At 39.6% G+C, this 72,089-nt stretch overlaps 1 protein-coding gene and 1 long non-coding RNA gene across 8 annotated transcripts; both read left to right on the top strand.

Annotated features, from left to right (window-relative positions):
- The first annotated feature begins 27,566 nt into the window (after nt 1-27,566).
- Nucleotides 27,567-31,619, top strand: LOC145115233 (putative sphingolipid transporter spinster homolog 2). 5 transcript variants are annotated; one of them, XR_013711480.1, is made up of 8 exons: nt 27,567-27,997; nt 28,086-28,314; nt 29,339-29,507; nt 29,596-29,662; nt 29,755-29,821; nt 29,936-30,013; nt 30,080-30,145; nt 30,235-31,619. XR_013711480.1 is itself a non-coding variant. In XM_079051482.1 (7 exons), the coding sequence occupies exons 2-5, from the start codon at nt 29,392-29,394 to the stop codon at nt 29,944-29,946; spliced, it is 261 nt and encodes an 86-aa protein (XP_078907608.1). In that variant the 5' UTR covers nt 27,572-28,314; nt 29,325-29,391; the 3' UTR covers nt 29,947-30,013; nt 30,080-30,145; nt 30,235-31,619. The 5 variants fall into 5 exon arrangements, 2 of the variants coding, with proteins under 2 accessions (XP_078907608.1, XP_078907607.1); XR_013711479.1 differs by having other exon boundaries at nt 27,571-28,314; nt 30,936-31,619; XM_079051482.1 differs by having other exon boundaries at nt 27,572-28,314; nt 29,325-29,507.
- Nucleotides 31,620-45,695: 14,076 nt separating this feature from the next.
- Nucleotides 45,696-50,167, top strand: LOC145115990 (uncharacterized). Of its 3 annotated transcripts, none has more exons than XR_013711811.1 (5): nt 45,696-47,029; nt 47,774-47,946; nt 48,039-48,088; nt 48,398-48,600; nt 49,589-50,167. It is a non-coding gene; the product is annotated as an uncharacterized LOC145115990 (long non-coding RNA). The 3 variants fall into 3 exon arrangements; XR_013711813.1 differs by having other exon boundaries at nt 45,698-47,029; nt 47,822-47,946; XR_013711810.1 differs by having other exon boundaries at nt 45,705-47,946.
- The last annotated feature ends 21,922 nt before the right edge of the window (nt 50,168-72,089 follow it).

Below are 72,089 nucleotides of genomic sequence, written 5' to 3'. Positions count from 1 at the left end.
GAGCCTAAGCTAAGGGACATGCCCCAAAACAAAGACATAAAAAAAAAACTAACTAAACAAAGACCAAAACGTCATCCTTGATCAAAAGGAGAAGAGACGAAACAAACAAACAAAAAAAAATTAACTAAACAAAGACCAGAACGTCATCCCTAATAAAAATGATATGTTATAATCACATACACATACATGTGGGGGAGTGTACGGGCATGTAGGTGTTGACTTGTGTGTGCGTATGCTTGTGCATATATATGTGAAATTGTGAATACTAATTTGAATTTACATGTAAATTCAATGTCGAGATCAACAATCATTTAGATACATATAATCCAGATTCACATGTATAAGTCAATAGACTCGTATTAAAAAGAAAAATTCACTAGTTCAAATTCATACAAGAATCTCAACAAACTAAATGTTTTGAAAAAAAAAAATTGCTGTTTATATATGTATGATGTGGATAAGTCTTTCTATTTATAAAGTACAAAAGTTATGAAGTTTGATAAAGTTTTTTTTTTTTTTTTTTTTTTTTTTTGATAAAAAATAATTTTAAAAGATAAAGAAATACAAATAAATATGACTTTGTTTTGCTATAATCATCTACATTATAATAATCTATATGCACGTTCAACAAACAAATATATACTTTACTTTTTGGCTATTAATATATTTTTTTATCCAACCACCGAGATTAGTTTCTTCAAGATCAGTTCCTTTTTTATCCCAATTATATGATTTGAACTTTGAATGGTAACCTCACTCCAAAACATAATTAAACTTTATTAACATGATTAGTTTCGGAATATGATGAACTTAAAAAAAAAAGATCCGAATTTTGACTAAAAATTCCATTAATATTCCATAAAACCAAATTTGACAAAATTGGAGATTCCAACATTTGATTTGCGCTTTACAACATCAAACTTCTATCCAAAAAATTACATTAAGTTATTTCAATGACTAAAGTCGAATTCAATTGGATCCATCATCCATGGTTGAATCGTGAAGCTAGAGGATAAAAATCACAATTAAAAGTTCATAACTAAATTTTTGACCATGGAGATGAACTACATCATTAGATTAGTGTTATAAGCTTATAACCAACACTAAACTTAAAATAATCATGACATTAAATAATGGATTCGGATTTGATGATGATTCACAATTCTATAGATTAATTGACTAGAAGATGGGTGAAATTGCTACCTTACAAGCTTTTTTTTTAATGGTTAAGTGTCAGGACTTCAATAGAGCTTCAATTCTACTCTCTAAGTTGACTTTTCTCATTAAAATTAAGTTCCGCCTCTTCTTCATGGTGAAAAATTGTTGGTGATTTTAGTGTTATCAACATAATTTGGTGTAATTATTAGTAATAATGAGATAGACCGAACTCCATTTACTAACCGAGCTAGGAGGTGTGGGGTGCACACTCAGAGTGATAATTATGTACTCGGAAATACGAGGGTTCGTTGGCAGCGCCCATGGATGCAGGGTTCCAAGGGGCTGCGCCCCTGGCGGGGCTCGGGGCAACGTCCCAAAACCTAAATGGATTTTTGTATCATATGAGACTCCCACCATGCATTTTCCCGCCAAAAACCCACTGATGACATCATGATGATGTAAGTGTCGGTTATGTCCAATAACTATCATGTTTTGGCGCCAATTTTGGTTTAACCGATTTTAACCACCTTTCCCTCAAGTATAAATAACATGTGGATGTTCCAGAAAAAGGGTTGGACATTCATATCTCAAAATTATATCATAATTTCTCTATATCTCAAGAACACATCATGCAAGGTATTCTGTGTTTTCAATTCGAATTAGGCCTGTAATTCGGATTGATTTATTCTTGGATTATCCCACGTTTGAATTCGTGTACCCCAGGCTATAGGGACGAATTACAGATTTCGAAAAGTGTTCATAAACACGATCCTTGAATCTATCCAAATCTGTATTTATTGTTATTCTGATCCCTTATTTTCTAAAAAAAACGTCCACACGAAAGAGGGGGAAAAGGTTGGGGTTTAAATTTTCAAAACTCTCACCAATTGGCAACTTAAGTCCCTTAATTTCCTAAACTTCTACATGGGTCTAAAATGGCACCAAATAAAGCATTTCTAACCTAATCATTCTTAACTTAACCCTAGATATTTAATATTATCACAATTAAGGTCCAAAATCTAGTTAACTAAGGTGTTGTTTGTTTTTGAAGAGGTAAACTTCTATAGTCTACAAACCAAATCTGTAGAAGAAGATGTTGACTAAACGTCTTGTAACATCCCGAGATTTTTGCAGGTATTTCCGAACCGTCCTCTATCATTACCTTGTCATTTATAGTCCTTGGGATTGGAAGTGTAGAGTCAAGATAAGTTTAAGGGCCAAAGTTGCAACATTGGGCCAAGAAGGAGTACGTTGCGCGTACATAAGAGTACGCTAAGCGTACTAAGGTACGCCTTAGTACGTTGGGCGTAAAATTGTGTATGATGGGCGTACTAATGTCAGGATGAAACCCTAATATTCAGGGTTTGGGGGCTGTATAAGCAACATTATGACCTAACCTTCCCTTACCCCAGCCTCCACTACTTAGAGTCGTTTTCCCCAAACCCTAGCCTTTTCCTTGAGTGTTTGAGCTTATTGAGTGTTTTAAGAAGAATATGTTGCATCAAGGAGTTGGAGAAGAAGATCAAGCTTGTAGATCTGAAGTTGGGTTGTGCCCTAGAAGCTCCAGAAGGTAAAAAGCTTCAAACTTTATGCATATATGTTTAGATCTTGCCATTTTGCTTTAAAGGACCATTTCTTGTCCCAAAAAGTCCCAAGACGGTGCATGGTGTGATTGGGACGAAAATAACTGTCCTTCTAGACTCTTGAAGGGGCTTTGAGTGATAAAAATGAGGTCCCAACAGCTGAATGTGTCCCATGCATGGAGTAAGAAGGTCTTAATGGATTAAGACCAAGTATTAAGAGTTTTCTGGACGTCCAAAGTAATAAAGTTCGTGACTTTATGGGTCCTAGACACGTTAGGTCACTGGATCTGAAGTTTGGGCTTAAGTGCTTAAGCCATTAACCACTGAATAAGATTTTGGCAAAACACTACGTATGCCCAGCGTAAATCCAGTACGCCCAGCGTACTGGGTCAACCACCCCGATGGTGGTCAAACATCTGGGCGAGTACGCCCCGCGTACCAGAGGAGTACGCCCCGCGTACGTCCTCTGTTGGACCTTTGACAATTGGGCTTCGGGTTTGGGCTGTTTATGGGCTAATTGGATTTGGACCTTTGCTGGATTTTATGAATAAGATGTTTTGGGCCAAATTTTGATAATGGATCTTGGGATTAGGCCCAATTAGGGAATTGGGCCCAATTTGGTAAAATTGGGCCAATAATGGGCTTTACATAAGGACTTTCAAGATTTTGGATTCGGCATTGGGCCTTGGCCCAATAGAGAGAAAGGTCATGATGGATTGTGTGGACTGTAGTCAAGACTGTTATTTTGTGTATTGACTTAGTATCTATTGTGTTATAGTTCGGGATTTCCGGTGAGATAGCAATCAGAGATTTTCAGTACTTCGACACTACTTGCGAGGTGAGTTATCCTCACTATACACAAGGGTCTAAGGCACCAAGGCCGACCCTATGGATTGTTATCTGGATGTGTTATGCTAGTATGATTTGCTAGATCGGTATCCTGGTAGATAGGATGGTATTGTGTGGTATGATCCGTTAGATCGGTTTGTTTGTCTATAGACTGTTATGTGATTATCTGTTATATGTGCACATGTTGTTTGGCGGTTGAGGCTTATCTGCTTTGTGCGAAAGCCAATAGACATGGGCATTCCAACCTGTTGGTTGTTGTAACATCCGGACTTCCAGGTATATCGTTTATTTATTTAATTATTTTAAGGACTATTGAGCTACTCGACGAGTCGGTGCTACAACTCGTCGAGTAGAGTCGCGATGTGCCACGTGGGATTAATGACCTACTCGACGAGTCCAAGAGCCGACTCGCCGAGTAGACGCTGTGATGAGAAACCCTAAATCCCCGGGTTTGGGGCCTATTGAAGGGAACTTATAGCCTCATTTGCGGCTATACTTCCCTAAGAGTAAACCCTAATCGGCCTGTGAGCTTAGAGAGAGAGAGTTTTGAGCTAACCTTGAGTGTTTGGTGCATCTTTTGAAGAGAAGAGAAGGATTTCCAAGCCAAAGGACGAGAAGGAGTTGCTAGATCCATGGCTATTTCACCTCAGAGCTTCGGGGAAAGGTATAAAGCTTGCACCTTTCTCATTTTGTTGAGTAGATCTCATGATTTTGGGAGTTTAGGGCTTTTTCTATCTAAACTGAGGACCTAGAGTGTTTTAAGTTCATATAAAGGTTTGAACTTCAGATCTGGACCATGTGAGGCCCCTAGAGTCCAAAAGTCCCTGCTTTATTCAGTCATAATAATGATCTTGAGTGAAAAACCCTTTTTAAGGTATGTTTTGGCATTTCAAGCCCTAAGTGCCATGCATGGACGTAAAGCCTGTGACTTTACGTGATAAACTAGCCTTAAGAGTGTAGATCTAGAGTTTGGGAAGGTTTTTTTTGCCTTGAAATCGTCTGAATGAGAAAAGAGTCTGAATGGACTCGCCGAGTCGAAGAGCCGACTCGACAAGTCGGTTAGGGTTTGTCTCGATGAGCTGGCTATGTTGTGACTCAGTGAGTTAGGGGTTAACTCGACGAGCTGGAGCTTCACGAAGACTTCTGAGGGACGACTGGACTTGACGAGTCACAAGAGTGCACTCGGCGAGTCAGGTCAAACTGGGGACTGTTGACTCGAGATTGACTTCCGTTGACTTTAGGGTTTGGTCAACATAAGTATTGCAGACATGGAGGGGTAAATGGTCTTTTACCCATTCCAAGAGTTAGAGAGAATGAGAGAGCATGTAACACCCCAAATTTCAGAGGTATGATTTAAGGGTTTAAAGTGTAATTTTGAAGAAGGGACTCGACGAGTAGGTATACTTACTCGCCGAGTCGGAGCGGGTCTTGGGTCGCGAATTAAGTGACCAACTCGCCGAGTCGGAAGCTGGACTCGACGAGTTGGTGCTGGAATGAGAAAAACCCTAATCTCGGGGGTTGCACCCTATTTAAAGGACTTTATGTCCTTCTCTCAGCCTCCTTATTGCCCTTGAGAACCAGAAAACCCTAAGCTCGTGTGTGTGAGGCCTTTGGAGGGAGATTGAAGCTTGGAAGTTGTTTCTAGTGGAAGAAACTTGAAGATCAAAAGGGCTTGCATCAAGAGAGTGGTGTAGATACATAATCTACTGCAGTTTGGGCACATTTTGGAGGTAACAAGCTATTACCTTGACTCTACTGCAATTATATCTATTCAAGAATGAGATTTGGGGCCCTTTGTGCATGTTAAGTATCTATTTCGGGTTAGGGGTCTAGATCTGAGGTTGCTACTTCAGATCTAGACTTGTCTTGGTCCAGAAACTCACAAAGTATCAGCCTTTGGCTTGTTGGTGAAGCATCCTTGTCTTAAACCTTAGCCCTAGAGTGATTTGGGCTTATAGCTCCTTGGTTTCACGTAAAGTTTGCAACTTTACGTGGGAGTTATGCCCTAGAAGAGTGGATCTACAGTTTGGAGCCCCTGCATGGCTCGAAAAGCCTCTGTATGAATAAAGCACTAAAGGGACTCGACGAGTCTGTTCTTGGACTCGGCGAGTCTGTTGAAGATAAGCATGAACTCGACGAGTTGGAGGAACAACTCGGCGAGTCTGTTGAAGATTGCCGTGGACTCGGCGAGTCTGTTCTTGGACTCGGCGAGTCAGAACACAAAACCCCAACCTCTTCTGGCTAAGACTCCGATCAGTGAGTTGAGTGGTGACTCAGTGAGTTGGACATGATAGGACTCAGAGATTGTTGAACTCGACGAGTCATGGGGTGACTCGACGAGTCGAGTTGTGATATAAGAGTTTTCTGAAGTTGGGGACTCGGCGAGTCAGCGGGTTGACTCGGCGAGTAGGGTCAAACAGGAAAGTTGACTTCGGCCAGGACCTTGACTTTGACCAGTTTGACCTTCAAGGGTATTATGGTAATTTGGATATTTACGTCAATGGATCATTGATGGCTATAGGTATTGGAGTTTGAGGGTGTGGTTCAGGATTGTGCTTTCGTGGTTCGGCTCAGTAGTTGCAAGGTGAGTTATCCTCACTATACCCAAGGGTCTAAGGCACCAAGGCCGGCCCTTTGATTTGTTATTTGAGTTAGTTACTGCTGTGTTATGTTAGTTGGCATCCTGGTAGATAGGATGGCTATATGATGTTATGCTCTGTTAGATCGGTATTCTGGTAGATTGGATGTGGCTATGCTTAGTGACCGGTAGTTGGTCTGACTGTCTGTATGCTGGTAGGAGATTACCTGTTATATGTGCACGTGTTGAGCAGTAGTAGAGGGTATTCCATCCTGGTAGGATGATAGGGCCCTAGTATGTCGTTCTGTAGACTATTATGTGATTATTTGATAGGTGCACATGTTTGATAGTAGGTGGGCATTCCAACCTGATGGTTGTGGGCCAGGAGTATTCCATCCCGGTAGGATGATTGGACTCATAGTAGGTGGGCATTCCAACCCGATGGTTGAGGGCCTGGGGTATTCCTTCCTGAGGGATGATTGGACCCATAGTAGTTATTGTATGTACAGTAGGTGGGCATTCCAACCCGATGGTTGTGGGCCAGGAGTATTCCATCCCGGTAGGATGATTGGACTCATAGTAGGTGGGCATTCCAACCCGATGGTTGAGGACCTGGGGTATTCCATCCTGAGGGATGATTGGACCCATAGTAGTTATTGTATGTACAGTAGGTGGGAATTCCAACCCGATGGTTGTGGGCCAGGAGTATTCCATCCCGGTAGGATGATTGGACTCATAGTAGGTGGGCATTCCAACCCGATGGTTGAGGGTCTGGGGTATTCCATCCTGAGGGATGATTGGACCCATAGTAGTTTTGTATGTATAGGTGGGTGGGCATTCCAACCCGATGGTTGTGGGCCGAGAGTATTCCATCCCGAGGATGATTGGACTCGTAGTATGTTGGCATTCCAACCCGATGGTTGAGGGCCTGGGGTATTCCAACCTGACGGTTGATTGGACCCATAGTGTGCTGTTCATTGTTGTATGTGTATGGTTGTGTGTGTACGGGTATTTTGGGGGAACTCACTAAGCTTTCGAGCTTACGGTTTTCAGTTTATTGTTTCAGGTACATCAGGTGATCGTGGCAAGGCAAAGGCGTGATCGTACCGCTCCTCATATTTCATGATTTTGTGATTTGGTTATGGGGATACTCTGATGTTTAAACTATTTTGAAAACAAGTTGTAATAACTTAATGGTTTTTGAATGGGTTAAAATGTTTTAAATTGGCTTGAATTTTATGGGTGTTACAAGTTGGTATCAGAGCCTTGGTTTGAGTGAATTGGAGGAACATTCGTGTGAATCCAGTCTCAAATCAAGGAAAGATTTTCAAATGGTTTTCAAAATAAGTAAAGGAGGATGCAGAGGGTACGATCAGCCGGAGCCAGTAAGTAGACCCCAAAATACCATACAAGTTATTTGATTATGTGATATGATTAGAACAACATGCTAGTACTAGGCTAGGGATCTTCAGGAATTGCATGATAGAATTGCCTGATTACATGATGCCTGTTAGCCTAGGGTTTTCCTTATATGAAATTAACATCATTACTGTAGTTATTTAGTGTAGGCATCACGGTTATACATAACTAAGATCTTATAGCCTGAGAATGTTTGATTTGGCCTTATGTTATGTTCTTGTCTGATTGGGAGCTTAGGGTAGGATTGGATATTCGAAAGTCTATAGGGTCCAGCGTTATGTATGACTAGCATACGCTAGTGCTGCAGGGTTGGTGGAAGTTTCATGGATGGGTGGGTAGTGAGAGGCCGGCAGGCCAGTTATGAGATAATTAGCATTCCTCTAGGAGTGAGGGTTGAGCATTCGTTGTGTTAGGTATATTATTAGGGTGTTGTGGTGATACTTAAGACAAATATGGGTAGGTGTGGAAGGTAGTATGGGCCCGTACTACTGAAAGCACAGGACCCATATGCATAGCAAGGAAGTCACAACCCCTAGGGTTTAGAAGGGAGTTGGTCCCCGGTTATCTAGGCGGATTGTCTGATATTTTTTTCCTCTTCTATTTTCAGTATGGTGGTTACGAGGCGTGTTGTGACTGGATCCGGATCGGGATCAGGTCAGGGTCATCAGGGGACCCCAGCGGCACCTGAGATTATCGGTCAGGAGGGGCCAACGTTGACAGAGGATCGGGTCAGGGAGATCATTCGCGAGGAAGTGGTCGAGATTGTCCGGGGTCAGATTCCGGATCTGTTTGGGACTATTAAGTCCGCTATGAGGGAGTACTTCGATGATCGTTATGCAGCTCTTGCTGAGACGGCTGCCGCGGCAGCTACAGCGGCTGTAACAGCGGCAGAGGGAGCAGCCGGTCGGGGTTTCCAGTACCGGGACTTCGATAATACGAAGCCCCCTACCTTCGACGGAGTTCAGGATCCGATTGTTGCAATGAGATGGTTGTCGGACGTAGAGGGATGTTTCTTCACGTGTTCGTGCCCTGCTGAGCAGAGGGTGAGGTGTGCTCTGAACCTTTTGAGGCTCGGGGAGAAGGATTGATGAAGGTTGACTACGGGATCATACTCTGACGCGCAGCGAGCTGCGGTGACTTGGGATCAGTTTCGGGATATGTTTAGTACTAGTTATGTTCCGCGGGTAGAGCGGGAGAGATTGGCTCAGGAGTTTTTGGAGCTTAGACAGGATTCAGAGTCAGTGACGGAGATCACCAGGATGTTTACGGAGAGGGCAATGTTCTGCCCTGAGTTTGCTTCGGAGCAGGCTCAGATGACCCGGTATCTGAGCATGCTCAAGAGGGACATCAGACAGTTTGTATCCACGCAAAGATCTGATACTTTGTTGGAGTGGCAGGAGGCCGCCAGGCGGCGCAAGCTAGAGATTGAGCTCCAGCTGAGGGAGCAGAGGCAGGCCCCGGTGCAGTCGCAGCCTGCGCCGAAACGGATGAGGGCCGCTGATTATCGTCAGGAAAGCCAGAGGAGTCGCACTTGTGGGAAGTACGGTAAGGTACATGATGGAGTTTGTCGATCTTCTTCTGGGTGCCACAAGTGTGGCAGGGAGGGCCACATAGCCAGGGATTGTAGGCAGCAGGCTCCAACTGCCGGAGTCCGACTTTGTTATCATTGTGATCAGATGGGCCATATGAAGGCCCAGTGTCCTGTCTTGGCTGCCAGGCCAGTGCAGGTCCCAGCACCAGCCACTTTGAGACTTACTGACGGGGGTCAGGATCGAGCAGAGCCTCCGAAGGCTCCAGGGCGTGCTTATCAGCTTGTGGCCGAGGAGATCGGGACAGCGCCAGAGGTGACAGCCGGTATGTATTTTCCTTCTATATCTTGTTCATGTTATTATGAGTTGTTTGTTTCCTGCATAAGTTATTAGGGTATGGTAGATGATAGTGAGAAGTTATTATTGAGAAATTATAGAAGGGTAGTATCTGTTGATGCATTCAAGAGAGAGGAAGGTCATGATCCAGAGATTCAGAATCATCAGCGGGAACTCGGATCACTTGAAGTTCGTCGTCTCGGATTGGGACGAATGAGTCGCGTACCAGCTTCGCCGCCGGTAGACAGTAGTTAGTGCTCTAAGTGGGGGAGATTGGAAATTCTCGGATGGGGCGTGGTTTGGAAGAATGTCGCCTGACGCAGTTTGGATGTCGGTCACGGGAAGTGGTGCGATGAGGCGTTCCAGTTATGGTAAGAACCCTGTCTGTATGGTAGATCTTTGAGCGAGCAGTGAGGATACTGCTATGTTATATCGATCAGTGGGGTTGTTCCCAAGTGTCGGAAATGTTGAGGGGCATGCGAAAGACTCTTCATGGATTGTAGGTTATGCAATCAGTTTCTGAGTATATACGTATATGTTATGGGATAGAGACGTGCTCCACAAGTGTACGATGTAGAGTGAGGTTCCGACATTTCAGCACCAACTGATGATGCGAAGTCATGGTTCAGGTCTCCTTAGAAGAGGAGAAGGTGAGTAACTCCAGATTGGAGATTTGGACAGAGGAGCTAGAGATAGCGGAGTTGATAGACTCGGGAGCAATCTAGACCGGGCTGAGAACCGTGTGAGGATATTCCAGTCGTTTTGTAGACTATTATGTGATTATTTGATAGGTGTACATGTTTGATAGTAGGTGGGCATTCCAACCTGATGGTTGTGGGCCAGGAGTATTCCATCCCGGTAGGATGATTGGACTCATAGTAGGTGGGCATTCCAACCTGATGGTTGAGGGCCTGGGGTATTCCTTCCTGAGGGATGATTGGACCCATAGTAGTTATTGTATGTACAGTAGGTGGGCATTCAAACCCGATGGTTGTGGGCCAGGAGTATTCCATCCCGGTAGGATGATTGGACTCATACTAGGTGGGCATTCCAACCCGATGGTTGAGGACCTGGGGTATTCCATCCTGAGGGATGATTGGACCCATAGTAGTTATTGTATGTACAGTAGGTGGGAATTCCAACCCGATGGTTGTGGGCCAGGAGTATTCCATCCCGGTAGGATGATTGGACTCATAGTAGGTGGGCATTCCAACCCGATGGTTGAGGGCCTGGGGTATTCTATCCTGAGGGATGATTGGACCCATAGTAGTTTTGTATGTATAGGTGGGTGGGCATTCCAACCCGATGGTTGTGGGCCGAGAGTATTCCATCCCGAGGATGATTGGACTCGTAGTATGTTGGCATTCCAACCCGATGGTTGAGGGCCTGGGGTATTCCAACCTGACGGTTGATTGGACCCATAGTGTGCTGTTCATTGTTGTATGTGTATGGTTGTGTGTGTACGGGTATTTTGGGGGAACTCACTAAGCTTTCGAGCTTACGGTTTTCAGTTTATTGTTTCAGGTACATCAGGTGATCGTGGCAAGGCAAAGGCGTGATCGTACCGCTCCTCATATTTCATGATTTTGCGATTTGAATCTGGGGATACTCTGATGTTTAAACTATTTTGAAAACAAGTTGTAATAACGTAATGGTTTTTGAATGGGTTAAAATGTTTTAAATTGGCTTGAATTTTATAGGTGTTACAGAGCAACCTTTGGTGTATTTGAGTATGAGTGGAGTATTGATTAGAGATACTTATCCAATGTGTTAGGCGGAAGCTAGTTCGAGATTTCCGAGTACGAGACTTTTACTTGCTAGCTTACGAGGTGAGTCTTCTCACTATACTTACCAACAATGGTACCTTTGCGTGATTGAGCTGTCTTATGTGCTTATCTGTGTTTTTTGATATTCTGCATGATGTCTTTGTGATGTATGCTGAATATTGTTTTCATGAGCTTATTGAGTTGGGGCCGGAGGGTCCCATTGAGACACATTGACCGGAGGGTATTATCTGAGTATAGCCATGAGAGGCTACTGAGATGTGTGTCGTATTTTGGGGAACTCACTAAGCTTTGTGCTTACAATGTTATGTGTTATGTGTTTCAGGTACTTCTAAGGATCACGGGAAGGCGCCGACTTGATTGTACACACACATCAACGATTGAATTATGATTCAGAGGATCCTGGAGTTTTGATATATGAACAACTTTTGATATAAGATTTGATAATTTGACATTGTGACATTTTGTGATTTTATTATTGAGATAAATGTGTTTTTAAATTGAAAAATTTGGTTTGAAAATGTACGTTGTTACAAGTTGGTATCAGAGCCTTGGTTTGAGGGATTCGGATGCACCTCCGGGTGTGTTTGGACTCAAACTGAGGATTTGAGAAGAATTTACAAAAGAAAAGAATTTTTCCAAAACGATAACGAGTTTTAAGAGAAAACAAGTTGAATCGGTGTGTACAATCAGCTAGAGCCCGAACGGTGAGTTCCCAAAATACCTTTACTTTTGTGTTATAAGATATTTATGAGATATTTTGTTAAGATTTCATGCTAGAGGGTAGGCTAGGTAATTCATATTCTAGGGCTAGAGTTTCCTGAATTGTCATGCCTTAGCCTAGGAGATGCTTTTGATCAGTGTTATCTGTTATTTGCTTGAGTATGTGCTGAGTTCTGAGTCGAGAGATAATATAGGAATAGATACTTAGATGAGCTTTAGAGGGGTCTACTGAAAGAGTAGTCTGTGATTCGTGAGATATAGAGTATCTGTGAATTAGAATCCCAAGAGGAGGACTTGGGGTGACTACAGATGGGATGTGGAAGATAGTATTGGGCCCGTACTACTGAAAGCACCCGGTCTGTGTGCAATCCAAGTAAGAATCCTTGGGATGCTAAGGAGCAAGTAGGGATGAGTAGTCGAGTGTGATTATGCTCGAGCGAGTCTCTGATGATTTTGTGTTGTGTTTCAGAGACATCATGGTAGGTACACGCCACACCCCAGAGAGCAGTGGAGTTAGCGATGATGAGATTTGCAGGATGATTCACGATGAGGTGGCCGCAACCATACGTGAGGCTATTCCGGAGATGTTTGGGTCTATTAAGACCACTGTGATCGAGACATTTGACGAGCGATATGCTGCAGTTTCTGAGGCGGCTGCTGCTGCTGCCACCGTAGCAGTCGTTGCTGCCAGGCCATAGGGAGGTGACTCGTTGCTGTACCGGGAGTTCAGCAACACGAAGCCACCAGAGTTTGATGGGACTCAGGATCCGATTGCCGCGATGAGATGGATCTCTGATATCGAGGGGTGTTTCTACACTTGTTCATGCCCAGAGCATTTGAGGGTGCGGTTCCCGCTGAACCAGCTTCGCTTGGGAGTGAAGGATTGGTGGAAGTTTGTGACGGCCTGTTCTACTGCTGCAGAGCATGCTGCAGTGACTTGGGAGAGGTTTGTTGTGATGTTCCGAGATGAGTATGATCCCCCGGTGGAGAGGGAACGGTTGGCCCAGGAGTTTTTGTCTCTTGGACAGAAGGCATAGTCGGTGACTGTGATTACGTGGATGTTTCACGAGAGGACGTTGTTTTTCCCTGAGCATGTGTCGACTGAGCAGGCACGCATGAGCCGGTACTTGAGCATTATGAGGAGAGATATTCGAGAGTTCATGGCGAACTCGTCTTATCGGACATTTGCTGAGCTTCAGGAAAATGCTAGGAGGAGGGAGATCAAGCTAGAGACTCAGGCGAGGGAGGATGTGGAGTCTTAGGGGAGAGACCGGCGGTCGGCACAGTAGTAACCGGCAGCCAAGCGGGCTAAGCCCGCTGATTCGAGATCAGGAGGCCAGAAGGGCCGCACTTGTGGCAAGTGCGGCAAGAGTCATGAGGGATCTTGCCGGGTGGAGATTTGCTACAAATGTGGCAAGGAGGGGCATATGGCGAAAGATTGCCCCAAGGGATTTGCAGTCTGTTTCCACTGCAATCAGACTGGCCATCGGAAGGCCGAGTGCCCTCAGCTTGTTCAGGGATAAACCCAGGGTTCCGCTCCTGCTGCTTTGCGTGCTGCTGACGTTCAGCCGGTGAAGGCCGAGGTTCCGAAGGCTCGTGGGAGAGCTTTTCAGCTGACAGCGGAGGAGGTCCATGCAGCACCTGATGTCGTGGCTGGTACGTATTTCCTTATTTATTTATTCTGAGATTTATTGTGCGTATTCTGTGCTATAATTAGGTACATTTCTTGTGAGTTATGTACCTTCTTTAGTGTTATTTGACTCGGGTGCGAGTCGATCCTTCGTGTCTTTAGCTTTTAGTCGTCACATCGGTATCCGGCGTGAGGCGTTGAGTCGACCTGTGAGGGTTTCTATAGCAGATGAGCATGTGGTTTTTGCTACCGATGTATTCCGAGGGTGTGTGCTGGAGATTTTTGGTGTCGAGTTTCCTATTGACCTGGTACCGATCGCGATGGGCGATGTTTGTGTCATCGTGGGCATGGATTGGTTGATCCGCTTTGGAGCAGTGATCGATTGCGAGCGTCAGTTGGTGACTATACGAGACCCTAGTGGAGGAGTGCTTACAGTGTATGGCGAAGGTACCAGATTTGGGTTAGCTTTCTGCTTTGTTGCCATGGCGAGGCAGAGTTTACAGCAGGATTCTATGGGTTGCCTGGCGTACATGATGGATTCGCGGACTGTGTCAGAGATGTTGGATTAGTGTCTAAGTCCATAACTATATTTGGTATGTACTTGACCCGACCAGGCATGGTCCATTTGGGTTGCATGGCATCATGCACTTGGATAGACTAAATGAGAGAAATAAGACACTTATGGTTATTAATATATTATAGGTTCTAATATATTAATAATAAGAATAATAATATTTAATTAGTATTGATCAAGAATTAATTTAGAATTAATTATGTGATCAAAAGAAGACTAATTAAATATATGGGTTGATTGTGTAAATCATCCATAACTTATATACTGGGCCAAAGCTCCATGGATAATCAAGTTGGGTTAAACCCATAGGATACTCCATGGATGCTGCATGGAGGTTACTTAACCCATGGGTCATGGAAATGAAAGGTCATGACAATTAGGGTTTACATGGTGTAACCCTAATTGTAACATACTATATAAGCATCATATTATTCACCAAAAAGAAGGGCCACTATGTGTGAAAAAGAAGGGCTAGCCGATTTCTTGAAGTGTGGATTTCTCTCTAAGTTATTCCAAGAGCATTTGATGTTGTGTGAGCCATTTGAGGTGTCACATTTGAGGCACTAGGCACTCAAGCCCCATGGAGTCAAGCTACACTACAAAAGGTATGTATTCTATCTATATTATTACCCAAATATCTATGATTGTATGCTAGATAGGGTAATACCTTGGAATATTAGCATTTGCATGTATATTAGAGAAAACATAGATCCAAGGTATTTAGGGTTGCATGTACACCATAGGAGTGTTAGAATGCTCAAAAGCCGGTACACCATAGGAGTGTTAGAATGCTCAGAATGCATATCTTCGTGCTTTTTGGCTGGAATTGGACTAGGAACATTACCAAAAGCTGTTTTTGGACTTGTAAACCTATTTTTGATGTGGTAATGTTCATATTAATCCAATTTCAAAGATAATTGTCAATAGATTCATGTTTTGTATTAGTTTAAGTGTTATTCTAATTACATGAAAAAGTTTGATTCCAATTATCTTGTTCATATGAGTTTCTTAGATTAATAGAAAAGTTAATTGATTATGTGTTTTCAATCCATTTTAATCTAAGAGTTGATTCTAAAATGTGTTTTTGTAACTTGTCCTCAAGTTATATGAAAAGTCACATTTAAGTTTCATAAAACTCATAAAAGTTGGCAATGGTTACAAAAATGAAGAGTCTTGTCCTCAAGTTATGGAGGTTCAAGAGTCACTTCATTAAGTAATAAAATATGTAACCTTAATTAATTCCATAAGTTACAAAATAAAGAAAAGTTACATTCTTTTATTAGTTTAAAGTCTTCCATAACTTGTCCTCAAGTTATGGAACTTGAAGAGTCTTTTAATTAAAACTACTTTAAACACATAAGTTATGGAATTAATTAGTTTTGAATAGTTTTAAAACTTGCCCTCAAGTTTTGGAATTTGAAAAGTTTTCTCTTATGAATACTTTAATTCTAAGTTAAGCCCTTAGAATTTTAAAAGTTAAAATTCAACCCTTATACTTTATAATATTATAAGTTAATAATATTTATATATATATATATATATATATATGTATAAGAGCAAGTCAGTCTTACCATTAGTAGGCCTCATTCACGAAGCCGGTCTATAAGGGGGGTATAAGGTTACTGCCTATAAAATGGCAGTTTAATGGGTGTCCACTCTCACCCACCGCTTCCTTGACTGGTGGAGGGTCGTTAGCCGAACGGGTAGGACAAAGACTATAAGTTCTCCCTTCATTAAAAGCATTAATGAAAAATACTAAGTAACTAAACACTTATAAATTCCCAATCTTAGTTACTTAGGAAAATGTGAATAAGGTGCTAATCCATGAAATTACACTTTGCACTTTGTTTAAGCCGTTAGTGGAGCGTGTGTGGTTAACCGACACACTAACCTGGACTTAACAAGGTAGGCAAAGGGTAACTTAATGTTTATCATAGTATCGATGGAGCGTGTGTGGTTAACCGACACATCGATTGAGGGGTAAACACTTAAGGGTACCAAGTAATTTGCATGGTTACTTCACACCTTGTTTTGTGATCCTCGGCATCCCAGTCACAAAACCTGAAGGGCACACTCGAGATTGAAACATGCCATTGAAAAGTTCAATGAATCTCAAAAGATCTAGGAGTTTCAAATCCAATTAAAACCTAATAATACATTTTGTTTATCTTGGTGGAAATTGGTGAATCGTCATTCACCTACCTTCAAATATTTTATAGCTTGGATTACGACATCCCTCTTCTAAGTTATAAAATCGTTTGTTGGGTCCTAGCCTTAATATTTCATATTGGGTGTCATATTAAGGACTTTAGATCAACTATCTTGAATATCTCCCAAAAGATGTCTAAGTTCATACATCTATGATCTTTCCAAATCTCTTGGAACTTTACTTCTTTCACCTCCTCCAGTTATTCTCCCTAACCCACAAGTTCTTGAAAAGTTTAAGGTCACTCAATACCTATTGGCAAGCAAGGTCTATGTGTGATCACATCTTGGAGATGAAGTTAAGTATTCACAATCCGGGAGAGTTGGGTGTCAAAGTCTTGAGAAAGTTGGTGGTTCAATCACTTTCTAAGTCACATAGTGAGTTCCTTTGGGACTCCTATGAAACAGACTATGACAAGACCCTTAATGATCTTATCTATTTGCTTGGTACTGCTGAATCAGCAATGATTTGGAAGGCTAGTAAAGCAAATTTTGATTAGAAGATCGACTTCCCAAAACGTTATGGACAGGGACAATAGTGACACAGGAAATCCAGAAAAGCATTCTCTTCCCAATGGAAAGGGATTGGCCATAGTCAACTTGGTTGACCAAATGGTAAAGAGAAAGGCTAAGTCTGAGATAGTCCCATGTACTATTATCTAAGGGTCCATATGTTTCTATTGCCAAAGGAAGGGGCATTGATTGCGAAGCTGCCTATTTACCTGAAAGATAAAATGGTTGATCAAGTCAAGAAGTTTGACTCTTCTTCAGGTAAAAGTCCACTATCTAACTCTGTTAAGTTTCTGTTATGAGATTCTCATTACATGATGTGACTGGGTCACATGTTGATGCTTTAAGAATCAAAGAAAAGTGAAGAAACTTAAAGGAAGTACATGCTGACTCTGATCACGAAGATGGATTTCGATCGCATGGTTTGGTGATCAGAATTTTTGAAGCTGTTACTAAGGAGTTATGATATATTGCTTAGGAATAGATAACAACAAGTTTTCATATGGATTGTAAGGATAAGTTTTTCCGCAAAGTTTTGAAATAAAATAAAAGGTTTTAATTTTATATTTATTTTAAATATCCTTACAGTGGCATTTGTGAAAAATGGTTGTTTATATGATTCCATTGATAGCAATATTGGAAAAATGGACTTGATTCTTACGTTTGTGGTAGTGTCATAATTTACCAAATAAGGAATGATTCTCATCACCCAAGGTTTCAGTTGGATAGAAACTTGGAAATCATGCAAGTCGTATAGTATGATGAATGAGAACTTTCAGCTTTGGAAAACTAAGACTAACTCCTTGTTCACATGTATATGTGAGTCAAGTAAAGGACTAAGGGATCGAGTACACATTCTTGTGCACTGATCAAGTCCACCACAAAAGATGGGAGAGTACTTTAGTATCATGTTTTGTGATCATCTTAATGATTAAAGAACCACATCACAATTGGTCTTCTAAGGACATCTTAGTGCATTCTTATGACTAAGAAGAGGAGTCATGAATTGTTGAAATGGTTAAATCAAGAAGATGAGTCATACTTCGTTTCAAAACAAGTCTTAGAGTGATACTCCAAGACTATAAGTTGAGTGACATATCTTAAAGAAAGGTTTATAACACTTGTCAAATGTAAGAGTAAAAGTGTCCTACTCTTGTACATTTGAAATTGGTAAGTTGTGATGTTTTGGGTTAAACAAAGACCAACTTAGGCCAAGTGTGTGAAGTGTTTGTCTTGATAAAGAAGCTGCACTATCTCTTGAATATTTGGCAAGATAGTCTTATATGTCAAGAGGACAGTGGGAGTCTTAGAGATTCTGAAAGCTTCAAGGTCTAATCAAGAATAAAAACCTTTAGTTTAACACTAGCACACGACGCGAGGTTTATAACCTATCGTGTTGACATATTTCTATTTCTGTGCTCATTCCAGTTAAAGTTGGCTTTGCATATGAGTTCTTAGAGTTCTCAGTTGGTTGCATAACAACTTGGAAGCAATGGCAGGCCCTTGAGCTGCCAGGTGGTAAGAAATTAAGATTGAGTTCAGTCCATATGTGTTTGGATTTGTCATTATCCTTGTCTTGTGACTATGGTTTTGACGATTCACATGGATAAGAACACATACACCATAAAATCTAAGGGTCATAAGATTTCTCTCCGATTCATGAAAATGATGGTGAGGAAACACTTCCACCAAGTAGATTTGAAGCAGATGGCAAAAGGTCTAAAAAATTGAGACTATGATCCCTTTTCATAGTTCTGAAATTGTTTAGACACACATGCATGCTATCTAAGGAAAGGTGTATGATTTTGATAAAGTTTTATCAAAGCATCTCGTATCAGAAATCTGAACTTTGGTAAGAAAGTCAATAAAGTATTGATTTCTAGAAGTCCAGCTGGTTTCTGAGTACATGTCAAAGCTAGTGGGAGCATAAGTGTTATGCTAATAATCATCATGTTAGTGGGAGCATGATAATTATTGTTAGTGTTGCAAGTTAGCAATGTTAATTATAGAAAACAAAAGTTTCAATTCGTGAGGCTGCAGGGATTGAAAAAGTTGTTTTGCTATAATTAAGGGAGAGGATATACTTCATTTCAGTTCTAAAGGCTTAGATTGAGACCTTAATCATCTTTAGTCAAGAATATATATATGAATTTCATGTTGGATTGGTTCAACTTAAGGAAATTCTATATATTGCGTTCTCAAAATTCGATTATGATTACGGCATCCCTCTTCATAGTCAAATTTTGAAAACATGGCAAATAAAAATATTGTAGCAAAAGACTGGTCTAGAATCATGTCTTTATGTGAGACATCATGAATCGTGTACCATTTGCTTTGGGTACAGGATCGATTGCATGTGCTATAATATTTGTCATTTCTAAATTTTTCCAAATGCCCAGAGGCATTAAGAAGGGAAAAGGTCTAGAATTGGATATGACTAAAATGATTAAGCAATTGTCGGGGACAATCTGAGGTTTACCAAAGATTGGTTGCTCAGGGACAGTTGGAAGTATAGTGCTAATTTTGGAAGGACCATATTGACATATTCTGAAAAGAGGCATCTCTTGTTCAGAAGTGATAGTCAAAATGAGAATATGGAGTTGTCTCCATAGGTGGAAGTTATCTGTGTAAGATTAGAAAACTTAATGCAAGAAGCATGTCCAAAGCAATGTACTTTGAATTTGAGACTTAGTTTCCATGGAGTTGATCTCCAGTGGAATACCTTATAATGACTATTGACAAGTCTTTGTGACTTTGTACATATTCATTACAGGAGGGTCAGTGCATATAAGTTTAAAATCTAAATAGATTTCGATAAATGATAGGAATTTGAAATTCTCACATTTTTCGATAAGGATTTGGGAGTGTGAAATTAGAATCATTGAAATTATGTTCAATTGGTTTATTTCACAAAGTAAGGATCATAGACAAACATAGAGTGCATACTTGGTGTATGGCAAAGCTATTGTTTAGAAAAACATAGTGTACATGCTTGGAGCATGGGACAACTAGTGTTTTTAATTCAGGTATAAAACCGAAACAATGAAATAATGAGTAATCAGTATGGTGATAAATAAAAGTGGTCTATTTATATTCATAGGGTTTGATACCATATTTGATTCATTTATTCTTGTGTTTCATTTTGCATGTTTTGACTTCCAGAATAAACTAGGTCATTCTTCCTGAATGACTAAGTTATTCAAACTATCCACAGTCGGTCATATGTTGGAAGTAGACATGAATCAAGACTGTCATGGGTTGGCTTGTAGAGGTCCAAGTTGGTGGACAAAGTGGTGCTACAACACTCATGAGTGCTCATAAGTTCTGAGTATTGGATTCAACCCACGCTCATTTGAATCACTTCATGGATTTTATCACGAGTGATCATGAGACGATAATATCGTATATTCTTCAAACCTAGAGATATGAGTTGTTACTATGAGTTGATAGTAAATTGATTGCACGAAAACGCATTGGTAACTCGATGTTATAAAACGTGCCTTTGTGTATGATTCAACAAGTAGTAGAACAAGCCATATGAGTCGAAGTTTATCCATTCCTTTTACCTTCGGGATAAAAGCGATATCTGTGGGGCCCTCGATGATTTAGTGATGACACATGTGAGTGCTTGGCCAAGCCAGGACTGATTTGATTTGTTCAATCAGTCAGTCATCATGAATCGGAAATCGGGAAAGAACAGATGGACAGAGAGAATGATTTATAATCCATGTCTCAGTCCATATGATATCTAGAATGGAGGAATATATGATCCCTTATCTAATGGACAAGTCATTGACAAGGTCAGAGTTCAGTTACAAGGTCAGAGTTCGACAGCGGCTTTTAAGAGCTACGATTGCCAGTTGGTTCTTGAAGTCATACGAAATAATAGTTTTAGACTTATCCAAGTGGGAGACTGTTGGATTAGTGTCTAAGTCCATAACTATATTTGGTATGTACTTGACCCGACCAGGCATGGTCCATTTGGGTTGCATGGCATCATGCACTTGGATAGACTAAATGAGAGAAATAAGACACTTATGGTTATTAATATATTATAGGTTCTAATATATTAATAATAAGAATAATAATATTTAATTAGTATTGATCAAGAATTAATTTAGAATTAATTATGTGATCAAAAGAAGACTAATTAAATATATGGGTTAATTGTGTAAATCATCCATAACTTATATACTGGGCCAAAGCTCCATGGATAATCAAGTTGGGTTAAACCCATAGGATACTCCATGGATGCTGCATGGAGGTTACTTAACCCATGGGTCATGGAAATGAAAGGTCATGACAATTAGGGTTTACATGGTGTAACCCTAATTGTAACATACTATATAAGCATCATATTATTCACCAAAAAGAAGGGCCATTATGTGTGAAAAAGAAGGGCTAGCCGATTTCTTGAAGTGTGGATTTCTCTCTAAGTTATTCCAAGAGCATTTGATGTTGTGTGAGCCATTTGAGGTGTCACATTTGAGGCACTAGGCACTCAAGCCCCATGGAGTCAAGCTACACTACAAAAGGTATGTATTCTATCTATATTATTACCCAAGTATCTATGATTGTATGCTAGATAGGGTAATACCTTGGAATATTAGCATTTGCATGTATATTAGAGAAAACATAGATCCAAGGTATTTAGGGTTGCATGTACACCATAGGAGTGTTAGAATGCTCAAAACCCAACAAGAGAGGCGAAGTTCTATCTCCGAGGTTCTGATAGTGTGCGAGTTTCCTGATGTTTTTCCCGAGGAGTTGCCGAGTGTGCCTCCCGAGAGGCAAGTGGAGTGTCGGATTGATTTGGTTCCGGGAGCGGCGCCTATCACCAAGGAACCTTATCGCCTAGCGCCACCAGAGATGCAGGAGTTATCCTCACAGCTTCAGGAGCTGCTGGGGAAGGGATTTATTCGACCGAGTAGCTCACCGTGGGGAGCGCCGATCCTTTTTGTCAAGAAAAAGGATGGTTCACACCGGATGTGCATTGATTACCGGGAGATGAACAAGTTGACGCTAAAGAACCGTTATCCACTTCCGAGGATCGATGATTTATTCGATCAGCTGCAGGGGGCATCTTGGTTTTCCAAGATTGATTTGAGATCCGGATATCACCAGATGAGAGTATGCGAGGATGATATTCAGAAGACGGCCTTTAGAACTCGTTATGGGCATTACGAGTTCGTGGTGATGCCTTTCGGGCTCACCAACGCACCGACGACATTAATGGATCTCATGAACCGGGTGTGCAGGCCTATGTTGGACCGGTCGGTGATCGTGTTCATCGACAGTATCTTCGTATATTCGAGATACAGAGAGCAGCATGAGGAGAATCTGCGAGAGGTTCTTGGGGTTTTGAGGTTGGAGAGGTTGTATCCCAAATTCTCCAAGTGTGATTTCTGGTTACGAGAGGTCCAGTTCCTGGGACATCTCGTTAATCAGAATGGGATATTGGTCGATCCGGCCAAGGTTGAGGCGGTTATATGGTGGGAGGTACCGAGATCCCCATCCGAGATCAGGAGTTTTCTGGGATTGGCCGGCTACTACCGGAGATTTATCGGGGATTTCTCCAAGATTGCGGTTCCTCTCACCAGATTGTCCCGGAAGGGAGTTTCTTTTGTTTGGGGGCCTAAGAAGCAGGCATCATTCGAGATTCTTCGCCAGAGATTGTGCGAAGCTTCGGTGTTAGCCCTTCCGGAAGGAGTGGAGGACTTTGTAGTCTATTGCGATGCGTCTATATCAGGGTTGGGTGCAATGTTGACAGAGGAGTCACGTGATAGCATATGCTTCGAGGCAGCTGAAGCCTCACGAGACGAGGTATCCCACCCATGATTTGGAGTTAGGGGCGGTAGTGTTCGCCTTCAAGATTTATGGCGTTCGGTGTACCATATACATGGACCACAAGAGCCTGAAGTATCTCATGGATCAGCCCAACCTAAATATGAGACAGAGGAGGTGGTTGGATGTGGTGAAAGACTATGACTGCGAGATCTTGTACCATCCGGGCAAGGCTAATGTGGTAGCCGACGCCTTGAGCCGTAGATCAGAGGGTGCTCCGATCCGAGATGTGTGTATGAGGATGATAGTGATGACTCGAGTCTTAGATACCATTCGAGAGGTCCATGTAGAGGCCGTGAGACCGGAGAACCGCAAGAAGGAGCGGGTGATTGGGCAGGTGTCTGAGCTTATGATGGATAGTCGAGGGCTTATGACTTTCCGAGGGCGGATTTGGGTGCCCTATACTGGCGGAGCTCGCCGTATCCTGATGGAGGAGGCGCATAGATCGATATTCTCGATCCAACCAGGAGCCACTAAGATGTACTTGGACCTGAAGAGAGATTATTGGTGGCCCTGTATGAAGAGAGACGTGGCTTGGGTAGTCGAGAGATGCTTGACCTGTCGTCGGGTTAAGGCCGAGACGCTGGCACTTGCAGCCACTAGAGGTTCCCCAGTGGAAGTGGGAATAGATTTCCATGGATTTTATCACCAAATTGCCGAGGACCGCGCGAGGTGTCGACGCGATTTGGGTAATTGTGTACCGGTTGACGAAAAGCGCTCACTTCCTTGCCATTAGTGAGAGTTCTTCTGCAGAGAGACTGGCCGAGATATATGTAAGAGAGGTGGTAACTCGACATGGAGTGCCGACATCGATAGTGTTAGATCGGGATGTGCGCTTTACTTCCAGGTTCTGGAAGAAGTTTCATGAGGAGTTGGCTACACGATTGCACTTCAGTACAGCCTACCACCCACAGACAGACGGGCAGAGTGAGCGGATGATTCAGACGCTCGAGGACATGCTTCGAGCATGTGTTATGGACTTTGGTGGAAGTTGGGACACATATCTGCCCTTGGCTGAGTTTTCTTACAACAACAACCACCACTCCAGTATTGGTATGCCTCCTTTTGAGCTTCTTTATAGGAGGAGGTGTCAGACTCATATCTGTTGGGGAGAGGTAGGGCAGCGAGTGATGGGTAGCACTGAGATAGTGCTCAAGACGACTGAGCAGATTCAGCAGGTCAGACAGAGGTTACTGACGACCCAGAGTCGCAAGAAGAGTTACGCAGACAGGAGACAGTCCGAGCTTGAGTTTCAAGTTGGAGATTTTGTCCTCCTGAGGGTATCCCCATGGAAAGGGGGTGATCCGATTCAGGAAAAGGGGCAAGCTGGGTCCCCGATACATCGGTCCTTTCAGGGTGCCGCCAGAGTGGGTAAGGTAGCGTACCGTTTGGAGCTACATGCGGAGTTGAGTCAGATTCATAACACCTTCCACGTGTCTCAGCTGAGGAAGTGTGTAGCCGATGAGACGGCAGTTTTGCCATTAGAGGACATTCAGGTGGATGCGAGCCTGAATTATATTGAGAGACCGATTGCGATCATGGATCGAAAGGTGAAGGTTCTGAGGAACAAAGAGGTACCCCTGGTTCAGGTCCAGTGGCAACATCGAAGAGGGTCCGAGTTGACTTGGGAGCCGGAGTTCGAGATGCGAGAGCAGTATCCAGAGTTATTTCCAGATCATGACTTCGAGGGCGAAGTCTGATTCTAGTGGGGGATAATTGTAACATCCGGACTTCCAGGTATATCGTTTATTTATTTAATTATTTTGAGGAATATTGAGCTACTCGACGAGTCGGTGCTACAACTCGTCGAGTAGAGTCGCGATGTGCCACGTGGGATTAATGACCTACTCGAGTTTGGGGCCTATTTAAGGGCACTTATAGCCTCATTTGCGGCTATACTTCCCTAAGAGTAAACCCTAATCGGCCTGTGAGCTTAGAGAGAGAGTTTTGAGCTAACCTTGAGTGTTTGGTGCATCTTTTGAAGAGAAGAGAAGGATTTCCAAGCCAAAGGACGAGAAGGAGTTGCTAGATCCGTGGCTATTTCACCTCAGAGCTTCGGGGAAAGGTATAAAGCTTGCACCTTTCTCATTTTGTTGAGTAGATCTCATGATTTTGGGAGTTTAGGGCTTTTTCTATCTAAACTGAGGACCTAGAGTGTTTTAAGTTCATATAAAGGTTTGAACTTCAGATCTGGACCATGTGAGGTCCCTAGAGTCCAAAAGTCCCTGCGTTATTCAGCCATAATAATGATCTTGAGTGAAAAACTGTTTTTAAGGTATGTTTTGGCATTTCAAGCCCTAAGTGCCATGCATGGACGTAAAGCCTGTGACTTTACGTGATAAACTAGCCTTAAGAGTGTAGATCTAGAGTTTGGGAAGGTTTTTTTTTGCCTTGAAATCGTCTGAATGAGAAAAGAGTCTGAATGGACTCACCAAGTCTAAGAGCCGACTCAACGAGTTGGTTAGGGTTTGTCCCGATGAGCTGGCTATGCTGTGACTCGGCGAGTTAGGGGTTAACTCGACGAGCTGGATCTTCATGAAGACTTCTGAGGGACGACTGGACTCGACGAGTCACAAGAGTACACTCGGCGAGTCAGGTCAAACTGGGGACTGTTGACTCGAGATTGACTTCTGTTGACTTTAGGGTTTGGTCAACATAAGTATTGGAGACCATGGAGGGGTAAAATGGTCTTTTTCCCATTACAAGAGTTAGAGAGAATAAAATAGCAACATTTGGTGTATTTGAGTATGAGTGGAGTATTGATTAGAGATACTTATCCAATGTGTTAGGCGGAAGCTAGTTCGAGATTTCCGAGTACGAGACTTTTACTTGCTAGCTTACGAGGTGAGTCTTCTCACTATACTTACCAAGAGTGGTACCTTTGCGTGATTGAGCAGTCTTATGTGCTTATCTGTGTTTTGTGATATTCTGCATGACGTATTTGTGATTTATGCTGAATATTGTTTTCATGAGCTTATTGAGTTGGGGCCGGAGGGTCCCACTGCGACACATTGACCGGAGGGTCTTATCTGAGTATAGCCATGAGAGGCTACTGAGATGTGTGTGGTATTTTGGGGAACTCACTAAGCTTTGTGCTTACCGTGTTATGTATTATGTGTTTCAGGTACTTCTAAGGATCACGGGAAGGCGCCGGCTTGATTGTACACACACATCAGCGATTGAGTTATGATTCAGAGGATCCTGGAGTTTTGATATACGAACAACTTTTGATATAAGATTTGATAATTTGACATTGTGACATTTTGTGGTTTTATTATTGAGATAAATGTGTTTTTAAATTGAAAAATTTGGTTTGAAAGTTTACGTTGTTACAGTTGTGGGCTGTGAGTATTCCATCCCGAGGATGATTGGACTCATAGTATGTGGGCATTCCAACCTGTTGGTTGTGGGCCTGGGGTATTCCATCCCGAGGATGACTGGACCCATAGTATGCTGTTTATGATTATATGTGTATTATTGTGTGTATGGGTATTTTTGGGGAACTCACTAAGCTCTCGGACTTACAGTTTCAGTTTATTGTTTCAGGTACATCAGGGGATCACGGCAAGGCAAAGGCGTGATCGTACTGCTCCTCATCTTTTATGACTTTGTTTCTGGGAGACTCTGATATAGACTATTTTGAAAACAAATTTGTAATAACTATTGGCTTTTAAATGTTTTAAAAAGTTTAAATTTGGCATAATTCAATGGGTGTTACACATCTGTAGTTTGCAAAAAAAAACTATTTGTTTTTAAACAAACAAGCCATATGTACAAACACACATTGACCACATTGATCATAAATATATGATAAACCAAACAAACCATATGTACAAACACACATTAACCACATTGATTTATATATAGTTAAGAGAAATTAAATATGCTCATACCTTTTGTTCCTACCAATCATCTTACCCATTTAAATGATGACATGTGTCATATTAGTATCCTAAAATATCATTAAAAGAGCATTAAATGTTACACATGTCACCATTTTATTGAGTAGGAGGATATGTATGAACAAAAAGTAAGAAGATATTTAATTTCTCTATAGTTAAACAAAGTGATAGTGACAGACACAATGGTGGTGGTAGCAGTAACGACGACGAAGGTGGTGGTGGAGGTGGAAGAGAATAGTTGAAGAAGAAAACGTGAAAAAATACGACTGTTTTTTTTTCAGGTTAGAAAGTCTACAAGATTTAAAATGCTTTTTCCGTCTCTTCTACAAAAAGAGGAGACACATACCTTTTTACACTTGCGGTCTTCTAAACTTCTCTTTAGTAAAAAGGTTTGATTACTCCTAGACAAAAAAGATCAATACGAGCTTCTAAGGAAAAAAACAAACACCATCTAAATTAAACTAAAGTTGTACATTAATTTCCATAATTGGAAATATTGGTCCCTTAAACATTGAAGTTTATATTTAACATAAGTTGACATTCCATTATACATTCTAAGCCCCTTAACATTATATATATATATATATATATATATATATATATATATATATATATATATATATATATGTTGGGGTCGGAAATGGTATCGACAAAGTCCTCGCACGATGGCCTGGAGTGTCGCAATCGGATGCATGGTTCTGGAGGGCTGAATGCGCTATATGGGTAAGGTTGCGCTCTTTCTAACACCAATTGGTTTTAGATCAACCGGTAGCGCTGATGCTCAATAATATATATATATATATATATATATATATATATATATATATATATATATATATATATATATATATATATTAAAGCACATGGGATGTTTGAATAGGGATCTTTTCGGCTTCTATTTTTGACACATAACTTTTGACTCATTCTGTGGCCACAAAAGTTTGACCCATTCGTTCAGATATTTGTCAAACCCTTCACCGACTCTATTCACCGCCATCGAATTTATTGTCTTCATCTTTCCAGTCTCTTCTCTTATTCACCATCTCCTCCACCCACTTTCACCACCACCGTCGCGCTGTTCGACTCAGGCTTAAAACCACCTCACTGTCGTTTGTACCCTCCGGTTCATCTCCATCTTCTCCAAATCCTCGATTAGGGCTTCTCTCCACCTTGATCCTTCGCTACTTCTGACTCTTAGGAGACGTTTTTGTTTCAGGCTTAAAACCACCTCCACACCCTCTGTGAACATTAGAAGCCACCACTAAACCGGCTGTTGCAGTTGTCCTCCGTAAACCACTACCAATTGTTGTTTTTGTTTTTGGATTGTCGGTTTCTAGGCAACGGGAAGGCTAAAATCGCACGCCAAGGAAGCGGTAACACGTCCACACAACCTGTTATCCCGATTTTCCTCCACCTAAAGTTATCATAGCGTCGACTAATCTGAAAACGTATTCTAAATAGCTTCAACTCTCTTAATACCCGCCGTGTTGGCCATCTGCGACGGAGATAGTGAGGTCGGCGACGGTACTCCTGCTCTGCCGCCTACGCTGCCTCTGATGTCCACGATCAATGGTCCACCGCCCTTCTTGGTCAAGACTTACGATATGGTGGATGATCCTGCTACCGATAAGGTTCTTCCCTTTGCGCGCTACGAATAACAACTTCATCGTCTGGGACCCTCCTAAGTTCGGTAAGGACCTTTTTCCCAAATACCTCAAGCATAATAACTTCTCTTGTTTTTTTTCGCCAGCTTAACACTTATGTATCATCATGTTTCCCTTTCTATTGAATTTTCAGTTCCTGTTGACATGATTCTCTGATTGCTCTTGTATTTGATTGGTTATGTGTGTAATTGCGTTAAATGACTATATGTCAACAGATTTGTAAACTTGAATCACTTTTCTCGTATGATGATCCACTAGGTTAAGAGTTAAAAGTTTTAGGGAAAGAAAGACCAACTGTTCATCTTCTGGTTGCCTGGAAATATGTAGACTGTAGAGTTGTGAAAGATCTTATTACTGAATATTTCTGAGTGTATAAAGTAATACCAAAAAACAGAGTATCGTTCACTATGTAACATCAATGCTTATCTTTGTAATTGGGCAAATAGATACCACCAACAGGGTATCATCTTCCTAATAATGTGAGGTTTCAGGAAACACAAATCATGAAATGTAAAACCCTATTTTCAGATTCATCTTTGTGGTTGTTAGATTACATTCTCGAGTATCGGTTATGCACTTCTGGTGTCTATGTTGGATTTTCAGTGAATCTTGTAGGCTGAATTAGTTTGAAATTGTTACTTTCCAGTCAGAAAGTGCCTTCTTTGTCTTTTTTCTTCATACCATAATCAGAAAATGCACTCGATCCTTTGTGGTTACCTTTTTATTAGTTTGAATCATATCTGTATAAAGCAATAGCAGCTCTAAAACATCACATTAATGATACTGATATCATTTACCTTCTTATTTCCTTTTTCTAATTTGTTTAGATCATGAACCTCTATAATAGTAACTAAATCATAGAGAAAACAATATAAGATTAGATAATGTTGGTTTCATTTCTCTCTCTTCTGATATATATATATATATATATATATATATATATATATATATATATATATATATATATATATATATATATATATATATATAAACCCTATTTCATAGTTTGATCCTCATTCTATTCTTTCTTTTTGAGGTGTTTACAAATAGGGGTTTCAAAAAGTCGACCATGATGGATGTGAATATGCAAACGAAGGATTCCTATGAGGCCAAAAACATTTGCTCAAAATCATTTTGGAGTTGGATTATCTCTTTTGACTTTTGCAGCACTTGGTTATGGGATTTCATTTGACTTTTGGTCAATGACAATCTGCATAATGTGAGTTGACTATTTTATTTTTCAAACACAAATTTGACTTCATAGTTTTTCTTACTCATTAGATTAAATCACCCTACCGACTTTTCAGGTTACTTGGTGTTGTTGAGGCTTCATTCATTACTCTTACAACTTCGTTTATTGACGACAATACCCACGTAACTCACATTCCATCTTTTTTTTGACCGATCACCCATTATTTGTACATATGACGGAAATACCTCTGTATTCAAATAACTTTTTTTTACAGAGAACAACTCCGTTGGGAATCTTTTACATGTGCATACCAACAGGAGTGTTACGTTTACGGTGGATGAGTAAATAACTATAATTTTTTTTATTTTACCTTATTTTAATTATAGTAAAAAAAGTGTAAATATAATTGTAAACAGTGAAAATAACGACTTTTATTTATTTATTTTCGTGTTTAGTTTGGAGATGAATTTACGTGGAGGTATGCTTTTTTAGTGATGCGATTTTGATGTTGCCTTCTGCTACGCAAATGAAAGGTATTTTTTTTTAAATATAACATATTTTTAACCATTTGGTGTTACTAATAAAATTTAAAAATACAGGTTTTTCTCCACCAGTGATGAAATAATCATTGACAACTCCAGAGACAAATGATATAGAAATTGAAGGTGCTCCATATTACTTTTTGTATTTTATTTATTTATTAATATACATTTCTTTTAATAATTATTTTATAAAAATATTTGTATCAAGACAGTTATTACAACAATGACCCCTTCAAAGAAACATAGTGGCAATTCAGCGTTCTCTAGAAAATCAATATTATAACTCAATAGACATTAGACTGAGTTATGGAAACGATGTATGTAAGATAGATTTTTGTTAATACCTTTACTCTGAATTCAACTTTCTGAATATTAGTATTAGATTCTGTAAAAACAACATTTTATAAAGAAGTATAACATAGAAGGTCTTAAAGACATACATAATTACAATTCTATTGAACTTATCTATGAGTAACAACGTTTATAAATATTTGTAGGGGTTTTATTGTAATTTTCCCCTCACTGTTTAGTTCAGTTTTCCAAGGATTACTCTGCAATTTTAGTTTTTGAATTTCTTTTAACAACCTACTATTTTGTCCCACTTTTATAAACCTTTTTAAGTACAATGCCTTAATTGTAAAATAAGTAAACGTACAATTATGATTCTGTAATGTTTTTCTATATAAGGTCTAATTATGTAAGCAAGATGGACCATTTTTGTACTGTTTTTATACTATGGAGAGCAAGTCGGTAATCTTTTCGTTTTTCTGTCACAAGGACCAATTTTGAGATCATTTTCTGCACATGGACTATTTCTGTAAATACATAACTCAATACTCTCATACATTACTTTTGTTCTGGTCTTTATTGCTATTATCGAATTGGGGGTTAATTTCGAATTTTCTTACTTTAGATTGTGTGATTATAATTTGTTACATGCATTAACAATCTTGAAGCAAAGTGGAGTGCAATCCGAGAGTGGTCCAAGGATGGAGTCATCCATTCCGATTAAGGTGAAGCTGTCCAGTCAACGAAAATGGAATGATGTTGCGTCCCACGGTGACCATGGCCCACTACCTCCAGAATTCAATTCACCAACAAAGTTTGTTGAGGATAATACTGTAAAAAGACATGAAACCAAATCCATACCTGGTAAGTTTACAAAAATAGTGACCAGTGGAAAACAACCCACACCAACTGACGACCTTCACACCAGTCTGCAAACAATCAACAACCTCAACTTTCAAATCCTTCACCTTAAGAACACTGATCTCCTGCACTTCTTCCGACCACCTCATGAAGGAAAGCTTAAATCACTTCATCACACTTTACAGAGACAACCATCACTATGCTCCAAGACATGGTCCAAATTCTGGAGGCTAGAAACATATAACCAAAAACCAAGTGAAACGAAGCAGTTCATCGTCCCCTTTTTTTTTTTTTTTTTTTTTTTTTTTTTTTTTTTTCTAAAAGCAGTTGTTTATCTATATTACCCTACATAGATATGTCTGTGTAAACATGGTAATATCTACTTCTATGCCAACAACCTTCATCTATATTTAACGCAATACAACCTCTTAGTCTAAATTAGCAACAATGCCCTTTATTTTTTTCTAAAAAGAATGACCCGTGCAACGCACAGGCCTTTTCCTAGTTTATTTTAAATCTAGATGTTAAAATTCTTACAGTTTAAGTCCATATTTTTAAGTGAATTTAATCGAGTATCATTCATTCATTCCTTAACTCTCAGTGTCAAGCTTTTAACTTCAACTTTCCTAAAAATTAATTAATTGTTAATTTAACTATATGAACTTAACTAAAATTGATTAGGAAGCAAACATTGCTGTATATTATATATATTTTCACATAAAAGCTAAAACTCCTAACATCAAAATTACGGATGTTACATCAATAGATTAGGAACCAAACATTATTTAAGAAACCAATAAAGAGATGAAAAAGACATTACTGTGTATGCCTAATGATTTAGAGTTTACAAAGATTAAATTGTCCTTAGATGGGAGAAAAATTGTAACATTCACAAATGAGGTTTTCTTTATTCATGTACCCCTAATTTCCATTTCTACACCAATTTTTTGTCTTTTGTTATTTTTATTGTTTTTTTTTCGTCCTTTTGTTGTCCTATTTGTTGTTGTTGCTGTTTTTTTTTATCTTTTTTTATTTTTTTTTGTTTTTTTTGATTTTTTTTTTTTAATAAATATGTTATTATTATTATTATTATTATTAAAAATATTTTTTGTTCGTTCGGACTATTTTTGTGTTATTTTTTTTCATTTAGACTATCACTTTGTTACTTTTTCCGTTCAGACTATCTATGTATTATTTTTTCGTTCGGATTATCCCTATTTTATTTTTCCGTACCGACTATCCCTGCATTGTTTTTCCGTTCCGACTATCTTTGTGTTATTTTTCCGTTCGGAATATTCATATATTATTTTTTTCATTCAGACTATCTCTGTGTTAATTTTTCGTTCCGACTATCTTTGTGTTATTTTTTGTCTTCACTTCCCTTACATTGTGTTATTTTTTTTCATTCGAACTACGGTTGTGTTATATTTTTCGGTGGACTATTAAAGAGACATTAAATCAAATCAATTATTTAAAATAATAATAATAATAATAATAATAATAATAATAATAAAAGACAACAAAAGACAAAAGACAAAACAAAAAAGAAGAAAAAAACAAAATATGTCAAATCAAAATGGGTTTTAAAAACAATAAAATAACAAAAAAGGGTGCATAATTCTATGTATTAGGGGCGGATACATTAACACCCTTCACAAATTTAAGGTTAATCATCTTTAACCTTATAATTTTTTTACTTTAATACTTTGGAATTAATTTAAACTAGAAAAAATTCCCCGGCGTTGCCAGGGTCGGAAGGTATTGCTTTGTAAAGTAAAGTAGCATGTTGGTTGCTTTTTGTCCGTTAATGTGAGGGTAATTTGGTATTTTCAGGTAGTAGGGACTGAATTTGTCATCATGGGTAAACCATATGGACCATTTATGTAATTTTGTCGTCAAATTCAACAAAACCTAATGACCATTTATGTAAAATAAACCAATTCCTTACTGTTCATAAATGCTTTTACACATTAAAAAAACCCATTAATTAAAGAAGTGACGATAAAAAAAAATGGGAATCGTTTTAAGCAAAAGCGGAGCGAGAGAATTGAACGGAAGAAGTAAAAAACAATAACTTAGGGGAAAAGTGGCAACATGTAAAACAATTGAGGCAAAAGAGTAAAAAAAAAGTTGTAGAATTACCGTTTCATAAAATTGTTATCCTTTAAACAAAGTGACACACAAACAAAAATGGAGGGACCGAAAATGTAATTTAAGGGACCAAAAGTGGCAAAAATATCCCAGCTTTCTTTTTGTCCACAACTTTAATATATATATAATAATAGTTTCCACATATATAATATAAATAAAAAGAATATATAAATATATATATATATATATATACACACACACACACACACACACACACACACACACACATATATATATATATATATATATATATATATATATATATATATATATATATAGGGAGATGATCAAATAAGAACATCTAAAAGGTTGAGAACGCGAGAACAGTTGTAGACCAATCATTTTATAAGGGCATAAATGGGATTTTACCATCTAATTAAATTATGATTTCCTAAATTTTAGTGATTATGTGTAACACCCTGTTTATTTAATAGATAAATAGATAAAATTTATGAAAGAGTAGTAGCCCTAAAATTCATAATGTTCAGTGAGACGTTGGTTCTGGGAGCCAAATGTTATAAATTGGATTATCCGAGATTTATTTTGTAAAGATTTTTAGAAGTCGGGGGTTAAAATGTAAATTTCGGGTTGGTTTCATAAATAATTATGAAGGCCGGGACTATTGGGTAATTATTGGGACTTAATTTGAAGAGATGTTGGTGGCTTAGGGGCTGGATGGTAACATATGGAGCCGAATTGTAATAATTTCAGAGGACATGGGCTGTTTAGTAAAATAATGGACTTAAGTTGGAGGGAATTTAGATGGCGAGGGTTAAAAAGGTAAAATATGGATTTATTATGAAAAGATTATGTAGGTGAGGGGGCTGGAAGTGTAAAGATGAAACAAGATTTTATGTCACGGGTATAACCCGCCACCCCCTCATGGAACCCTCATATATATTGTATTAAACCCAAACCCTAACCCTACTTATACATCAGCCGACATCCTTCCGGCGCCGCATCTCCGACTGTCGCCGCATAGTTGGGTTCGACCACCACCTTCGGACCTTTCTCAGCCGCTATTGCCACGACAAACATGACTACCGTCCCAACCTCCGCCACCCTGTCATCGAACGCCACCATAACCTTCTCTGCCGCCTCCAGTGAAGTCGTGAACGGCTGGAGAAGCCCCACCAAGAATGAAGGCGAAGCTGTGATCGGCGGGCACGAGTCGTGTACGATCGGAATGCTCGGTGAGACTATCTTCCATCTCCTTCATCCATTTTTCTAGCTGTTGGGGGCCGTAACCGCCGTTGGTCGCCATTTCAGTGGCGTTCCGACGATGTCCTGCCACCTTGTAGGTGGCTAAATGCATGTGTGTTGCCTTTAAGGGCCGCTTATGGAACTAATCGGAGTGTATGTGCGTTATTTTGCTCACAGGAATCAAAAGAACCGTTGCCACCACAATGAGGTGGTGGCTGTCATCGCAATTCCGCCGCCTGCTGCCATTCCTTCCACTTTCCTGCATCGCTGCTATCGTGAATTAGATGCTGCCGCCGCCGTGAGCCACCAAGTGGGTGGCTGGACTCTTGAACAAACCGGAATCGTGTGTTGGGTGAGTTTGTCTAGGTGGAAGATCAAGAATAGCCACCGCCACCACAGTGAGGTGGTGGCTGCCACCCTTTACCACCACCGGCCACCACTAGAGTGGTGGTGTGTGTGTGTTCATGTTAGTTAGTGCGTGTGTGTTTAGTTTTGGATTAAAGCATTGTAAAATTGTAATAGTGGCTAGAATAATGAAATGAAAACTCAAAACCACCACCGTGAGGTGGTGGCTGCCGCCTCCTGTCGCCACCGGCCGCCGTGTCGGGTGGCGATGTGCTTGCCTTGTTGAGTTTGATTCGTTTGGGATGCTTGAAACCCTAATGGGCCCAATAAAGCCCTAATTGACCTAAGAGCCCAAACATGTGACTAATGGGCCTAATGAACCTTAATTGATCAAAAGACCTAGCTATTGGGCCTATTGGGCTAAGATGGAGTTGGAAACCCTAATTAGGGTTTAGAAAACCCTAATATTGGATTTATGGGCTTGGACTTATCGGAACCCACATTTGGGCCATTGGAATGGAAGTGTGTATTAAGCCCAATCACACCATATGAGTTATTTAGAAGAGTGATGGACTTACTGGATTAAGTCCTTAATGGGTTAAGTGAGAAACACTTAACCCTAATCGTCATTTTATGTGAAACCCTAATTTCACTTGGGTTTATTGTTGGGCCTTTCTATTGGGCCTTGATGATTGGGTTGTTAATGGGCCATCCAAGATCAAGCAAATAGACTAGAATAATTAATGGGCTTTGAGGTAAGGCCCATATGAGGAGTTGGGCCCAATTTGGAAAATTGGGCCATAGTTTGGGCCTTCATGATTATGTGATATTGGGCCATTAGAATGTTGAATGTTGGACTGGACTAAATGGAGGGGCCTTATGGTAAGACCTTATAAAGGTTGGGCCCAATTTGGAAAATTGGGCCATATGTTGGGCTTTGATTCATAGTTTAACTTTTAGGCCTTTGGATTGGGCCTTGAGTTGAATCAAGCTAAGATAGGGGTAAAACGGTCCTTTATCCCAAGCTTGGAATTATGATTTTTGTGTTGGAACCCAATTATTAATTGGGTGATGTTATTTTGATGTTGACAGATTCGGGAATCTGTCAGCCAGCAGCCACAACTTTATCCGCCGGACTTCAGCAGTGTGAGGTGAGTCTCCTCATTGTTTGTATGGGTCTAAGGCACCAATGCCGACCCATTTAGTTTATGTATATTAGGAAGACCCGGGGGTTAGCCCTAGGCATTATGCATGAAAGACCAGGAGGCAGCTCCTGGCACACAGTATGTTATTATGTATGGTAGGAAGACCCGGGAGTTAGCCCTAGGTAATATGTATGAAAGACCAGGAGATGGCTCCTGGCGCACTGTATGCTATTATGTATGAAAGACCAGGAGGTGGCTCCTGGCACACTATATGCTGATTAGCTAAGTAGAGTAGTATGTATGCTAGTTGTCTTTGTGATGCTTGCATGGAAGACCAGGAGGTGGCTCTTGGCACTTGTCTGTGAGACCGAGGGGGGTGGCCCCCGGTTTGGCAAGAAAGACCACGTGGCGGCCCGTGGTATAATGACAAGACTATGTTTGGCACATAGCATCTTTACTGACTATGATATATGTATGGCTCATGGTTATGTATGACAATATGCGAGTATGTGTTTATATGCTAGACAATATCCGGTTGAAAGAGACCGAAGGGGTAGGACAACATCCAGATATGCTAGGCAGTATGTTGATATGTATGGTATGTGGTATTGGAACTCACTAAGCTTCGTGCTTACGGTTTTCAGTTTTGGTTTCAGGTACTTCGTTTTCAAAGGAAAGGAGCCAGCTCGATCGCAGCGCATCACACTATGTTTTCCGCACATGATATCTTTGGGATTACACTTTGATATTATTTTATGATAACACGTTTGACTATTGACACCTTGATTTTGACATGAGATGTTATTATGGATGTTTTTATACTTATGGTTTTATAACAACTTATTTAAAAATGAAATTTTTGGCCTTAAATTTTGGGATGTTACAAGTTGGTATCAGAGCCTTTGTTTGAGGGATTTGGGCACACCCTCGGGTGTGTCTGAACTCAAACTAAGGACTTGGTATGAAAATTTTCAAAAGTAAAATCATTTAATAAAAAGAAGTTTGAAAAGAGAAAAGAACTTTGAAAAGAAGAAGGTGTGTGATGCGTGCAATCAGCCGAGCGCAAGTAAGTTGTCCCCAAGATACCCATACATGTTATGTTATGATATGATATGATTATGAGAACTGAATGCTAGCTTAGGGCTAAGGATCTAGGAAGGATGCCTTATATGCCTACTGTATGTGTATGAGAACTGCATGCCAGATTAGGGCTAAGGATCTAGGAAGATGCCTTATATGCCTGCTGTATGTGCTTAATGAGTTGCATGATAGTACTGATCAATCAGTAGTAGGATAGCCTGTTTAGGTTATGCCTGATTGTATGAGCTTTTGAATTGCATGTATAGATTCCTGATTAGAGGATAGAATGGTTTGATTGGATTATGATGGTTAGATTTTCCATTGTCTGAATGCTGTTTGCTTTGTGCTTTGTGAGACTTTTAGTGATGTGAGTTAGCTACTAAGTGAATATGCTAAGTCCCATGGGACACAAGCTGGATAATCTCAGAGTGATAGATTTGACCCTATTGCGCAACTCTTGTTTGAGTCCAACCGTTCTAGGGATGGATCTTTTACTCGAAGGATTATCTAATCTATGTTGCATGTGGCTATATTCATGAGGTAGCTAGTTGACATTACTGAGAATCTTTCAGCAGCTGAGGACTGGGTGAGTTCGGGAACCTAGGAAAGCCTAGGATATGCTTCAGTGGGTTAGTAGTGAGGCTCAGTGAGACTTGGGTGTACCAGTTTGAGGAAGTGACTTGGAGGATTAGGGAGGATTGCTGAGGAAAGTATGGATAGGTGTGGAAGGTAGTATTGGGCCCATACTACTGAAAGTACAGGATCCATACTCGAATCAGTGAGAGTCTTGGAGAATCTGAGAAGCTTCGGAGAGGAGTTAGTGACTCGGTTTAGGGACAGAGGATGTTCCAGTTGGTGTAGCTTAGCCATTAGCAAGTGAGCTAGTGAGCGTGGCAGGGTGTCAGACCCTGAAGGATATGATTTCCAAGAGGTTGCAGATGCGAGATCGATTTGGAGCACTTTAAGAAGAGAGGTTCGTGCTAGGTGCGTATAGTAGAGGGTTCCGGGAAGAGACCCATGACTTTTAAGCATTGGGTGAAAGGCCAGCAGGGTCGGAGTCAGTGCAACACGTACGAGAAAGTGCACAAGGGAGTTTGACATTCCAAGGGGTTTAGGCTGCTACAAGTGTAGTAGGGTTGGTCATGTCAGCAGAAGGTGATCAGGATTCCTCCGAATGTTGCGGGTATGTCATCTTCTACTACTATTAGGTGGATGTTGGGAATACGTATCGCCTTGGAGCTGTAAGTGAGTTTGGATAAGTCAGATATCGGGTCGGTTTTCTGCTAGTGTTTGGGTTATCAAGGATCCTATATGCCATCCTGCATGCCGAAAAGTCCTTGATGAACCCACAGAGAGACACATCTTGCGGAGTGGGTTCCGCGTGGATCGTTATTCATTCCGGATCTTTGTCGGGATCTGTGCAGGAGTATTATTTAGAGGATACTCGGTCAGGGTTAGAGCGATAGTTCTGCAGTGAAGTCAGCGATCAGTGGTTCTATCATGGTTCAGGAATGGTCGGCAATTGTCTATGGATGAACTTTGGAGTTCAAGGCACTACCGTTGCTAGTACAGGACTGGTAACATGAAGAGGGTAGTGTCAGATGTGGGTGTTAGATGCATAAGTGTTCAGTCATGGAATGTTCAAGATAATTGTAATTCTCGCGGGTTGTGTTCGGATAGAGTTCAGTGGTGCTACAAGATTGGAAGTGGGAACGAGGATTCGTCAGCCAAAGTGAAGATTAAGGTCTTCAGTTCACAGCATGGTAGATGGACTGAGGTGTCAGACTGGACCAGATTTCTAGGGTACTCATCACGATTTCCGAGGATGGGCGATCTCAAGGTTTAACCGTTGATTAATCGCTAGCATTGGTAAGCACAGGTTGTCATCAGTGGGATATTAGGAAGCGAGAAGGTTTGGGAATCCTTCAATTCTCACGTACCGTGAAGACTTAGTCGAATCTAAGTGGGGGAGAGACTTTTTGTAAAGTTCTCCAAGTGCGAGTTGTGGTTGCGTGAGGTGCAATCTCTTGGGTACGCTGTCAACCAGAAGGGTATTCTGGTCGATCCGGCCAAGATAGAGGCCGTGATACAGTGGGAGATTCCGAGGTCTCCAACTGAGATTCAGAGTTTCCTAGGTCTAGCGGGTTATTACCGGTGATTTATATGGGACTTTTTCGAGATTGTGGTTCCTTTGACCCGACTGACCAAGAAGTCGGTGGCCTTTTGCTGGGGGCCTGAGTAGCAGACAGCCTTCGAGATTCTCAGACATCAGGTTTCGGGAACCAGGTTAGAGCTTCAGATAGGACTCAAGTTCAATTGAGTGTTAGGTTGAGTGCGTGTTCAAACCGGTTGGGACAAGTGTTGTAAGACTGCGGGGGTAGCCATAGCATTCACTAATAGTCAGATAGTATGGAAAGTGTTGTAAGACTACGGGGGTAGCCGTAACATTCACTAGCGATCGGTTAGCATGGAAAGTGTTGTAAGACTACGGGGGTATCCGTAGCAGTCAGTTAGCATGGAAAGTGTTGTAAGACTACGGGGGTGGCCGTAGCATTCACTGGCGGTCAGATAGTGATAGAAGTGTTGTAAGTCTGCGGGTCTAGCCGTAGCATTCACAAGGTTAGCAGATAATGATAAACTGTTGTAAGTCTGCGGGTGTAGCCGTAGCATTCACTAGGTTGATAGATAGCATGAGTGCGTTGCTAGAACACGGAAGGAACAATAGTACCCACCAGTTCGGGTTTAGCAGTGAGGGCGTGGCAAATCCATGGATTGGTTTATGGGTTTTCCCAGAGGGATTAGACCTGGTTAAGCCAGTGATAAGACTGTAGGGACGTCACTATAGTTATGAGATCAGGGAAGCAATGGACTGCTTAAGGACGTGTGATATAAGGCTACCATTGGTCATGTGGCAATCACTTTTAGCCTTGGATTTGGACGTCAGGATTCAACACATGGACCCGATCGGTTAGATCAGAAAGTTGTTAGAGTCGCAGTGGCATGATAACTAGTGGCAACTAGTTCCAGAGAGGGATCTCGTTCAGAAGTCGTGTGAGGTGACTAAGTAGGGGGTCCTTTGGCTCCACAGCCGGGCCGAAATTTGGTATTTCAGATGATTGGCGAACGAGATGAGACCAGGCAGGTCTCGGTAGATTTTGGAAAGCAGTCATGTGGCAGCATACTGTTTCAGGCAGATTAGTGTTCAGACAGTTTCAACATTTGGGCAGTATTAGTATGTGTGTTTTGGGTTGCAAATTCGGACGAAATAATAGATTGCTGGGGTTATGCTAAGTGACTAGCAGGAATAATTTGGTTTGTGACCTTGTTTTCCAGTGGGAACCTTGAGTTATTAGAAGTTGAGTAGTCAGTTGCGGAATAAACGGACTGGATTCAACGGTAATGATTCAGTATGAGTGGTCTGTGAGGGAATCAGACTATCTCAAGACAACAGATTTACGATCGAGTAGATGTTATCTTGCTGCGAGGAATTCATTCATCTGCGGATTTTAGGGCTTTGCGAAGAGTGGTCACGGTTACCCTGGGAAGGCTAGGGTGTGCCCAGGATGGTGACCATGTCACTAGAGTGGTTGGGCGTGTAACAAATGGTAAGGAATGATTTCGAGGACGAAATCTAATTTAACTGGGGAGAGTTGTAACACCCTGTTTATTTAATAGATAAATAGATAAAATTTATGAAAGAGTAGTACCCCTAAAATTCATAATGTTCAGTGAGATGTTGGTTCTGGGAGCCAAATGTTATAAATTGGATTATCCAGGATTTATTTTGTAAAGATTTTTAGAAGTCGGGGGTTAAAATCTAAGTTTCGGGTTGGTTTCGTAAATAGTTATGAAGGCGGGGACTATTGGGTAATTATTGGGACTTAATTTGAAGAGATGTTGGTGGCTTAGGGGCTGGATGGTAACATATGGAGCCGAATTGTAATAATTTCAGAGGACAGGGGCTGTTTAGTAAAATAATGGACTTAAGTTGGAGGGAATTTAGATGGCGAGGGTTAAAAAGGTAAAATATGGATTTATTATGAAAAGATTATGTATGTGAGGGGCTGGAAGTGTAAAGATGAAACAAGATTTAATGTCACGGGTATAACCCGCCACCCCCTCATGCAACCCTCATATATATTGTATCAAACCCAAACCCTAACCCTACTTATGCATCAGCCGACATCCTTGCGGTGCCGCATCTCTGACTGTCGCCGTATAGCTGGGTTCGACCACCACCAGGTGCGTGGCTGGACTCTTGAACAAACCGGAATCGTGTGTTGGGTGAGTTTTGTCTAGCTGGAAGATCGAGAATAGCCACCGCCACCACCGTGAGGTGGTGGCTGCCACCTTTTACCACCACCGGCCACCATTAGAGTGGTGGTGTGTGTATGTGCATGTTAGTTAGTGCGTGTGTGTTTAGTTTTGGATTAAAGCATTGTAAAATTGTAATAGTGGCTTGAATAATGAAATGAAAACTCAAAACCACCACCGTGAGGTGGTGGCTGCCGCCTCCTGCCGCCACCGGCCGCCGTGTCGGGTGGCGGTGTGGTTGCCTTGTTGAGTTTGATGCGTTTAGGATGCTTGAAACCCTATTGGGCCCAATAAAGCCCTAATTGACCTAAGAGCCCAAACATGTGACTAATGGGCCTAATGAACCTTAATTGATCAAAAGACCTAGCTATTGGGCCTATTGGGCTAAGATGGGGTTGGAAACCCTAATTAGGGTTTAGAAAACCCTAATATTGGATTTATGGGCTTGGACTTATCGGGACCCACATCTGGGCCATTGGAATGGAAGTGTGTATTAAGCCCAATCACACCATATGAGTTATTTAGAAGAGTGATGGACTTAATGGATTAAGTCCTTAATGGGTTAAGTGAGAAACACTTAACCCTAATCGTCATTTTATGTGAAACCCTAATTTCACTTGGATTTATTGTTGGGCCTTGATGATTGGGTTGTTAATGGGCCATCCAAGATCAAGCAAATGGACTAGAATAATTAATGGGCTTTGAGGTAAGGCCCATATGAGGAGTTGGGCCCAATTTGGAAAATTAGGCCATAGATGGGCCATAGTTTGGGCCTTTATAATTATGTGATATTGGGCCATTAGAATATTGAATGTTGGACTGGACTAAATGGCGGGGCCTTATTGTAAGACCTTATAAAGGTTGGGCCCAATTTGGAAAATTGGGCCATATGTTGGGCTTTGATTCATAGTTTAACTTTTAGGCCTTTGGATTGGGCCTTGAGTTGAATTAAGCTAAGATAGGGGTAAAGCGGTCCTTTATCCCAAGCTTGGACTTATGATTTTTGTGTTGGAACCCAATTATTAATTGGGTGATGTTATTTTGATGTTGACAGATTCGGGAATCTGTCAGCCAACAGCCACAGCTTTATCCGCGGGACTTCAACAGTGTGAGGTGAGTCTCCTCACTGTTTGTATGGGTCTAAGGCACCAGTGCCGACCCATTTAGTTTATGTATGATAGGAAGACCCCGGGGGTTAGTCCTAGACAATATGTATGAAAGACCAGGAGGTGGCTCCTGGCGCACTGTATGCTATTATGTATGAAAGACCAAGAGGTGGCTCCTGGCACACTATATGCTGATTAGCTAAGTAGAGTAGTATGTATGCTAGTTCTCTTTGTGATGCTTGCATGGAAGACCAGGAGGTGACTCTTGGCACCTGTCTGTGAGACCGAGGGGGGTGGCCCCCGACTTGGTAAGAAAAACCCCGTGGCGGCCCGTGTCATAATAGCAAGACTATGTTTGGCACATAGCATATTTACAGATTATGATATATGTATGGCTCATGGTTTTGTATGACAGTATGCGAGTATGTGTTTATATGCTAGACAATATCCGGTTGAAAGAGACCGAAGGGGTAGGACAGCATCCAGATATGCTAGGCAGTATGTTGATATGTATGATATGTGGTATTTGGGGAACTCACTAAGCTTCGTGCTTACGGTTTTCAGTTTTGGTTTCAGGTACTTCGTTTTCAAAGGAAAGGAGCCGGCTCGATCGCAGCGCATCACACTATGTTTTCCGCACATGATATCTTTGGGATTACACTTTGATATTATTTTATGATAACACGTTTGACTATTGACACCTTGATTTTGACATGAGATGTTATTATGAATGTTTTTATACTTATGGTTTTATAACAACTTATTTAAAAATGAAATTTTTGGCCTTAAATTTTGGGATGTTACATTATGATGACAATTACCCAAAATATCTCATTTTTTAGATTCTATTCTTTTAATGAACCAATAATTAGTAAAATCATGATTTAATGTCTATGTAAGAAAACGTTTTTTTTTTCAGTTCATTTTTCATTTTGATGTTTCACTTTTAGCAATCAAATATCAAGAAAATAAATAATTTATCGGTTTACCTCATTTATTTTTTTAAACAAATATCTTCATAAATAATGATTTATACATATCATTTTAAAATGAATAAAATTGTAAATTATAAATGAATTAACTCAGTTGTATTTATGAATACACTTGTGAAATCATAAATAAATAAAACCCCAAAAAAAGATTATAAAATCAACTAAAATGGTACCACTATATAAATAAATAAAACACATTTCTATTCATATAAGAATATAATTATAATAGTAAATGAATAAGTTACAATATATATTTTTTTGACACAGAAACTAGTAATACAATTATAATCATAAATGAATAAAACACATTTGCGCTCCTTCCGAAAGATGTATTGGTGTCGGTGTTTCATTTGGTAAATCTCCCACCTCCAACTATATGCATGTTTATTCATTGTATCTGCAAAAATGTTAAAGAAACAATTATGTATAATTATATAGTCATTCACACATAAATACACTGATATTCACAAATGAATACACTGCTATTCATAAATAAATACAAAATAAAAATAGTGTAAAAATTATCATTTCTTCATAAAATGAATACCCCTAATCATAAATAAATACACTTATTGATCACACATGAATACCCTGCTATTCATAAATAAATACAATCATTCAAATATAAATTCACACATAAATATATTGATATTCACAAATGAATATAAGAAAATAGTTGTTGCCATTTCGTTTCAGCCCTCAATTCATCTCTTTTCTCATTCCTTTTTGTCAAGTATTACCACACCAAAAGTACCCTTTTAATGCTTAATTTGCAAGTGAAATCAAAGACCAAGAACAACTACAAAAAATTACCTTTCTAGTCATCGTTAGTTGTTGAATTTCGAGTAAATCAAGACCCAAGAAACCTCCATTGAACCCACTTTTTGCTGTTGAAATTGATGAACTGATTTCTGCTTATTTTTTTTTCCCTTTCTTCTTCTTCGTTCCCTGCCAAGAATAACCATCAGGATGGGGTTGTGTTTCTGGTGAAATCAAAAGAGGCAGCAACCCCTTGGCTTTTTCCCCTAACCTGCATTGTTGTGGCTGCTTGCCTTGCTCCTCTCGGACCAGCCTCATGGAGTATTCATTGATGATTAACTGCAAATGAGACATATGACATTGTATTCATATAAGATTACAACTGAATATTTATGGATAGATTCACATAGCCTGCACAAATAGATTCCATGTATAGATTCGAACATTATATAGCATTATAAGGCTGAAATCAAGAGAAGAGGTGGATTTCGAACAACATTTGCAAGGAAAAAAACATAATGTTACCTGATTCAGAGTACTTCGTCGCTACCCTGCTGCGTCGGAGTGGAGGATCGAAGTCTGGTAGTGTACCGCTGCTTGCTACCGCCGATGAGTAGCAGTCGAGTTCACCAGATTGCCGACAATGTTAAGAAAAAGAGTCGTCGGCTGTAAGTCTCACTCTGTATGCGACGATGACGATGAAGAACGAAAGTCATCGCTGGGGTCTGCCACTGTTCGCTGCCTTGCGCTGGTGAGTAGATGCTGCCGTCCGCCGATGAGTAGAAGTCGTCAAGCCGACGGGATCTTCGGCGATGGAAGCGACGATGCGTATAAAGGGGAAATGGGGAGTGAATGTCGGTTGTTCAGTCGATGCGTCTTATGAAACCCTAGAGAGAGATATAGAGAGAATATAGATACGAGAATTAGAAAGGTAAGAGGTGAGAGGGTGAGAAATTATAGGAAACAGGTAAAGTTGCAATTCCTATAATACCCTTCTGACCATTTAAAAGTTACACTTAAATGCCAATAGTTTTAGAGTTTTTCATAAATCGCCCGTTTTATATTAACCATAGATCTTAGTATTTAGATGGTCCAGATCTGTTCTCGTGTTCTCAACCTTTTAGGTGTTCTCATTTGATCCTACTCCTTTATATATATATATATATATATATATATATATATATATATATATATATATATATATATATATATATATATATATATATATATATATATATAATGCTGGTGCATTAAAAATTAAGCAAAGTGGGATGCGATGGATGCTCGTGGAACAAGGGGGTGATTTTTGTGGATTTTTGATGGAATTTTGTGGAATTAAGGATGATTTTTCTTGATTTTTACCCCTCAAAGAGGTTGCGTGTATCTCACTTTGGGTATTTTTTTTGGCGTGTAAGGCACTGTTCCTCCATTCTCACCGCCTAAATGATCCAATCCATTTTCTCCCAATCTATAGAACACGCGTATTCGTCTGCTTCTTCACCGCCAGGTCTGCCAATGGTTTTCTTCCTCTTGTTTCTTTCTTCCATTTAGACGGGTGAGTCATGCCTGTAGCCTTGCCACAGTCTCATTCTAGCTGGCCACATGCATCGATACCAGAGAGAATACAACTGTTCACTTTCCTTTTTCCTTTCCCAGTATACCGCCATACACGACTTTCTTTTCTCTCGATCGTTTCATTCTCTCATTTCTCATCGCTTACCCTTTTTATTTCCACTACTTCAAAGAACACACCGATCTGCCATCCATTTTTTTCCACACTGGTCATCTTTTGCTTCTCTACTTTAATTTTAGGGTTTTTGGGCTCTTGGCTAAAGTTTGAAGAACAGTTCGATCGATGATTAGGGGAACTAGCGATGGGTTCTTTAATCATAGAGGTAAAGTAATTTTGTGATTTCGTTTGATGGTGTTTTAGACTACACCCTGAAGCTTTTGAACAATTTTTACTACTTCTATCTCATCCTTGTCTCCATTAGTTTTCGTTATTTAGATTTCAAACAATTAAATGGGTCAGTCTAGAGGTGATATAAGAAAATATGATACCAAGTACAGTTTGATGGACACTGTATTTCATACATTGACGTAAGAAAATATTCATTTGTCTTCTACATTCAATTTCTACTTTTATTTTTAACATTTTGATGTTTCTTTTTGGTTTCTCACAAGCTGGAAACTCCCCAAGAAGCTCCATGGTGTGTATTGCAATAGAAGAGCCATCTTTCTCTCTTAGAGACTTGCAGTTGTTTAAATGGGCATCCCTTTTAAGGCAATATTGACACAGTTTTCTAATTTACTTTTCTTACTGTTCATCATGTTATTATTATGGATATGTGTTTGTTACTAATTCACATTTGGTATTTGTTTTGGACAAAATTTCCCGCTTCCCCCTTATCATATTGTGTTCTGGTGAAGTAAATAGGCACATGAAAGAATCTTCTTCTATCAATTCCCTACCATCACTCCTCCATCGTCAATGCCGAAAGCTGATCGATTTTGTAGTATAACATCCCTAGCCCTTCGAGCCTCTATATGCCCATCGATATTTTATCTTCATCTCTTATCATTAACCATTTTAACTGGCAAGTTAATTAGGATTTACTTGAATTATCGATTGTCTTTCTACATCCGTTTCTAATCATAGGTTGCTTAGTTTTAATTTTTAACTGATTTTGCTATAATATATTCAATATTTTTGCGTCGGTGGTGGTGAAGGAATTTGACGCAAGCTTCCAATTGTAGGACATGGTATGTTCTTTGTTCACCAATCTGTCATTTTTAGTTATATTTCTCTTCCTTTTTTGTCTCTAGCTAGAGAACGCAATGAGTTTTTCCACTTCTCTATTCCACACAGAAGCCCAATTTGATTGCATATATGAAATATAGATGTGAGAAATAACATTGTCAACTATAAGTTTTGGATTTGTTGTTCCATAATTGTAGTTACGTTCTCTAGTGGATTATGGTGTTAACTTTTTTGTTGAAATTATGTGATTTAAAAAAAGTTTTTTTTAGTGTTAATGGTGCTAGAATGCTTGTATCATTTTTAAGTTTGACTTATTTTGCACCATTTAGTCTTCGCCATTTAGGTTCTTGTTGGATGCATTTGATATGGCATCACTTGCCTTTCTATTGAACACATAAGTTATTCAAACATGTTTTGTAAAGTAAAATGATTATTAGTCTATAATATGATTCTCCCTTCTAATTGGATGGAAAGTTTAAGGTTGGTTGCGTGCTTGGCTTTTCAATTGTTTATTTTTAAGTTTGAGTCATGCAAATATGGTTTCATGATTATGTTCTAAAACCAACTTGTTTTGTATAGCGGATATCCTATGTTTCTTCTGGTATATCAAACATATCACATAGATTCATATAGTGTTTTGGGAAAATTGCAAGAATAGCAATGCACTTTAATCCTACCGACATAGGCTATGTGCTTTATAACAAGAATGTTTTATGATTTTGCCTTTGGTTCTGTTTTTATTTCAGAATTGACATGGAAATGTTGAGGAGTTTTTTTGTTGCAACTTTAATTAGGTATTGATACCTCAGCTAAAGAGTGGTCTATAAAGTATGACTTTAAGTTTTTTATATTACTTGGAATTATAGAATTATTCAATTTAATTTGCCGATGTGGAAGCATATATAAGGCATGGACGAAGGTAATTTTTTTCCGTACAATTGTAATAAAGTTGTAAATGTTTTTATTTGATTAAATATTTATTTGAGATGATTTATTTTATTCTAATACTAGGTCATTGGGTTGCTGATGAAATATGGGCATCCTATGTTGAAACCTTGGTGGTATGTTTCTTCTTTGATTTCCACATATCTAAAAACTAAATTCACCAATTTACCTGTTATCATCTTTGCAACTATTAATATGTTGGTTTTGGTCGTATAAGATTCTTTTACTTCGTTATGTTTTAAAAGCATTTTTGATATTTAACTTATTCAAATTTTGTGGTATTGTCTATAATTGGGTTTTCAACTTTGTTCCATGAAAATTGCAACAAAAATTGTTAATAACACTTCATAAAAATCAAAACAGTTCCTTTTGTATATGGAAATTCTAAGTTCAAATTAGTTCTTTGATCTTTGTTTTGAATTCAGATTTCAGATGTCAAGACGGGAACAATCGAACAGAATTTGTAGTGATTTCCTTCATGTTTTATCTGTCTACGTAGTAGTTGAACTGCATGTTTTAATCTGGCAAATTGATGCTTTTTTTGCATTCAACACCTATGGTGGATAGAGAGATTTTAATCATATTCCAGCCTCTTAATGCTTCTGAAATGGAAATTTCATCAGGAAAAGTATGGTATTTTTCCATTCAACAACTATAATTACATTAGTACATTACTATGTGTCTGACACGTAAATGCTATACACCAATAACTACCATGTTGAAATATTTGCAGAGTTTTACAAAGAACCCTCCGTGGGTCGTGCTTAGCACGGCCTTGAGACGTCCCGTGTGTGTGTGTGTGTGTGTGTGTGTGTGTGTGTGTGTGTGTGTGTGTGTGTGTGTGTGTATATATATATATATATATATATATATATATATATATATATATATATATGATAAAAACAACATTTGTACATAAGGACAAAGAGGTTGTTATTTTATGTTGTCATGACTTTCTAGTTTCTACTTCCAAGGTTCTTTACTTTCTGATAAATGAAACCTTCACCTAAAAAGTGGGAACCAACAATTGATTTAGCTATAATCATCTTGGGATTTTTTAGTCTCTTTTGAGAGGATTAAAAGGACAGGAAAAAGATGTTGATTTAGATGTGTGCATGTTTGATTAGGAAATTAAAATGATCTAATTTACAATGTTTCTATACTAATCGTGCATTTAACTTCCTCTTATAATGTAATAAGTCCTTAATATGGATACTATGCATTGGGTTTATTGCTAAAATATCGTGTGTATATTTTTCTTGACTCTGATGTTTTTGTTGGATTTTTATTCAAAAAAAATAGTTTCAAAAAATCAAGATTTTAGAAAACAGAAGACTTAAAATTTGAACAACATAAATAGTTTATTCCCACCAAGAATCATCTTGCAAGAAGTTGGAAAGAAAAACAACAACCGTAGCGGAGTTAGAAATATAATAACTATTGGTGTTCTTTGGTTCTGATAGATGTTATTTTATGCATCTTTTAGGATAGTTTTTATTAGCATTTTTATATCATATTTTATGTTATTTCATGTGCATTAGTTTAAATAATGTTCAACTCATGTTTAACATCAGAATCCCGTACTGCTCATGTTTTTATGTCTTTTTTTTTTCCAGATATTTCGAGTGGAGGCGTGTTTTGGAAGCAGTTTGGATGCATGTTTGGAGCTTCATGACCTGAGGGAGCTTGAAGCTGGGTCAGATTTGCTTAAACTAAAGAGTTTGCGTCTGTAACGCGCATTTTTGAGTTTACACGATCGTGTTTTTCACCATGCGATCGTGCTTTTGATCGTGTTTCATCTTCGCAACTTTTCCAAGCCAAAAATCGAGTTTTAGGTCGTCGAAGCACAAACATGATTGTGGTTTTCCAAGAAACAAGATCGTGTTTTTGAGTTTTATGTCCAATTTAGCAACGTACTTCATTAAACGGAGAATTTAAGACTTCGGAGAAAAAAAACACTATCAAAACGATCGTGTTTTTCCCAAAAACATGATCACGTTTTCCATTTTTTCGCGTTTTTTGTCACACCCCCGCCGGCGGCGGAAACACCGGGCGGTGAGACGACATCATGGATCACAGTACTAAGCATTTGAAATTACAACAATACGGTTTATGTTGATTACATGATTAAGAAAATCGCAACAGATCTGAATTCGTTTTTATCATTGAATTTTATTTAGTTATTTTCACTGCTATTTTAGTTTAGTTATTAGTAAAAAATCCCCCTTATATATATATATATATATATATATATATATATATATATATATATATATATATATATATATATATATGTGTGTGTGTTTTATGACTAGTATGTACCTTACGCAAATAGGTATTGACTTTTAAGCTGTATCCCTGAGGATTCGACACTGCTTCCATGTGCTATCCTTTAGTGCATTCGAGCAGTGACAAATTTTAATTTTCTTAAGACGCATGCGACAATGTCTTAACAAATTAGCGTCGTTGCTGGGGATACGGTACTGATAATAGTTTGTATGCCCGGATCTTTTCGTACACCTCTAGTATTCAATCCAGAAATTGAGAAAACCGTGGGGAAGCTAAACAAGCAAACAAAACTTCAAAAGCAACAAACGAGTTCCTTAAATCCATCATCCTCCTTACCACCAGAAATCACCATACCACAAGACAGTCCCATGTGGAACGAACGAACCTGGACCCATTTTTTCATTATTTCCAAAAGCACCTCCATCTTCACCTTCCCAAAGCCCATATCAATCCCGTTGGATTAGGTGTCTAAGACAATAAGTAAATCAATATAATTTTGAATTATTAGGAAAGTCCTTGTAATCGACTGGAATGCTTTTTGGAGAGTGAGACTGGTTTATTAAGTTATATATGGTTAATAAATTAATTAAAAATCAAAATAAATAATTTATTAATATATTATGAGAATAATATATTAATTAGAAATAATATTGTTTAATTAAAAATTAATCAGAATTACATGGAATTAATTTTGGGATTAAATGGATTGATTAAAAGTGGAAGGACTAAAGGTGACAATGTTTAAAAGTTGAACATTGACCAATTCTAGAACTTCCCATAGGGGGGACAGTTCTAGAGGAGTTCTAGAGGATTTCTAGAGCTTTTCTTGGGCTCTAAGGAAACTTGGATGCATTAAGGGGAAAACAAAAGGATTAGGGTTATCTAAAAGGAAATTGCCTTATCCTTAGCCTTCCTATCACCTATATAAACCTCATTGGGTTATGATTTTCGAAATTCAACTCATTCCAAAGATAATTTCGAAAATTCCCTTCCTCCTCCCCCTCTCTTCTCTTTAGCCTCCAATTTGCTAGGGTTTGAGTGTGAGTCATTAGAGGCACGAAACTTCTGGTGTTTGCTTTCTAAAGACCAACAAGGAAGGATTACTAGTTTATTTGCTATAATAAACTAAGGTATGTATTTTTCTAATAACCCTTTAGTAATTTCGAAAATAGCAATGTACTTTTAAGGTTCTTGATATTTAATAGTTGTTTGCAAACCATAGTGACAACATAGATCCTTTAGGGTGCATGTGAACTTAGGGTTTATGTTTTTCCGCCAAAAATAGATTTTTTTGTAACATATAAAACCCATCAGTGGTATCCGAGCCATTGTTCTCATTGATCTTGCACAAAGTTGAATATATCAAAATTAGGGTTTATAGAAACTAAACCCTAAGGGGGCAATTTTCGAAAATCCCTAGGGTTCTTGAAACCCTAGCCTCCACCCTATATTTACGAAATTTGCAAGGGTTTTAGAAACCATAGCCCCCTTTGACTAATTTTCAAAAATTGAGGAACCCTTTTAGGGTTTGCCTTGTTTTCTTATTTGTTATTTTAAAAGCCTTAAAATCTGAACAATTAAAATCTGATAAACCCTAGCCTATTTTTCAAAACTTAGAAGGATTAGGATTAGGATTAAATTTGAATTATTTTATTACTTGGTTAATTGTAAATAATTATTTAATCCATAATGCTTTAATTAATTTAATTAATTGTTTAATTAAAAGATAAAGATTAAATCAAAATTGGTTTATTTTTAAATTAAATTAATTTTTATTAATTTCGAAAAAATTGAAACTTAAACCTAGTATTTTAGAAAAGTTTTAAAATACACCTTATACTATATAAAATTAAAAGATTAATATATTTATGTATAAGACAAGTCAGTCAAATCGCTAGTACACCTCATTCACGAAGCCATACTATAATGGGAGTTTAAGGAAGCGGTCTATAAAATGACCACCATTGGGTATCCACTCTTACCCACCGCTCTCTTCTATGGTGGGGGGTGGGGGGGGGGGTTGTTAGCCGAACGGATTTGATATGACATAATCTCATTAATATGTATAATGGTATAAACAAACTAAACTATCTTTATAAAATCTGACTCTAGTTACTTTAGGAAAAATGTGAAAAGTATGCTAAGCCATGAAAACACACATCATGCTTTATATGTCGTTAGTGGAGCGAGTGTGGTTAACCGACACTCTAATATGGACTATAAAGAGATATGATGGACATCTTTAAAATTATCGTTGTTGATGGAGCGTGCGTGGTTAACCGACACATCAATAAGATTGGAATTGGTAAAAGCCTTACCTACCAAAAATTCGAATTTGATTATGGCATCCCTCTTCAAAGTTCGAATTGAAAATATGGATCCTAGCCTTAATTCAATTTTTGGGTTAATAATTAATGATTAAAATCAACTAACTTGAATTCTCTTTTGTCATAATTTTAGATGTCTTATGAAGATAGAAATGGTCTTCCTCATTCTTTTGGAAATGGTTTTCCTCTTTGTTCTGAAGATGATTTTCCACATTCTGATCAAGGTGAAAATGTTTTCCCTTCTTCGGGAATTGGTGGAACTAGACATCATGCTTCTTCAACTCTTCCACTTCCTCCTCCGGTGACTCTCCCAACGTCACGTTTTTGTCAAGTTGAAAGATATAAAACAAGTCAAGCCCTATTGGCATGAAGACATCAAGATGGAAATTCTGTGTGTACGCATGTTCTACAAATGAAATCGTACATTGAAAAGTTGGATAAAATGAGTGTCATTTTCCCAAGGGAGCAATCCATTAATTTGGGTCTACTCTCGCTTCCTAAGTCATATGGTCAGTTTGTTGAAAACTTCTATATGAGGAATGTCGATGTGACCCTAATTGACCTAACCCAAATGTTGATAGTTGTTTAACCAGAAATGCTCAAGAGCACATCTGAAGCAGAGTTGCTTATAGGGTCTAATTCCAAGGTTTCCATGGACATTGGTGGTTCAGAAAAAATTTCTCATCCCAATGGAAAGGGATCATCCAAGGTCAAACAGTTTGATCGTATGGTAAAGAGAAAGGCTCGTTCTGAGATCATCTCATTTGTTAATCCCAAAGAGTCCATTTGTTTTTACTGTCAATTGAGAGGACATTGGTTGCGAAGCTGCCCAAAGTACCTGAAAGATATCAGATATGGTAAAGGTAATTCGAATGACTATACTTCAGGTACATCCATTATCTAACTCTATTATTTTTTCAAGTTCCTAGTCGTAGACTCTTAATACATTATGTGATGATCACATTTGATGTTGTTGCAGGATCTAAGAGAAAGAAGGAAGCTTAAGTAGAGTGAGCTGAATCTGATTGTCGGAAATAGACTTCGGTCACATGGTTCGATGATCAGAATTTGGAGCTACTACTAAGGAATTTGGATGATTTAATAGATTGCTATTCTCTTCGGAGATTCCTAACACATAGTTTTTCATTTTATGCGTTGTAAGGACAAGTTCCAATTTTTCGTTTATTTTCAATAAAAGGGAAAATTTAGTTTATCTGGTTGCCTTATTTATATATCCTTACAATGGAATTTATGAAAGTTTTGGTTACGTTTCTATTATTATCAATATTAATTGTGGATTTGATTCTTATGATATCGAATGTGGTATTGTCATAATTGACCAAGTGAAAAGAAATCTCATCACCAACTGGACAGATACTTGGTATTGTACAAGTCGCATTGTATAATATATGAGAATCTTGTTCATTGGAAAATTATAACTAATTTATTGATCACATGTTTATGTGAGTCAAGTGAAGGACTAATGGATCTAGTACATGTTGATATGGACTATTCAGATCTACCACAAAGGACGATAAGTCTATTCTTCATGATTTTATGATGTTTCGGTAAAAGTGGTTGGGGTTATAAGATTAAGCATAATTTTGATACTTTGAAAAGATTCAAAGAGTAGTAGAACAAATAAGAAGAATCTATTAGGCAGCTAGATTAAAGATTCTCCAATATGATTAGAAAGTAGAATGTTATAGTATCATGTTTTATGATCATCTTAGTGATTGTGGATTTATATCACAATTGATCCTCGAAGAACATCTTAGTGCAATTGTATGACTAAGAAGAGGAATCAGATATTATTGAAAATAGTTCGATCATAGATGAGTCATACTTCATTCCAAATCAAGTTTTAAAGCCATACTCTAGTAATTATACATCATATATTGAAACTTTTTTCAAATTAAGAAGGTTGAAAAACACCTTGAAATATTTTGAGTAAAATATTTGATTACTCTAGCACATATATAATTTGAGTTGTGATGTTTTCGTTAACCGAGAAACAAAAGATAAACTGAGACCTATTCTATGGAGGGTTTTCTTGTCGAGAATCCACACAAACTTTTGAATATTTGTTTTAGCTCGTCAATGAATGTTCCTTGAGAGAAAACTCATATGTCAAGAAGTCAATGGGAGTCGTGATGATCTTGAGAATTTAAAGATTCAATAGACAATAAACCTTTTATTTATCACTAGCACGCAACCTGAGGTTGATAACCTATTGTGTTTGGTTGACACATTCTTATTTCTGTGCACTTCTAGTTTAGTTGGCAATGCTTATGAGTTTTATGTCTTTGTTTGACTACAAAAGCAAAAGCGCGTTGGTCAGTGAAAGTGCATTGATCAATATGGATGAATTGATAACAACATGGAAGCACTGGTAGGCCCTTGTGCTACCAGAGGGCAAGAAATTTAGAAAAGCGAAGTTCAGTCCATGAAGGAAAGATAAATTTGAATTTGGTTTTGTCCTAAACTGTAACGCCCCAAAATTTAGAACCAATTTTTTTGTTTTTATATTAAATAACCCATCAACCAAACATGTTTGAAAAAACCATAAAGTATTCAGAGAGTATCAATAAACATCTCAAAGGTACATCAGAGTCAATAAAGCGGAAAATCATGGTGCGTGCAATGCGATCTTCCCGAGACCTTCCCTTTTGAATCGATAGTACTTGAAACATAAATTGAAAAACGTATGCATAAAGCTTAGTGAGTTCCCCAAAATACCGCATACCATATATATATATATATATATATATATATATATATATATATATATATATATATATATATGTCAGCTCAAGGCTGTATCGGGTCTATTTCACCCCCGATTCTATTTCAACTCATATGTCAGCACAAGGCTGTACCAGGTCTATTTCACCCTCGAGTCTATTTCACCCCACATATATATACCAAACATGCACACATGCATACAACACATACAACAGGAGTCACAAAGACTACAAGCACATACAATCCCTAATGTCCTATAGTATAGTGAGCAAACTCACCTCGCAAAGCAACTCAAAAGTCAACATGCCCTTAAAATCCCACAACAGGTGCTAAACGCCACCTAGATAATAATACAAGGAAAAACCTTAATCTACCTATTAGGATATTAATAGCTGAACAAAATCTACAAGTCAAAAGTCAACCCCCAAGGTCAACGGTCAAAGTCAGCAGTCAATGTTGACTCCATTCGACCACCACGTCGTGGTCTTCCTTGGCCACATTGTGGCCCATATACTACCAAACAGTCGGGAAAATCCTAGCCTCCACCCCATGGTGACCTAGGACCACGTCGTGGTTACTGAGGTTCCAAAAGCTTAATGCATTAAGCTTTTTTCTTTGATTCTAAGAGCTCCAAAGATCAAATCTAGTCCAAAATGTGATCTAGAAGGATAAAGTTTCTAACTTTATCAATTAGGACCACCCAAAATGTCCAAAAACCCGAATCTCTAAGTCCCAAAAGGCTTAACAATACAAGAACTTAACCAATAATCACTTATTCCATAAGGTCTAAAATCCATCCTTTCCAGAAGCAATTCTAGCACCAAAACTAACCTAAAAGTTGGTGATTTATAGACATGCATGTCCAATGCATGTATTGAACCCATATTAGATCAAAATGAGGGGTTATGACCTAAATCACATGCATGGATTGAAAACCCAACCAAACTCCAGAACCAAGGCACAAACTACCCCAAATTCCCCAGAGATTTATAAAGTTGCAAACTTTAAGAGATCTCACCATCCCAACAAACAAGAACAAGAAGTTTATGGACAAAACTCAAGATATAGAAACCTAGAATAATAAAAATCGAGTCTTGGAAACTTACAAAGGTCCAGAAGAGTGCTAAGGTGAAGAATGGAGGCTTGCTTGCTTGTTCTTTGCTTCCTTTTTCCTCCTTCTTCATTCTTTAGCTTCAAGGAACACCAAACTAGCTCAATAATGGAGGAAAGTGATTAGGGTTTTCTTTAGGGTTTGATGGGGCTGATGGAGGCTGAGGATGAGCAAACCCTATCCTCCCCATTCCTTTAAATAAGGAGCAAACCCAGAAAAATAGGGTTTTCATGTCAACCGTCCACCATGCCGTGGCCAATACTACCATGTCGCTGTGGCTTGAATGAAACACACGAATCCTTCTCGCCTCGCTACGTTGTGGTGGTGCCTCCACCACGTCGTGGCAACCCTCAAAATGAAGTATCTCAAGATCTGGGAGTTACATAAACCTTTTCTTATGATTGTAGGTTGGAAATCATAGATTCACATGGATATGAACGTATGCACCATGAAATATAGGTGAAAAAGGTTTCGTTCTAATTCATGAGAATGATTATGAGGAAACACTTTAGCTGATAGATTATAAGATCTGATAAAGATCGATATGGGTATTGCTTGTGTTAATTGCATCCTCAAATTCATAATATGATTACGGAATCCCTCTTAATATTTCGAATTATGAGGAATGGCAAGAAATTATTTGAACTTTCATTACATATATATACAAGTTCTGAAAGGGTTCAAACATACACACATATGCTATCCAATTAAGGTGTATAAGCTTAAGAAGTCTAGTTGGAGACTTATCGAAGCATCGCGTAACAGAAATCTGTATTTCAGTAAGAAAGTTAAGAGTATTGATTTCTAAAAGTCCAGTTGATTTCTGGGTACATGTCAAAGCTAGTGGGAGCATAATTGTTATGCTAGTATTGTATGTTGACAATACTATTCGTAGGGAACAAAGTTTTCAATATGCAAATTGCACAGTTTGGGAGTTGTTTCGCTATAGTAGACTTAAGGGAGAGGGCACTCGTACTTCTTTTCGAATCTAAAGGTTTAGATTATATAGTTTAATAGAACTTAGTCATAGACATATATGAATATCATGTTGAAATGGTTCAACATAGGAAATTCAATATATATGGAAATATTATAGCATGAGAATGAACACATATCAGATCCTTATATAAGACATAATGAATCGAGTCTCATATGCTTCAGATATATGATCGATTACATATGCTATAATATTCACTTATTTTGATTATTCAAATGCTCAGAACACTGTGAGGAAAATGACTAGAATTTTATGTGAATAAAGTTGTTAAATAACTGTCAAGAACATTCTAAGGTTATACCAAAAGACTGGCTGCTTGTGGACAGTTAGAAGTATGATATTAGTTTGGATGGACCATAGTGACATGATTCTGGATTGAGATGGTTCTTAATCAGAATTGATGGTCATATGGCAATATGGAAATGTTTCCATAATGGGAGATAATTGAAAAATCTACATGTGAGTTGGAAACTTTAATGCAAAGAGAAGTACTCGAGGAGTGTACCTTGAATTAGAAATTACGATGGAATTGTTTCTAATAACAAAGTTCCAATATGATATTCTGTAATATCAAAGGATCAGTCTTTGAGATTTTGGAATCTTGATATCACATGAGATTAATCAATGTTAAGTTGGAAATTCCATCACATCTTGGATTATGATACAAATTTAGAATTGTGAGATGAGCATCATTGGAATAATTTCCAGGTGATCTGTTCACAAATGAATGATGATAAAGAGGCATAGTATGCATGTTCATAACATGGCACGACTGATGTTTGATTCAAGTGGTTAGTTGATTACTCGAAACATTATACAATGAATAAAGTCATAATTATTTTGGTGATTAAATAATAGAGATTATTTATACTCAATAGTTTTGAGACCATAGTTAATTAGTTTATTATTGTGTTTCGTTTTGCATGTTTTACTTCCTGAATAATTTGATTATTCGAAACTCCACAATCGCTCATACTTTAGGAAGTAAGTAGTGAATGAAGACTATCATGAATTGGATTGTAGATTGTCTAAGGAGTGTAGACATAGAAATTGTGTTGCTACAACTTTCATGAGTACTTAGAAAATGGAGATTTGAGTATTGGATAAACCCACACCTAGAGAATTACTTCATGGATAATATCAAGAATAATTCTGAGACGATAATATCTTATATTCTTAAAGTGGAGATATATGAGTCGTAATTTACAAGTTGGTTGTACATTGGTATTGTGAAAATGCATCATTAACTTGATGTTATAAAACGTAGTGTTGTGCGATTTGGTGAATCAAAGATACAAGCATATGATTCAAAGTTTATTCGTTCCTTTTTCCCTAACGGGAAAAGCGATATCTTTGGGCCCCTCGGTGATTTGGTATTGACTTATAGTGCTGGGCCCAACTATGACTAAATTGATGTGTTCAATTAGAGGTCTTATGACGTCATCACAAATCAGGAAATTGGAAAACAAAATTTTGGACAATGAGATTGATTCTAACCCATGTCTCATATCCATATGATATATTGTAGAATGAAAGAATATTTTATCACTTATCTAAAGGACAAATATCTGATCGGATCAGATTTCGACAGTTGCTTTGGAAAGCACCCTTTGCTGTTTAATTTAGAAGTTATACCTGTAATTTAGTTTTAGACTTATCCAAGTGGGAGACTGTTGGATTAGGTGTCTAAAACAATAACTAAATTAGTATAATCTTGAATTATTAGCAACGTCCTTTTGGGTTGCCCTTAAACCTAGTAATTGACTGGAATGCTTTTTGGAGAGAGAGATTGGTTTATTAATTTATTATATGGTTAATAAATTAATTAAATATCAAAATAAATAATTCATTAATTCATTATGAGAATAATATATTAATTAGAAATAGTATTGTTTAATTAAAAATTAATCATAAATTAATTGAAATTAATTTTGGGATTAATCATATTAATTAAAAGTGGAAGGACTAAAGGTGACAATGTTTAAAAGTTGAACATTGACCAATTCTAGTACCTCCCATGCGGAGGACAGTTCTAGAGGAGTTCTAGAGGTTTTCTAGAGCTTTTCTTGGGCTTAAGGAAACTTGGATGCCTTAGGGGAAAGCAAAATGATTAGGGTTATCTAAAAGGAAGTTGCCTTCTCCTTAGCCTTCCTATCACCTATATAAACCCCATTGGGTTATGATTTTCGAAATTCACCTCATTCCAAATAGAATTTCAAAAATACCCTTCCTCCTCCTCTCTTCTCTTTAGCCTCCAATTTCCTAGGGTTTGAGTGTGAGCCATTAGAGGCACGAGACTTCTAGTGCTTGCTTTCTAAAGACCAAAAAGGAAGGATTACTAGTTTATTTGCTATAATAAACTAGGGTATGTATTTTTCTAATAACCCTTTAGTAATTTTGAAAATAGCAATGTACTTTTAGGGTTCTTGATATATAATAGTTGTTTGCAAATCATAGTGACAATATAGATCCTTTAGGGTGTATGTGAACGTAGGGTTTATGTTTTTCTGCCAAAAATAGATTTTTTGTAACATATAAAACCCATCAAATCCTACTCGCCAACACCTTCTGAAAAATCCGAAACCACAGACTCATCTGAATCTGATTCCGACAATTAATCCATAGGAGACATAGAAAACGAAGAGAAAACTCTCAGAGAGTGAGCCACCCAAGAGGTTACTCAGTAACCTCTCCGCATCACCTTTCCAGATGCCTAAAACTTTGAGTTGAAATCCAGGTTGATACATCTTCTTCCCAGATTCAGAGGTCTCGAAACTAAAGACACACATAAATTTCTTAAGGAGTTTCATGTGGTTTGTTTTGGAATGATGTAACACCCGTGTTCCAGATTGATTTAGCTTACTATTTATCAGGGACCAAAGATGGAGTTTTGGGAAAAAGCCTATGCCATGACGTGGTGCAAGGATGCCCATAACGTGACATGGAGTAAATGGAACACGTGTTTTTAATGAGTGACTGTTACACTCATAATTTGGTAAGTTTCCTTTTACCCCCTCAATGCAAAATTCTTTTCATTTTTTTCCTTGGCTAGTACGCGGGGCGTACTCTATGAGTACTTTTAGCGTAATAGCTCTTTTCTAGTCACAGGCTTCACCCACGTATGATGGGCGTACACAAGGTTTGGGCAAACCCTAACTTTTAGGGTTTGCACCCTATTTAAACAACTTATAGCACCTCTTGGACATTTATTGACCAACCTCCGTCTCCTTATGCCCTAATACGAAACCGTAAGAGTGTTTGGTGAGTTTTTGAGCTTAAAGTGAGTTTGTTGGTGTTTTGTGGTGAAGAAGAAGAAGAGGAACACTTAGAGGAATAGCTTGAGCTTGTAGATCCAAAGTCACCTTCACCTTAGCAAGCCTTTTTAGGTAAAAAGGTCTCACCTTGATGGTCCCTTGTGCTAGATCTTTTTTATGGGGTTATTTATTCATTTTGAGTCTTTTGAGTTAAAGTTGAGCCTTTGATCTACTCCAGAAGCCATGGATGTTAGATCTTAGCTCCATGGAGGTCCCTTTTCATAAAAATACAAACTTTGTGAAAGATATTGGTCCGTGCAAGTGTTAAGAGCTTTATTAAGATTCTTTTTGAGTGTTGGGTCCCATTAAGCCATGCATGAGCATAAAGTTGAAAAATTTACGTATTAAGTCACCCTTTAGGACTAGATCTGAGAGTTTGGAAAAAGGTCTTAACTGTTTAAGTGCTTAACGAAATGGATTTGGAGTCTGAGGCGTACACTGGCGTACTCAGCAGATGGACGCTTGGGCTTGGCTATTTTCGGTACTGGGCCATGCTTTAGACATTTAAGATTGGGCCTTGTTGGGCCATTAGACTTCTGATTTTGGGATTATGCTAGTATTTTTGGCTCCTTTGGATTTATGCCCATGATGGGTTTTGGGCCTAATTTGGAACATTGGTCCATATTGGGCTTTAGGTTGCCATTTAGGATTTGGGCCTTTTGAGTAGTTGGGTTGGGCCTTGGTTTTGGGCCAAGTAAGAAAAAGGGTAAAATAGTATTTTACCCTAGTTATGGGTTAAAGATCTTAGGTTCTTGTTTATTGGTCGACGTCCAATTATTAATTGGATATTATTTTGATTATGTTAGCGCGGAGATTTTCCGGACCAGTTGACCAAGATTCATTTGAGTGTTTCAGCAACTAGATGTGAGTTTCCTCATTGTGTTTAGCGGGTCGAAGGAACCAATTCCGGCCCATGGTTTGTTATGTTTAGGATGCTAGATGTCTGCGTGAATCTTGCTTATGTTATGTGATTGTATGTTTACCGGGCGGGGCCCGATGCCGGGCGGTGTCCGATGACCATTTTGTATGCTATTTATCCTTGTGATTATTGCATCTGTTATGTGTTTATCTGTTTATATGTTTATATGTATATCGGGCGAGGCCCGTTGACTGACAGATCTGTATACCAAGCGGGGCTCGATGACGGGCGGGGCCCATTATATGTTTATTTTGTATGGTATGTGGTATTTTGGGGAACTCACTAAGATTTGTGCTTACGATTTTCAGTTTTTGTTTTCAGGTACTTTTGGTTCAAAGGGGAATAACCGAGGATGATTGTAGTGCACACACACACCACCTCGTTCCACATTTTATGTTACTCTGATGTATTGTGATGATGTTGATACACTTTGATTCACCGTGATTTATATGCTGATGTTTTGATAATAGTTTTATTAATTTAAAAATGAAATTTTTAGTCTTAATTTTGGGTTGTTACAAGTTGGTATCAGAGCTTTATTTTGAGGGATTTAGACATACTCTCGGGTGTGTCTGAACTCAAATTGAGTATTTGGTAAAAGTTTTCAAAAAAAATGTTTTATAAAAAGGGTTTTCTGATAAAAGAAAAGGGTATGTTGCATGCAATTGATCGAGCTCAAGTAAGTTTTCCCAAAATACCCATACATGTTTTATGATATGCATTGATTTATGAATTTGTGAATCGCATGCTTGTTTGGCCTAAGGATCTGCTCAATATTTGCAAGATAGAATGCTAGGAGAGATGCCTTTATATACCTACTGTATGAGCTTGTAGACTTGCATGCTAGTACTGATCAGTCAGTGATAGGATGGTATGTTTAGGTTATCCTTGAATCCGATTACTCAATGCTCGAATGTTGCTTGCTCTGTGCTTTTTAGAAGTTCTCACTAACTTCAGCTAGCTAGTAAGCGAATATGCTAAGTTATATATTACGAAAACTAAATAATTTTAGAAGGTTAGATTTTAACTCTATTACACAACTCGTGTTTGAGTCCAACCGTCGTTGTGTGAGACCTTTCATTCGAAGAATTATGGTGTCAGTGATATGTAATTGTATTCGTGAGCTAGTTAGAGGGTGCTAGTAGGAATTCCTTCTGCAGCTGATGGTGAAGAGTGGTGTGGTATTTGCCCTAGGAAAACCTAGGAAAAGATTTAGTGCTGGGAGCCTTGTTTTGTGCAGGATTGTATGTGTAGATAAGGAGTGACTTAGAGGATTCAAAGCGATCCTTGAGGAAAGTACGTATAGATGTGGAAAGTAGTATGGGCCCGTACTACTGGAAACAGAGGATCCGTACTCGAGTCAAGGAGAGAAGCGATGAAACCAAGTGTAGAGTATGAGACTCCTCAATATATTTATACGTATTCTGATGGTTTATATGGTCTATTTTCCGTATGGTGACTCTTCGAGGCAGACCGATTAGTTGTTCTGGTGCTGGTGAAGGTTCAGGCTCGGGTTCTGGAGCTGGGCAGTTGGACGATCAGATGCGGGAGTTCATTTCATCTGAGATTATACGCAGACTCCTGTGATCTTTGGTACGATCAAGGAGGGTATCATGGAGGTGTTGGAGGAGCGCTTGGGTTCTTTCCGTTCTGAGATGGTGGCTTTGATTGGGGCTTGTTCGTTGACTTTTAAGGAGTTTCGGACATGTGGGGCTTCGAAGTACTTCAGGGAGAAGGACGCGATTGCGAGTAGGCATTGGTTAGCGGATGTCGCTAACGCCTTCCGCACTAGATGTTGTCCCGATGGGGCAAATGTCATACTTGTTTCCTGTCTTCTGAAAGACAGAGCTCGAGACTGGTGGGAGGAGATTGGGCGCTCCATTGGTGATGAGGCGGTTGATTCGATGACATGGGATGATTTTGTGACTAGATTCCTAGCTGAGTTTGCACTAGTGATTGAGGTGCAGCAGCTGGCGAGGGAGTTCCAGGACCTTCGCCAGACTAATGAGACGGTGGCTGAGATCACCTCTATGTTCCGTGAGAGGGCGTTGTTGGTTCCGCAGTATGTGGCGGACGAGTAGATGAAGAAGGCGAGATACCATGAGATGCTGAGGAGTGATATTCGGCAGTTTGTGAGCCGATCCAGTTGCAAAACACCGGAGGATATGATTGCGAGATCCACAGAGAGGGAGATTGATATTGAGATGGAGAAGAAGAGGAAGCATGATTAGGCTCAGGTTTCAGGGGGTTCGGGTAAGAGGACCAAGGTATTTGATTCGAGATCGAGAGGCCAGTAGGGCCAGAGCCACTATGGCAAGTTCAACAAGACGCACGATGGAGCGTGCATGGTGGGTGGTTCTGGTTGCTTTAAGTGTGGCCGAACGAGTCATATTAGTAGGGATTGTACTAATAATACTACTACCGCCACCACCCCAGTATCTGATCTGATTTGCTTCCATTGCAATCAGAGGGGCCACAAAAATCCCATTTTCCGAGTTTGGCAACAGCAGGACTAGTGGTAGCACGCGCTCCAGCGATGCTGAGGATTACTGATGGCCGCCAGTTCAAGGCGGATGCGCCTGTGGTGAAGAGCAGGGCTTTTCAACTGACGGCCGAGAAGGCTCGTACAACACTTGATGTGGTGATGAGTATGTATCTTCTCCTTATCTCTTTATTTATATTGAATTGCCTGCTTATATTTGTGTGTTTTATTTTAGGATCGTTCCTTGTGAACGGTATCTCTGCATTGATATTGCTTGATTCGGGGGCTACCCGATATTTTGTATCGCTTGCGCTTAGCAAGAGGTTTGCTGGAGCTACGGGGGAGCTGGATTGTCCTTTAGACGTTGAGATTGCAGATGATCGATCGGTCCGGGTAGCGAGGGTTCATCAGGTTTGTGTTCTTGAGATGTTTAACGAGCAGTATCCGATTGATTTGGTTCCCATTCCATTGCGCGGGAACAAGGTTATCGTAGGGATGGACTGGTTGAGCCCCAATGGGACAGTGATTGATTGTGAGCATCAGTTAGTACGTATTCGGACCCCAAGTGGGGGATAGTTGGTGGTTTATGGAGAGAGAGCTGAGCGTGGGCCGATTCTATGTTCAACGGCTAGGGCCAGACGCTATCTTCATCAAGGTTGTTCTGGATATGTCACCTATGTTATGGATACCTGGGATAAGGGAAAGGCGATCGTGGATGATGTGCCGATTGTACGAGAGTACCCGAATGTGTTTCCGGAGGATTTTCCTGGAGTACCCCCGGAGAGACAGGTGGAGTTTAGGATCGATCTAGTTCCTGGTGCGGGTCCGATAGCCAAAGCACCGTATCGGTTATCTCCTCTAGAGATTGAAGAGTTGTTTACACAGCTGCAGGAGCTGTTAGAAAAAGGGTTCCTTCGATCGAGCAGTTCACCATGGGGAGTACCGATCCTGTTTGTGAAGAAGAAGGATGGGTCTCATCGGATGTGTATTGATTACCGGGAGTTGAATAAGTTGACGATGAAGAACCGTTATCCACTCCCGAGGATTGATGATTTGTTTGACCAGCTTCACGGTGCATCTTGGTTTTCCAAGATTGATCTACGTTCGGGTTATCATCATATGAGGGCCAGAGAGGAGGATGTACAGAAGATGACCTTCCAGATTTGTTATGGCCATTACGAGTTCGTGGTGATGCCCTTCGAGCTCACCAATGCTCTAGCCGCGTTCATGGACCTCATGAACCGCATATGCAGGCCGATGCTGGATTGGTCTGTGATTGTATTCATTGATGATATCCTGGTCTATTCCAAGACCCAAGAGCTAAATGAGGAGCACTTGAGGGAGGTATTGGAGACTTTGAGAAGGGAGAGACTTTATGAAAAATTCTCCAATTGTGAGTTCTGGTTGTGCGAGATGTAGTTTCTGGGCCACCTTGTCAACCAGAATGGTATTCTGGTCAATCCGGCCAAGGTTGAGGCCGTGATGAGATGGGAGGTTCTGAGGTCTCCATCTGAGATTCAGAGTTTCCTTAGTTTAGCAGGTTACTAGCAGAGATTCATTCATGATTTTTCCAAGATAGCGGTTCCTCTGACTCGATTGACGAAGAAGTCAGTCACCTTTCGTTGTGGGCCTGAGCAGCATGCATCTATTGAGACCTTGACGCAGAGATTGTGTGAGGCGCCAATTTTGACCCTGCCGGAGGGTGTTGAGAACTTCGTGGTTTATTGTGATGCGTCGATCATGGGTTTGGGTGTAGTTCTGATGCACAGGGGTCGCGTGATCGTTTACGCTTCGAGGCAGTTGAAGCCTCATGAGGCAAATTATCCGACACATGATTTAGAGTTGGGGGTTGTGGTTTTCACCCTCAAGATTTGGTGACATTACCTCTATGAGGTATGCTGTACTTTTTACATGGATCACTAGAGCCTGAGGTATCTGATGGATCAGCCGAATATGAACATGAGGCAGCGCCAGGGGTTGGATGTGGTGGAGGATTATGATTGTGAGATCCTTTACCATCCGGGGAAGGCCAATGTGGTGGCCGATGCTCTTAGCCGCAACTCGGTCGCGACTCCGATCAGGGATATTTTTTTGAGGATGAATGTGATTACTCCGCTTTTGAAGCGGATTCGAGAGGCTCATATTGAGGTTATGAAGGAAGAGCACCAGAAGAGTGAATGCATAGTGGGTCAGGTGACTTCCTTTGACTATGATAGCCGAGGGTTATTGAATCTCCATCGGAGAGTGTGGGTTCCGTATTGTGGTGGTGTGCGTCAGGTTCTAATGGAGAAGGCACACAAATCGAGATTCTCCATTCATCTCGGGGCGACGAATATGTATAGAGATATTTGTCCTGATTATTGGTGGCCCTGCATGAAGCAAGATCTAGCTTGGTATGTGGAGAGGTGCTTGACTTGCAGGAAAGTCAAGGCCGAGCATCAACGACCTCACGAAAAGATGCAACCATTAGATATTCCACTTTGGAAATGGGAGGAAATTACCATGGATTTCATTACGAAGTTGTCTCAGACTGCGCGTGGAGTGGATTCAATTTGGGTCATCACTGATCGATTGACCAAGAACACGCATTTTATCTCGATTTAGGAGAGTATTTCTGTGGAGAAGTTGGCTCAGGTATACATCAGGGAGGTCGTAGCACGACATGAGGTGCCAGTTTTCGTGGTCAAAGACAGGGACATCCGGTTCACTTCCAGATTTTGGAAGAGGTTCCACGACGAGTTTGGTTCTCGTCTCCATTTCAATATGAATTTCCACCCGTAGAATGATGGTTAGAGCGAGCATACTATTCAGACCTTGGAGGATATGCTTCGGGTGTGTGTTTTGGATTTCAGTGGGAGTTGGGATACGTATCTCCATTTGGCGGAGTTTTCATATAACAACAGTTATCACGCCAACATTGATTGATCTTTTTTTGAGATGATCTATGGGAGGAAATACATGACCCCGATATGCTAGGGTGAAGTCGGTCAGCGAGTCATGGGGATTACCGAAGTGGTACTCAAGACTACCAAGTTGATTCAGCAGGTTCGGAGTAGACTCCAGACAACTCAGAGTCAACAGAAGAGTTATGCCGACAAGCGCCGATCAGATCTAGAGTTCCAGGTTGGGGACATGGTTCTTTTGAAGGTGTCACCTTGGAAAGGTGTCACCTGATTCAGGAAGAGGGGCAAATTATACCCCAGGTACATCAGTCCTTTTAGGGTTTTGGCCCGGGTGGGACAGGTTGCTTATCGCTTGGATCTTCCCGAGGAACTTAGTCAGATCCATAGCACATTCCACGTCTCTCAGTTGATGAAGTGTTTAGTGGATGATTCTGTGGTGGTTCCATTAGAGGATATTCAGGTGGATGATCTCCTGAATTATATCGAGATACCGGTGAGAATTCTTGACCAGAAGACGAAAACCTTGAGGAACAAGGTTGTCGAGTTGGTGAAAGTCCAGTGGCAGCATAAAAAAAGTTCAGAATGGACATGGGAGCCGGAGGACGATATGAGGGAGCATTACCCAGAGTTGTTTGGAGTAGCGGGCTTCGAGGACGAAGTCTGATTCAAGTTGGGGAGAATTGTAACACTCTTAGTTTGGTAAGTTTTCTTTTAGCCCCTTAATGTAAATTCTTTTCATTTTGGTCCCTGGCTAGTACGTGGGGCATACTATATGAGTACGCTTAGCATACTAGCTATTTTCTGTTCGCGGGCTTCACCCACGTACGCTGGGCGTATGTGGGAGTACGCTAGGCGTACGCAAGGTTTGGGAAAACCCTAATTTTTAGGGTTTCCACACTATTTAAACAACTTATAGCACCTCTTGGACATTTATTGACCGGCCTCCTTCTCCTTATGCCCTAATAGCGAAACCCTAAGAGTGTTTGATGAGTTTTGAGCTTAAAAGTGAGTTTGTTAGTGTTTTGTGGTGAAGAAGAAGAATAAGAACACTTGGAGGAATAGCTTGAGCTTGTAGATCCAGAGTTACATTCACCTTAGCAAGCCTTTTGAGGTAAAAATCTCTCACCTTGATGGTTCATTGTGCTAGATCTATTTTATGGGGTTATTTATGCATTTTGAGTCTTTTGAGTTAAAGTTGAGCCTTTGATCTACTCCAGAAGCCATGGATGTTAGATCTTATCTCCATGGAGGTCCCTTGTTCATAAAAATGCAAACTTTGTGAAAGATATTGGTCCATGTAAGTGTTAAGAGCTTTATTATGCATCTTTTTGAGTGTTGGGTCCCATTAAGCCATGCATGGGTGTAAAGTTGCCAACTTTACGTATTAAGTCTCCATTTAGGACCAGATCCGAGAGTTTGGCAAAAGGTATAAACTGTTTAAGTGCTTAATGAAGTGGATTGTAACAACGTAAATTTTCAAACATTTTTCTCATTTTAAAACATAATATAACTCATTTCATAATTCTCAAAATCACATTTGTCTCAAATGTCAACAAATAAAACGTAAATCCCAGAATCATAAAACAATCTCTCGCCAGTGTGTACAATCATGCCGGTGCCTTGCCGCGATCCTCGGAACTACCTGAAACACATAGCACATAACACGGTAAGCATAAAGCTTAGCGAGTTCCCCAAAATACCACACACAACTCAATAGCCACTCTAGGCTATAACTCAATAAGACCCTCCGGTCTATGTGTCTCAGTGGGACCCTCCGGTCCCAACTCAGTAAGCTCATAATAACAATACTCAACATAAATCACAAAGACATAATGCAGAATATCAAGATACACAGATAAGCACAATAAACATCTCAATCACACAAAGGTACCACTCATGGTAAGTATAGTGAGAAGACTCACCTCGTAAGCTAACAAGTGAAAACCTCATACTCGGAAATCCCGAACTCTACCCACCGGTCTAGCCTCCGCTTATCACATAATAATTATCCCTAATTAATATTGGTCCTCAAGAAGCTAGACTCATCCTTCTACACTCACAGAAGGGTAAAAGACCATTTTACCCCTCTAAAGGCTCAATAGTTCACAAATTGACCAAACCCTAAAAGTCAACAAAAGTCAAGGCAGGGAGTATGCTACGCGTTCCACCTCCCTACGCTGGGCGTACTCGGCTGCTATATAGAAATCGGGGATGCTCGACCCCTACGCTGCGTGTACTGGGGTTACGCCCAGCGTACGCCCCAGTTTCACACTTCTCACGATTTTGGTCTTAATCAGTTAAGACATGGGCTCATATTTCAGATCTGGTCACTCTAATGTCTCTTAATCCATAAATTCAGTGACTTTAAGCCTTTGCATGACTGAAAAGGTCACCAACACTCAAAACACACAACCCCTTTCCTTAAGAAGCTCACAACTCATGCATGGCTCACTCCTAACGTCCAAGATTGGATTTTTATGACTCTATGTCACAAAATACACAGAAAAGGGGTAGATCAAGGCCTTTGGAGCTCATTTACTCATAAAGTCTCCACCTTTTGGGACTAAAACCCTAAATACACCAAATGAATGAACCAAAGTAAAGGATAAGAAAGCTTGAAGCTTTATACCTTTTTAGGGAGCCTTTCACGTAGCTAAGCTCAGATCCAAACTCCTGGGCTCTCACTCCTTCTCCTCCAAGCTCTTTCTCCACTTCAAGATCACAAAGATATACCCACAAGCTCCTAAATGCACCCTCCAGCTACAAGGACGAAGATTTAGGGTTTAGAGGATTTGGTGTCTGGGAATGGTGGCCAGAAATGTGGCCATCATGTCCTTTAAATAGGGAGCTTTCCCTCAATTAGGGTTTCATTCTGTGCCTAGTACGCCCAGCGTACCCACTGGTACGCCCAACGTAATAGGTGGCCTCCACGTTACAAGCACGCATTCGAGTACGCTAAGTGTACACCCAAGCACGCCCCGCGTACTCGCTCACCAACCTATTCTTAATTAAGGGCCAAAAATGAACAAGAGCTCAAGATCAGGGTTTTATAGGATATACCTGGACTTGGGATGTTACATGGACTGGGGTCTGAGGCGTACGTTGGGGTACGAGCTGAGTACGCCCCGCGTACTCAACAGATGGACGCTTGGGCTTGGCTATTCTCGATATTGGGCCATGCTTTGGACTTTTAAGATTGGGACTTGTTGGGCCATTAGACTTCTGATTTTGGGCTTATGCTAGTATTTTGGGCTCCTTTGGATTTAGGCCCATGATGGGTTTTAGGCCCAATTTGGAAGATTGGGCCATATTGGGCTTTGAGTTGCCATTTAGGATTTGGGCCTTTTGAGTGGTTGGATTGGCCTTGGTTTTGGGCTAAGTAAGAAAAAGGGTAAAATGGTCTTTTACTCTGGTTATGGGTTAAGTAGCATAGGTTCTTGTTTATTGGTCGAGGTCCAATTATTAATTGGATATTATTTTGATGATGTTAGCGCATGGATTTTCCAGACCAGCAAACCAAGATTCATTTGAGTGTTTTAGCAGATAGAGGTGAGTTTCCCTCACCGTGTTTAGCGGGTCGAAGGAACCAATGCCGGCCCATGGTTTGTAATGTTTAGGATGCTAGATGTCTGTGTGACTCTGGCAAGGCCCGATACCGGGCGGGGCCCGATGACCATTATGTATGCTATTTATCCTTGTGATTATTGCATGGGCTATGTGTTTATATGTTTATATGTTTAAATGTATACCGGGCAGGGCCCAATGACTGACAGATCTGTATACCGGGCGTGGCTCGATGCCGGGCGGGGCCCATTATATGTTTATTATGTATGGTATGTGGTATTTTGGGGAACTTACTAAGATTTGTGCTTACAGCTTTCAATTTTTGTTTTCAGGTACTTCTGGTTCAAAGGGAAAGAGCCCGGGATGATTGCAGTGCACACATCACCTCGTTCCGCATTTTATGTTACTCTGATGTTTTGTGATGATGTTGATACACTTTGATTCACCGTGATTTCTATGTTGATGTTTTGGATAATAGTTTTATTAATTTAAAAACAAAATTTTTAGTCTTAATTTTGGGTCGTTACAGTGACATAGTGTGACAGTGGGCTGGCCACGACGTGGTAGCTGTTCTGGACCAAGCCCATAATTTTAGGGTTTTCTCCCATATTTAAGCAACATTGCAAAGGATTAATGAATCCTCTTTAACCTCCAACTCTCTACCTCAAACCCTAGCCTCCATTAGAGAGTTTTGGTTTATTTTGGTGTTCTTCGTTCCTCGAAGAAGAAGAAGAAGGTGTTTTGATGCATTGATCTAGCAAGAAAACTTCATCATCTCCATCTTGATCATATTCTGGAACCATGTGAGTATTCAAGTTCCAAGCTTTCTAGTTTGTGTTTCTAGATCTAGGGTTCTTGACCCTTTTCTTCATGCTGTGAGAGTTTGAAGGAATGGATTCCATAAAGTTGACAACTTTATAGATCCTTAAGGTCCATTTGAAGTTATACGTTCCAGATCTAGTGTTCCTTGGTGTATTTGGCCTAATGTGCAAGTTTGAGCCCTTTTTCTTGCTTGAGTTTGACCTATTTTGGGTGAGCCATGCATGTCCATAAAGCATAAGTTTTTATGGTGTATTTTGAGTATAAAAGTCTTTTGGAAAGTTTGATTGGGTGACTTGGTGGATTAAGAGGTTAATGGGTTAACTCATGTCTTAAGATGTCATTGAGGATTTAGGGTTAGAAGTTTTGGATTATCGGGATGACTTAAGGGATAAAGTTGGAAACTTTATCCATTAAGACCTTGGGGTGTATCATATATGAGCTTTGGAGCTCCTAAGGAAAAAGAAAACATCTTAACCAATTAAGCTGTTAAGACCCAGTTACCATGCTATGGAACTTTGGCTGCCATGCCATGGCGACTAGGAGGCTACTTGATTGTTTTGTCTTTATGCTGCCACGACATGGCCAATGGAAGGCCACGATGTGGCTATTCGCTGAAGTGATTTTGGGCTACTGAATTGAGGGTT

The sequence above is a fragment of the Lactuca virosa genome, chromosome 5, assembly GCF_052849685.1.
Source record: "Lactuca virosa cultivar CGN04683 chromosome 5, Lactuca_virosa_CGN04683_v6, whole genome shotgun sequence".
Taxonomy (NCBI): Eukaryota; Viridiplantae; Streptophyta; class Magnoliopsida; order Asterales; family Asteraceae; genus Lactuca; species Lactuca virosa.
Note: the sequence above shows the minus strand (reverse complement) of the source record. Positions and strands in the feature narration are given on the sequence as shown.

Coding starts and splice junctions, on each gene's coding strand:
- LOC145115233 (XM_079051482.1), top strand. CDS start 29,392: ATGAGGCCAAAAACATTTGCTCAAAATCATTTTGGAGTTGGATTATCT. Junction 29,508..29,595: donor TCAATGACAATCTGCATAAT/GTGAGTTGACTA, acceptor CCGACTTTTCAG/GTTACTTGGTGTTGTTGAGG. Junction 29,663..29,754: donor TTATTGACGACAATACCCAC/GTAACTCACATT, acceptor TTTTTTTTACAG/AGAACAACTCCGTTGGGAAT.